General features: G+C 42.2%; 2 protein-coding genes across 4 annotated transcripts in view; both read left to right on the top strand.

The window, feature by feature from the left end:
• The first annotated feature begins 17,919 nt into the window (after nt 1-17,919).
• RNF182 (ring finger protein 182) lies at nt 17,920-47,435 on the top strand. Of its 3 annotated transcripts, none has more exons than XM_071552960.1 (4): nt 17,920-18,088; nt 24,187-24,264; nt 40,431-40,576; nt 44,318-47,435. In XM_071552960.1, the coding sequence occupies exon 4, from the start codon at nt 44,515-44,517 to the stop codon at nt 45,250-45,252; it is 738 nt and encodes a 245-aa protein (XP_071409061.1). In that variant the 5' UTR covers nt 17,920-18,088; nt 24,187-24,264; nt 40,431-40,576; nt 44,318-44,514; the 3' UTR covers nt 45,253-47,435. The 3 variants fall into 3 exon arrangements, with proteins under 3 accessions (XP_071409061.1, XP_071409060.1, XP_071409059.1); XM_071552959.1 differs by having other exon boundaries at nt 24,132-24,264; nt 40,500-40,576; XM_071552958.1 differs by having other exon boundaries at nt 24,132-24,264.
• Nucleotides 47,436-67,242: 19,807 nt separating this feature from the next.
• Nucleotides 67,243-69,371, top strand: part of MCUR1 (mitochondrial calcium uniporter regulator 1) — a 10,392-nt gene continuing 8,263 nt past the window's right edge. The window contains exons 1-2 of the mRNA XM_071553207.1: nt 67,243-67,841; nt 68,901-69,014. Coding sequence (XP_071409308.1) covers nt 67,316-67,841; nt 68,901-69,014 — 640 coding nt within the window. The 5' untranslated portion in view covers nt 67,243-67,315. The remainder of the gene's footprint in view (nt 67,842-68,900; nt 69,015-69,371) is intronic.

Below are 69,371 nucleotides of genomic sequence, written 5' to 3'. Positions count from 1 at the left end.
CTACATGTTAGGTTTAAAAAGCCACCATGCAAACTTTTTAGCCTTCAGGCATCCATTTTAGTTTATTTTTAACAAAGTCATTCCTTTGTCATTCTATTGCAATTGGGGCTTTTTTTTTTGCTTTTGTTCCCTAAGCAAGAATGTTGAGCAGGGGCATTTTGGACTGGGTTCTGCATGTTGCTCTGAGCTAATATAAAAGTTGTTTCTTTTTTTGTAGGCTCTTTCATTCAGAAACAATGATTTCATTTTATGCAGCATCAATCCCTGATGGGACATTTATCCAATATGGAGGTGGGAAATTGATACCTGCTGCATTTCTTGCTCTGTCAGCAACTCTGATCCCCCTCAGCATATAATAGATACAGACATTTGATCTAACCCTGATATGGCACATTTCTGACTTAGACCAGGAATGTCAGACCATGTAGGTTTTGAGCTGCTTGTGAACAAAATTAGCTTGTTACTTTGATTTGGCACAAAGGTTTCTCTGGTGTATGTTCCCACTTCTCCACTGCTTCTGCATCCTCTGTCTCTTTTTTTAATAATTTGTACCCTGATTCTAAAGCACCTGATCCATTGTCTTCTTACCATCAAGTTCCTGTTTAAAGTCAGGGTTATTTGTGTCCCCATCTTGTTTGTTGGACTTCTGGCATTCACAAAAAAAGCATCTTTTACTCTCTATACAATGGGATTCTTCTTGTTTGATTATTCTTCAGTCTCTATAAGTTTCACCAAATCATTGTTATTCACTGGAGGATAAAGTTTTCCTGACTTTCTGCTCCGAATATGTTCCATCCTGAATCATGTTTTAGCACTTGTCAGCTTTTCCCTTTCTTCAACCTGAATGCATTAGGAAGGTTTTCCCTTTTCCTAACTTGTTCAAATCCTTTGTCTTCAGCTATTTCCTACCCACTCAGTGTCAGGGATTCTCAGCCCTGCTCATGGTATTGGAGGCATTAGAAGGGCTCTGACAGGCTCTGTACCCACCTCCAAGCTCAGATCCCTGAAGGAGGAGCCATTCAAATACCTAATCCAAGGAGAAAGGCAAAACTCCTCAGCTGGCAGAAACCTTTTGACATCACCCAGCACCACCAGCATGGACCTGTTATGATCCCATGGTGAGGTTTTGGTTTCTCTCTCATTCCTTGTCACTGACATTCAGAGAAGGAAAGTGAGAGCTAAAAGCACAGTGCAAGGGATGCTGAAATAAACACCCATTGGCAAGGATATACTGTTACATTCCTTTGCTCTCTGCTACGCTTTGGATCTCCATTTTTTTAGATTAGGACATTTCTACAAACATTTCAGTTCAGCTCCTCTGAGCAAAGACATTCCACAGGAGTCAGAAATTACGACTTGGAAACAAGAGACTTTTATACTAAAAGCACTGTTGGGATTGGAGTATGTTCAGTCTGTTTAGTTACATTTCTTCTATATACTGATAGTTGCTCCTTCATTCTCCTTTAGCTTTCAGAGGAAGGATCTACTGCCTGAGAGCTCCCCACTGGTGGAAGTCAGTAAGACCAGCAACATGGAGAGCAGCAACACCCAACAAGGACTGTGAAGCACCACGTGTGCAGTTGGCACTGGAACAGCAGCTTCATGGGAGCTGGGCTAGAGGGGAGCCCAGCTTGGCTGGAGATGAGCAACCAGAACAACCAGATAAGGGAGAACACTCATCTTAGTTCTCATGAAATCTTTGGGAACCACCTTCCAAACAGTAGGATACAAAGCTCTACCAAACCTCAGCCCCCACAGGCTCCCTCACTCCTTCAGCCTGGGGCTCTGCTGTCAGCAAAACTTTGGGTGACCATGCTGATGCACAGAGGAGATGGAAAGGGGAACCACTGCCTCTTGAGGGGGAGGCTGAGGAAACGGGTGACGTGTGGTGGGAGGACGAGCAGGGCGAAATGGAGAAATGAAAAATAGAAAGTCTTCCCCAGAGTTGTGACAAATACAACTCCTCTAAGGGTAATGGAACTTTGATGGCAGAGTGGGCAGAGACAACTTGATGGCCTTTAAAAGAGGAAGGAGTGACAAATAAATGAAGATACTGAAGCAGTCTGTGTCCTGAGCTCTCAAGCTCTATGTGTTAATGTTGAGGTGATTTTAAGAAACTGCTGGTCCAAGTTGCCCACCCATTCCCTCAGGTTATTATCCTGTCACTGACTTGCCTGAAATAATGTGTGCCTACACCACAGGCACCAGACTGATATCAGCTGAGGTGACTGTGGCCAGTTCAGTTTACTGGGATGTGGACTGTGGTGGCCAAGGCATTTTATTCTTGATCCCTATCAGGTTTGGTTGAATAGGTGACCATCTGAGGTCAGAAACCTCCTGAACCACCACAGCCTAACCAAATGAGCACCAAAAGTGCCCAAAAGAACACCAGGAGAAGCTTGGAACCATTTTAGCCAATTTGCTGGTTTTTAGACCTCCTTTTCTCTGCTTTTCCCTAACCCATTTGTTGTCCCCCAGCTTGCAGAAGGCACTGGAGAAGGTTTATAAAAGTCCTGTAAGCTCGTTCTTCTGGTGTCTTCTTTCCTGTAGGGAGCTGAGTGTCAGACTGAGTAGCACAGGTGGGATGTCATCCCAGGATTGGTTCAGAGAAGAGCACTGGTAGTTTTATGGCATGGCTGTCAGGGTGCAGTGAGGGCTGGGGAGAAATGCCAGGGGAGGGCAGGGCAGGGCCTGGCAGCCGGGGTCCATCCCACCACCCTAACCAGGGCATCCTGGGCAGAGGCAGCCCCAGCCTTCCATGGGGATGGGAATGGGTCTGTGGCCAGGCAAGACAGGGCTGCAGAGAACTGGAGACAGGGATTGTCTCTGCTGGGGCAGAGATTCACAGGTCAGAGTCCTGGACTGTGGTCAAGGTGTGGGTAGAGCCCCAGGGCAGCTGAAACGGGGCCCTGGGGAGGGTGGGGGAGCCCCAGCTCAGCCAGGGCAGGAACAAGCAGGACTGGGGGTGCCCTTGGCATCCTGACAATGTCACTGACCCAGATTGATACTTTGATCATCTCTGCTTCTGTTAAGGAACTACAGAGAAAAACCTGCAAATGAGTTGCAAAACTGAGATTAGTCCACTGTAATGGAAGTTCCTCGTTGTTATCTCAGTAATGTGCTCTGATAAGCACAGTGCAAATGACCAGTGCAGAGCAAAAAAGATGCCAGACCTACACCTGGTGCCAGCTTGGCACTGCTACTGGGGGTTTGCTTTAGCTCTTGCTCCAGCTATCCCTGCACAGGCTGGGAGAAGCTGCTAATAATAAATGGCAAATAGTCCCATGAGAATCATGACTAATGGCTGCTGCTCAGAGAGATAATCAGCCATTTAATAAAGGGTGAGCTTCTACTTCTACCCTTCCATGGGGAGCATTAAGGCATTACTTCTCCCTCCTTAGCCACTTATTGCCACAGAACTGGTAGGAATTTAATGTTTTGGAAACCACTCTTCCTCTCTTAATCTTACCTGAAATTGCCCAGTGGTTTCAGAAGTTGTTAGGAATAGCTGGATGGTTGTACAGATGCTGGCAGGGACAGACACAAGGCATTGCTGTATTAAGAAAGTGCTTAAATTTATAGCAACACAGATTTTTCAATCACATTACCATCCAGCTAATAGCTGCTATTATGAGGATTGTGTTTCATGTCTCACCAACAGCCTGAGAAGGTAAAGGAGCTCAGAAAGAGGACTTTGTGCCTTGGTGATCTTCTCTGAGCAGGAGAGATGGGAGGGTCAGGACTCAGCAGAAGGGCTCACATAAATACCCATTAGACACTCACGGTTCTGTTTTGCACATCCAATTCTAGATCTTTCAAAGCTGCAGTTACCATCTTTCTCCTCTCCAACATTTTATAAATTAAGGCCCCTCTCACTCTGTTCACTTCCCATATTGGTCTTTCCCTTCTTGTACCTTGAGACTTGAAAGTGCAGAGGTTGCTGCTGTCATTGATGCTGAGCTTCTCAATAGTTAAAAAGCCTCATTGCTTTATGCAAGTATTTGTTTCTCAGGGAAGTACAAACATTTGTGAGTAATTTCTCCTTAGGTCTATCTAAAACATAACGAGGTGGGCATTTTCCTGTGAGGCAGATTAAACACTTTGTGGAGAGCACACCTGAGCCAAAGCTCAGTCTTCCTCAGCAAGCCAGCCAGCAACAAACTGCTCCATGGTTTCCCAATTTTGGTAATGAAGGCTGTGATGTAATTATATTGATTTTTATTTGAACTTTTACAAACTACTGCAATGCAAGTTGTGAAAAATTTTGCTTTAATGGTCTGCAGAGCACACAGCACCTGGTTTTCTACATACAGGACTTCTTAATTTAGAAAATTCCAAGTCTTATAATAAATTGGTCTGGCAGTTTTCACAGCAGAATTACAAACTGAGTGGTTTCCACTACCAGCCATGCCTACAGTTCTGCCCTTCTGAGAAGTGTATTTGTCACAAGACTTCAGACTCTTTCCAGTTAACAATCTGAAATGGATTGGTCATATCTGTGGATCATCTGTGCTGTTATTGTAAAACACCTCATTTAACTAATCTCACAGTCATTGGCTTTAAAATTAAGGTGTTCATGCCCAGGACAAGGATTTTCTTCCATGGGAGGCTTGGTTAGCTCAGAGTTGTGCCAGTTATATCAGGGAGAAACCTGATAAAAAAACCAGAGAATAAAAGACAGGTTGGTGGAATAAAAGCTGTGCTCTGTCACTGTGTATGGCTGGGAGGAATTACTGAAAAGCTCCTTGTGTTCCCTCCTCACCCTCTGAATCATCCTGGGTACTGCAGTTCAGTCTGTGCATTCCAAAAGCAGAAGAGAAATCCATGTTGGGTGAGTGTTCAAAATGAGGAAGCCCAAAGAAGCAGCAGATGTGCCGTTTGTTTGTGTGATGCTGTGCACTCACAGACTATTCTGTAAACTGGATCTTAGGCTAAAAATTCTAAATTGTTCATTTTCATAATGGCAATGGGCAGTTTGAGGGGGATGAAGAAAGAAAAAAAATCTTCTTTTTTTTTCAGGAAGGAGTTTTTATTTCTCTCCATCCAACACTTAGGAGGTCAGTTTGAGTGGTTTTCTTAAATGAGCATGGGGAGTAACAAGCCATAGGAAACCTGGTCATAATTGCAGGAGAGAACAGAATATTTGTCTCCCAGCTATCTAAAGTGGTCAATCAAAATGTCAGCTTGGCTCAGCAGAAATAGCAGAATTACATGAATTTAAAAGTATCACAAATATTTCAGCACAGAGCTACACATGCCATGGAGACTGAGACATTTCTCACCACTGGTGGAGGCAGAATGTTGGTATTACAAATTATTCTTGATGTTCTGAATGATAAGTGCCAAAAACAAGTGATCCAGAGGGAAATCTATTCTAGCAGAATTCTCTATCTGCTCTGAAAAGCATATTCAGCCTGAATAAATTGATGGAACTGATATTTTTCATAAGGCCTTGGGTTTCTTCCTTCACCTACAGCTTCTTGACACAGATATGTAATATTTTTCCCATGCATTTGGAAAACATGAATTTCTTCCAAGATGACTTCCTAACTTCTTCCACCACCACTTCACCCTCATTACTTATTTGTCCTGATATTTTACCTTTCTAAAGTCTTCAGTCAATGGGTTATCTTTATGACAAGTCTGATCAAGCAGGTATGGATTATAAAAGTTCATGTTTGGGGCTCTTTTTCTGGTAGAGATGGGAGGTGACAAGGTAGTCAGTGAAAAGGGCTTAAGCATCTCTGAGCTTCCTTACTCTCCTTTATTTTATTTTATTTTATTTTATTTTATTTTACTTTATATTTTATTTTACTTTTTATTTTATTTTATTTTACTTTATATTTTATTTTTATTTTATTTTATTTTATTATATTTTATTTTATTTATTTTATTTTATTTATTTTATTTTATTTTGTTTTATTTTATTTTTTATTTTATTTTTTATTTATTTATTTATTTTGTTTCATTTTATTTTGTTTCATTTTATTTTGTTTTATTTTATTTTATTTTATTTTGTTTCATTTTATTTTATTCTCCTTTATTCTCCTTTATTCTCTTTGCTCTTCAGAAGGAAAATTACACAGAACTTTTTTCTTTCTTCCTTTATTAAAGACTTCACTAGTTGTAGTTGCTCTGGGACTCCCCAAGATGATATCAGAGTATAAACAATTCCAAAATTTTTATTAAAAATTGATGCAAGAGAGAGCAGTGATAACAACATTGGGATCTTAGTCCAAATTCTGTTTAGTTTCTGTTTTCCAGTTACTTTGGGAATAAAATGAGATAAGATACAGACATTGATATACTGATTTTGTTTCAGAAGTGGTTTATAGTCCAGTGTTGAAGTGGATTCTCCACCTACACAAGAGCTGTGAATCTGCACCAGCTCTTGAACCTTCACTGGGATTTTATTTTCCACCAGCTTCCATCTCAGCATTTCATTTGCTTCCTGGCCCTGAGTGTCTGTCTCTCTGTCACCAAAAGTTGTGTGGTTTGGAGAGAGATCTGCAGACCCTGATGAAAGGAAGGCCACAGACTGCCTTGAATTCTCCAGGAATCCAGGTAGAGTGAGTTAACTTGTTAGAAACCCACCTCTATGGGTTTTAGGGGGTTTTGGGGGGGAATTGTAGTGGAAAAAAACCAGAGCTAACTGATGGTGGGAGGTATTTGGGTGTGTTGGTGTTCCTTTACCCTTAAGCAGAGAGGAAAAAGAGACATGCAGAACTTTTTTGATGAACTGACTCTAGGTGGCAACAACACCCTGCACAGCCTTACTAGAGGTTAGTCAGGCAAAGACTAAAGCAGCTCACACAGAGTGAAAAGAATTTTCAGAACTGCTTCTAGAGAATTTTCCAGCTGATCCCACCAGCTGCACATTGCCAGGAACATTTTCAGACTCTGCCCGTTTTCATTGTAATGGGGGACTCGGTTTTCAACACAGATTTTGAATAAAATGCTGCATGTTTCATAATAGTGCAGGTGTGCAGAGGAGAATTAGCAAATTATTCTCTTTAAGTTGCCGTGCTTGGATGGGCAACCTCAGGAAGTTAATCCTGATCTATAGTGATGCTCCTAAAGTGCACAGATGGGGATGTGCAGTTGCAGTTCTGTAGCATTGCCCAAGGATGCTCTTGAAATGCCACTTCATCATCTTATCAGGAAAACAGCCCCAAAGATACCCGTGGAATGCCTGGCACACCTTCTGTGTAAAACACTCTATTATCTGTTAAGACGTTCCCTTTTCACCACACATCCAGCTCCCTGGGCATAGAAGTAGATAAGCAAACACACAACATAAAATTCTTACAGATATGGAGGCCTGAAGCACTGCTGTATTTTTCTCAAAAGTCAGTTTAACTGTTAACTCCACTGACCCTTGAAATATTTCAATGTATTATTGGTGTGTCCATAGCATAGGGAGAAAGCAGAGGAAAAGATACTTTGATTACTCTTTGCAGGAAAAAACTGTCGTTGTAACCACTCTATATACTAATAATGACCACAGAAAATCTTTCAAGTGTGATGACTTCATGTTTGTAGCAGGTCAAAGTGTCTGTGGCATTTACCAGATATGACAAAGTTCTTTATTACTCTGTCAAAGTGACAAAGCTGCGAATCCCTGTGATTAAATCTGCTGGTTTGTATAATTGACCCATTCACCTGAATGTTGTCAATTAATCTCCTCTGGGGCTATTTCAAACACTTCAAAGACAAGGGTCAGCAGTGCCCTGGAGCCAGGAGGGACATCCCTGTCCTGGGGTCATCAGGCCCAGCATCACCAACCAGGTGAGGGAGGGGATTGTCCTGCTCTTCTCTGCACTGGGGTGGCCTCACCTGAAATACTGGAGCAGTTTGGGGTGGCACAATGTGAGGAAGAGACTGAGCCATTGGAGAGTGTCCAAAGGAGGGGATTGTCCTGCTCTTCTCTGCACTGGGGTGGCCTCACCTGAAATACTGGAGCAGTTTGGGGTGGCACAATGTGAGGAAGAGACTGAGCCATTGGAGAGTGTCCAAAGGAGGGGATTGTCCTGCTCTTCTCTGCACTGGGGTGGCCTCACCTGAAATACTGGAGCAGTTTGGGGTGGCACAATGTGAGGAAGAGACTGAGCCATTGGAGAGTGTCCAAAGGAGGGGATTGTCCTGCTCTTCTCTGCACTGGGGTGGCCTCACCTGAAATACTGGAGCAGTTTGGGGTGGCACAATGTGAGGAAGGGACTGAGCCATTGGAGAGTGTCCAAAGGAGGGGATTGTCCTGCTCTTCTCTGCACTGGGGTGGCCTCACCTGAAATACTGGAGCAGTTTGGGGTGACACAATGTGAGGAAGAGACTGAGCCATTAGAGAGTGTCCAAAGGAGGGGATTGTCCTGCTCTTCTCTGCACTGAGGTGGCCTCACCTGCATCACTGGGGCATTTTGGGGTGGCATAATGGAAGGAAGAGACTGAGGCTTTGGAGAGTGTCCAAAGAAAGGCAATGAAGCTGAGGAAGGGCCTGGAGGGGAAGTGTGTAAGGACACTGAGGCCACTTGGTGTATTCAGCTGGAGAAGAGGAGACTGAGGGGAGACCTCAGTGCAGGTCCAGTTTCCGTGTGAGGGGCAGAGGAGTGGCAGGCACTGAGATCTGCTCTGTGGTGCCCAGTGGCAGCACCCAGGGAATGGCCTGGAGTTGTGTCAGGGCAGGTTTAGGTTGGATCTTAGGCAGAGGTTCTTTCCCCAGAGGGTGGTGGGCACTGACCAGGCTCCCCAGGGCAGTGGGCACAGCCCAAGGCTGCCAGAGCTCCAGGAGTGTTTGGATGATGCTCTGGGGCACAGGGTGTGACTCCTGGGGATGGTCCTGTGCAGTGACAGAAGTTGGACTCAATGATCCTTGTGCATCCCTTCCAACTCAGCATATTCTGTGATTCAGTAATTATGTTTTAACATGAGGCATTGTGTAATAAATAGTTTTCAGAACATTCTGTTATTTGTTTTAGTTGTTGGGGTTTTACTCAAATAGGCTCAGACATTACTTTGTACAGATTAAAACATCCTATTTTCTAAATGAAACTGTCTCACACACTTTGGGTGCAACATGAAATTCCATTCTCTGCAGCACTACCTGCAGTTCCAGATAATCAGCAAGGAAATAACACCAGACTCAAAACAAAACCAAATATCCATGTGCACCTTAAGTGCAGATTCCATGTTTTTGACCCACCTAAAGGAAGTCACTCCACTCCCTGTTTATACTCAACAGCTGTATCCATTTCAAAATAAGTTCTGTTTGGCAAAAGTTATCACATTTACAGGAGTTCTGCCTTCTACCAGGTAGAAGACTAAAGACCTAAACCAGCCTTAGGAGACTTTTAATGATTATACAAACAAAAATAGATTTTATGCTTAGTGCTTATCAGGTAAATCTGGAAATAATGAAAAGTGGAGTAAAGCAAGACTCCAAATTAAATGTAGACTGTACCAGTTAGACAAATAATATTTCAAAACTAACTTTTTTTCCCAACTAATTTCTGAATTGCTTCCCTTGTCCTCAATTTTATTTCAAATCCTGGAGTAACTGACTCTTCAAAAATGTTCTGTATTCATTTTTCCATGTGGGCTCTCCAATTGACTTTTGCCATAAGACAGTTTTAATTGGAGGGTTTTTTTCACAAGACAAGCAACATTTAACATAAGAGTTAAATAGATGATATGCAGAATTGGGTTTAGGACAGTAATCATTAATTAATGGCAAATTATTGATTCGGATATTGAAGTTACTATTGAAGCTTTCAGATCTCACTGATGCAGAAACATTTATTCAACATTATTCTGCCTGCAGTGTCAGTGCCCTTCTTACTGTATGCATCATTCACTCCTTAATGGGCAGTTAACCAATGAACAAGAAAATAATAGATTCAAAGTAAAGAGGAAGTTGAAAGGAAAAGCTATAGTATCTTTCTTTGGCTTCTCATATTTTGGTTTGTTTGGGGGTTTGAGGGTTTTTTTGTTTTTTTGGTTTGTTGTTTTTTTTTTTTTAAACCTAGAAGCTGCAGTGTTTTGTTTTCTTGGTTTGGTTTTCTTGCCTTCATTTTTTTCAAACTTTAAGAAGCAGCAAAATATGTTTATAGAGGCTTCAGGTATTGGGGCTTGTGATGTTCTTTTACAATGTAATTAACATTACCCTCCCAACTCCTTGGTATCTCACAGAATATGTATTTCCTCTGGGAACCAGGATACCTCAAGATGCTGGGACATAATGTGAATGCTATCAATGCAATGAAATGAATGCAATAAAAAAATTTCATGCCCCTGATAGGCACAGAATCACATCCCAGGGAAAGCTGAGCTCTGATCAGAATCTATTTTGTTCCTCGCTGTTGTTTGGGGCAGGGGTGGGATGTGTCGTGGTTCATCAACATCCTGGCTTTGAAAAAACAAACAAAAAAACCCCAAGAACAAACATTATATAGATGGTGTTGATGGCAATGACTATTATAATTCAATTGCTGCAGGTTTGTGCTGTTGCTTTAGTTGTGCTATCATGTTTTGTGATGTGGATGGGAAATGCAAAGGGAACTGGTACCAAAATTGCTGCACAGGCTCCAGCTGTGAGACAGTAATGGGTTTTTTTTATGTGAGGCAAGAAAAGACAGGCACAATTTGAATCTGTTAGTGTAGTGTGGGTTGGTCAATCTACTTGAGCAATCTTAGATTGGTTTAATGCACAAATAGAGTTGAAAAAACTGTGATTCCTGTGTACTAAACACACAACTTCAGTTTGAGGACTTGTTTGGATGATGTAACTTATGAGAGAGTGAGAATCGTAGAATCACAGAATCATAGAATGGATTGAGTTGGAAAAGACCTCTGAGATCATCAAGTCCAACCCTTGGTCCAACTCCAGTCCCTTTACCAGATCATGGCACTCAGTGCCACGGCCAAGCTCAGTTTAAATACCTGCAGGGATGGGGAATCCAGAGAAGGCAACAGGTGTAGTGCTCTGCACTGACATCATAATTCACTTTCAAATTGAAGCCTAATTAAAGTTTACATGTAAGAAAATCCACGTGAAGTATAAGTAGTTTCCTGTGAGCTGAACAACTCGGGATATTTCTTGTCATATTGTTCTTGTGTTCTTGTCACACTGTTATCTTTCCCAAGATGAAGTCCCTACTCTTTTTGCCAGGCACATTTAGTGTGGTGGTGAACTGAGCATGAAAAAGATATACCTAAAATGGGTGTATTTAATTTATTACAGGGAAGAAAAAAAATCTCCTGATGTCCCCAAACTGGGAGTTTCATGTGACTAACAACTGCAAGGCTTGGAGTGGAAATTTCATTGACTGGGGATTGCAACACATTAAAAAAATGAAAACATGATTGTAACATATTAAAAAAATGAAAACATTCTGCCTCCAAAGTACCTGTTGGTTTTCACCTGGTAAGTTTGCACCTATTTGAAGAAACATTAATGTGTCACATTAATCTAACCCTGAGCTGGGTTAAGTATGAACCACACAGAGAGTTACCAGCCACAGGAATTGAGGGGTTTTCAGACTGGCAGCAGATGGTGCTTTGCAGGATAACTCAGACCATGGAGAGGATGCTCACCCAGGCACAAAGGGGGGACTGAGGTGGTGGGACCTCAGTCCCTCCTGAATAAGAAAAGGAATCTGCATACCTGACAAGAACCACCATCATCTGTTACCACATCTTCTCCCTCTTAATCACCAGCAATAGATGCCTCAGAAGAAGCTTCAAGAGATTCAATAATTTGCCTAAAGAGCAGTTTCTGTTAATGCTCTTTTCCCTGTTCCTCTGGTTTAATGACAGGTTTATGCATAGAAATATTAAGGTTTCTATCCCTTTACACATGTTTTATACAACCCAGGCCTTTCTCTAAATTTAATCTCATGTAACAGTGAATGCTTTCACTTTAATAGCTAATATTTCCTTTCATCACTTTCAAATTTATATCTTCTTAATTCTACTGGATGAACTCTTGTTCTTAAATTATGAAAAAAAAAGTGACTAGAAATGCAGGATTTATCTTCTTTGTGCCATTCATTATTTTTCATAAAGCTCTATCATGTCCTTTCTTCATGCCATCAAGATACAAAATTTTCTTTCTCAGCCTCCAACAATTTGCATTGCCTGTCTCCAATGATCTCTGTGTCTGCTCTATCTTACAGCTGAGTTCCCAGAACTGAACAAAGTATTCAAGATGTAGCAAATAACCAGCTTGTGGGAATTACAATATTTCCAGTCTGATTTTTTTTCTTTCCCACTAGCATTTTGTTCAACACTGATGTCCACCGAGCTTTCCACAGTAATGCCAGGATTTTTTTTCTGAGTAGTTGCACTCACTTAAGGACTGCTGGATTTCAGTGCCTGAGGTATCTCAGCACAGCAATACCTGGTGAAGGGCAGGCATGAGCCTGGTCATGGTGAAAGTCAACCACAGAGCAGTAATGTTTGCTTTCTGACAGGTTTGAATGCCCAGCAGTGCTTTGTCTCCCACCACAAGGCCCTTATAATCCTCTGATAATCATTTGGTTAAGTGATCAGCTGCAAGTCTGGACATACCTATACATGCTTGATTTTCCTTATGCCAGCATCTTCCCAATGTGGGATAAAACCCAAAGGAATGAAACAAACCTCCTCCATATATATATACACACATAGATATACATATATATACACATACATATATATACACACACACACATACACACACACATACACACACACACTCACACACACACTCACACGCACACACTCGCACACGCACACACATACACACACGCATACACACACGCACACACTCGCACATGCACACGCACACGCACAGACACACACATACACACACACAGCACACACACACACACATACACAGACATACACACACACTCATCATTCATACAAACACACTTATACACACACACACCACACACACACATATATACACACACACTCATACACACACACACAGACACACACACACACTCATACACACACACAGGCACGTACACACACACACCACACACACACACATACACAGACATACACACACACTCATCATTCATACAAACACACTTATACACACACACACCACACACACACACATATATACACACACACTCATACACACACACACACAGACACAGACACACACACTCATACACACACACAGGCACATACATACACACACCACACACACACACATACACAGACATACACACACACTCATCATTCATACAAACACACTTATACACACACACACCACACACACACATATATACACACACACTCATACACACACACACACAGACACAGACACACACACTCATACACACACACAGGCACATACATACACACACCACACACACACACATACACAGACATACACACACACTCATCATTCATACAAACACACTTATACACACACACACCACACACACACACATATATACACACACACTCATACACACACACACAGACACACACACACACACTCATACACACACACAGACACACACACACAGGCACATACACACACATACACAGACATACACACACACTCATCATTCATACAAACACACATATACACACACACACACCACACACACACTCATACACGCACACAGGCACATACACACACACGCAGACACACGCAGACACACGCAGACAGACACACGCAGACACACACACACACATACACACACGTGTGTATATATATGAATACATGCATGTGTGTGTATATATATGTATATATGTGTATATGTATATATATAGTATGTGTATATGTGTATATATACATATATAATATATATTAATAGATAGATATCGATATATATAGATGATATATAGATAGATATAAATATAGTTGTAGATAAATAGTTCTAGATGATATAGATAGATATAGATTAGATAAAGACATTTTATATAGACTACCTAGAGATAGATAGATAGATAGATAGATAGATAGATAGATAGATAGATAGATAGATAGATACATAGATACATAGATACATAGATGAAAGTTGTGAACCTGAGCATGCCCCAGACACATGGACCTGGTTCTGACAGTGCTCCCACTCAAGTCCCCCTCCCCTGAAAACACCTTTTGTGTCCCTCACCCCTCAAAGCCACTCCCAGCCACTGCTGCTCCTGCAGTGACTGCCCAGCTGGCAGAGCCAGGCAGGACCTGCATCCTTTTGGCACTCCACTCCTTTTGTGCTGCTGTAGCTTTGTCTCTGCATGCCAACCAGAAATCTCAAGCAATGGTTTAAAATATGCATTTCTGCCCAAGGTAAAGAAAGAAGAATGCTCTATGGAAAGCATATTTTCCTTCTACAAAGCCAGAACCTATGAGTTCACCCCCTATTTTAGCACACTCATGTTTTATTGCTTCCTTCAATTATCACTTCAACTCATTTTCCAGGTTCCAAAGTCTCTAATTTCCAAAAGGACTGCTAGCCTATAGACACAGAAAAATGGTTTTGCACTGTCTACTGTCAGAATTATTATTACAATTATTACATTATTTAAAATTTATATTACACATATCTAAAAGGCTGCAATTAAATTGGGTCCCACTGCACTTGCCACTACCAAATGTGTAACTAATGGCATTTCAGGGCCTCAGGAAAAACATTTAATTCTAAGGTAAACTCCTCTGGGCAGAAATTACCTACATTTTCAATCAGTGGGAAAACAGTGCATGGTGTTGGTACAGCACCAGAGTCCTAATAATGATATTAGTAATGATAATTATTGGTAATATTAAATATTGTTACTTCAGTTTTACTACAGTTTATTCCTCTCTTTTGTTTCAATATGATAAGAATGTGTTTCATTCCTTTAGCTGAAGCATTTTTTATTCAAGGTTTCAGTGCTAGTTCAGGAAACTTTGTTCTGCTTCCAGGCAACAAATAGGCCAATAGAATAAGCATTCAGTGGGATGAATGAGGTTTGGAGTGAGAACAAACAGCCAAAGAGAGGGAACACCATCAAAAGCTGCTCTGCTCCATGTGAATGTTCAGTGTTCCACGATGAATCCCTTCAGTACACTGAGTTACTGGAAAAGATCCTCTGTGCTGAGGAAGATGAACATGTCACTGCTGAGTCAGAAGCTGCCTGTGGTCACACCACAGACAGGACACATTTTTTTAAATGGTCATTTTTTGGGCAGGTTGTCACTGTCCCCCAAAGAAGTAGATGCTCCTTAAAAATTGCTGCCAGAAGGCATTGCAGTCCTAGAGTTTAAACATGTTGTACTTAAGCCAAACTGGGAGAAATAGGGGCAAAATGTCAAAACACAAAGGCAGGATAGCTCAGTGTTAAAATGTTACAAAACATAATGCTGGTTTAGTACTGCAATGCAAGAGTTTAATATTTTCATGTTTCATTCCCCTCACTATATGTATAGAGTGATTATAAACTGCAAATAGCCCTGCACGTTTGCAGTTAGTGCTCTAATTTGTAATTGCTATTGAGAAAGTCAGGCTCCAAATGGCATTAAGTTGGTTAAAATTAAATACATTTCAAGCAGAACTAAAAAAAAAAAAAAACACCCAAAAAACCCCCCAAAACAAAAAAAAACCAAACACCACAAAAAAACCCAAACAAAACAAACAAAAAAAAAAACCCAAAACAACAAAAAACCAAACAAACAAACCAAGAAACCAAAAACACACAGGAAAACACTTTACAAGCACTAGAGCAGTGAACTGTCTAAGGTTCTCTCCTAAAGATACAGGTGATATCCATCTACAAACCCAGCTCATCTCATTAGTAAAATGTCATTGTAACCTTGACAGGAAAAGTGATCTAGAAGGCCTGGATATCTGCACAACACTAAGACATGTCCAGTTGAGTTTTCCTACAAGTCTTCTAAGATATCACCCAATTGTCTCAATTGCCTCTTCTGGAAATGCTGTTCTTTACCTTCAGCCTAGTGAGGGAAATGTTTATAAGTCTGTGTGTGAAACTGCATTAAAAGCCCCAGGAACACACGAAATAATATCAGTATTGAGGTGCTTTGTAGCAGCAAATACCAAATAACAAGTGTGTCTTTCTTATAATTTTTCTATCCTTTCCTGTGCCTGCACCTGAGAGAAGGTGTTATGAATTTATTTGGTAAGAAAAATGAATAGGCATTATAGCAACAGCATTGCATTTCCTGCTGTCAAAACAACGACCATTCCTTTGAGCAACGTTTTTGTTGCTCAACTCCCTTTTCTAAATGCACCTCAAGTTAAAAGCATTCCTACTCTTCCAAAAGATTGTGTAACCTGAATGGCTTTTCAGCATTTTTAAACTATATTTTAGTGAATATTGATACTTTGTTTGATTAAAAGAATGTAAGAATTGTTTTATATCAGGAAAAATGAGCAGAATTCCTCCTATGCTATGAGATCCAGCATGTGGAAGATCTTTCCCTTCTCTGATGTTATTTTTCCCACCTCAGAGCAAGCAAAATCACTGTAAGGTAAAACAAACAAAAAAATAAGCTCTGCTATGCTCTGACTCATTTAGTTATTTTTTATTTTATTGTAAAATTAGTCTGTAGCATGCAAATCAGATAGATATGTGGTGACCTCCTGTCTTTGATCTACAACCTTCTGTCTCCTTCACTTGTGCCTTCACTGTCACTTGGCTGTGTTATGGTCTGCCAGCAGCTTACGTTGGTTTGTGAGGAGCTTCACTGGGGGTCTTTCTTGTCTCTGGCAAACTCTTCCTAAACAGTATTTTCTGCAGTGTGCCAGCAGCTCTTGGCACAGATTGATCAGCTCACAGTGACTTGCAGTGCTGATACTTAATAGTCATCCCCTGTAGCTTAGTAGTGGCTGAGATGGATAGTGCAGCTTCCCAGTTGTTCCTTGCACGTTGGGCTTCTTCTGTTTGGCAAACTTGGAAGGTCCAGTTTAATCAACATAAACCAGGGAAAGAGAAAAGGGGAGATCCATCTTGCACTTATAAGGATGTTTTGTCAACTTTACTACGATTGAGAGGGAGAATGTTTCAGGCAGAGAAACTAAAAGAGAATAAGATTCAACAAACCGATTATCAGTGAACCTCCAGTGAAGGAGGAAAGGAAGAAGAAAGGAGGGTCTGCCTCAGCTTTTGTCAGTTGTGCCGAGCAGGCAGAAGTCTGTGAAGATGGGCAGCCATGGCACAGCGTGGCTGCTGCTGTGGGAAAACATGCCACTCCCCACACTCAGGACAACAGAAGGAAGACCCTAAATCTCAAAAGTGTGAAGACACAATGACACCTCCCACCCACCTGCCTGCTTGACGTCTGTTCTCAGCCTTTCTCTCCTTTTCCTTCCCGTCACCCGTGTTTCCCTTCCCGTTTGCTGCCTGCCAAGTGCCCAGGACAGCGGGCTCTGCATCTCCTCAACCCTCAGGGGCTGCTGCATCACACTGAGTGCTCTGCAGGACTCAAAAACCCCACCGCGCCCTTAGATCTTCAGCGACCAGAGGGGTCCTGGCAGCAAGTTATCACACCAAAACAGTTCCTCCCGGAGGATGTGGAGCTAACCTACTGTCACAAAACGAAGAGCTGTTGCTAAAAGAGTTTGGCCCCGGCTTTGTGGCGTTTTTGTGGGGATGCTGTGGCACCAAACGGGCTGCAAAGGCAGGAGGCAAAAAGAGGGAGTGCAGGTCAGCTCCCGAAATTTCACAGCATGGTTTCCCCGTGTCCGCGCTGCTCTCGGAGCGTGACTGCACCTCTGTGTGTTTTAGGGAGGCGACAAGTACGGCGAGGGATGCTCCGAACCGGGGGACTACATCCCAGCGCAGGGATGCGGGTTGAGGTAAGGGCAGAGAGCCGCCCTCCCACCCCCGGGCCGGGCTGGGCTGGGCGGTGCCGGGGGCTGGCTGCGGGCGGAGGCGAAGGAGGAGGGAAAAGGCCGAGATATTCCTGAATGAACGGCTGTGTCCTCACCCCACACCTCCGCCCGACTCCCGCCTCCCTCCCGCCACTCGCCGCTGTCTCTGCGAGGCGCAGCCAGTTTCTATAGCGACGGCGCTGAGCCGCGGCTCTTCCGAGTAGTAACAAAGCCGGGCTGCGGGGGACGCGGTGCCTGTGCCCAGGACACCCCGGCAGGTACGGAGCGAGGGGCTGCGGAGCGCCGGGGCTCGGGGGCACAGCGGCGGGACACGGCGGGGCTGCCCCGCGGGCCGGGCGGCGGCTGCGGGAGGGGGGAGCCGTCCGTCCATCCGTCCATCTCTCCTTCCGTCCTTCCCTCCGCTCGCGTCTTTGGCAACCGCTGGACAGCGGGGAGGGTGCGGGAAGGGACCCTCAGGTACGCCCTGGGCCGCCCCTTCCCCGCTTCGCCCCGGCGATGCTGCGGCTCCCCCCGGGTACCACCGCGGCGGAGGGAGGGGATGGCAACCGGTGGGTTCAGCTCGCCCTCTCCGCAGGGGACAGCGCTTCTCCGAGCCGCTCAAGGTTACCCCTTGGTGATGGTAACAATAATAATAATAATAATAATAATAATAATAATAATAATAATAATAATAATAATAATAATAATAATAATAATAATAATAATTTTGGTGCTGTTATAAAACCAAAAAGGACCACCTGGAATTTTGGGGTTGCAAAGTTGCATTTCTTCAGATTTAGAAAGTAATGGTGAATGGGGTAATAGGTTTGAAATGCGCCACTTAGTTGTAAAAAAAAATAAAATGTAAAGGTTTGGTATTGTAGAGTAAACAAGAAAATTACTGTTTGTTTCCAGGAGTAAGTGTACGGAAAGGCTTTAGGTAAAATGAGTCTGTGCCTTTCAGAGTCAGAGACTAAGATGGTTAGACGATAAGAGGTGAAACACGTTTGCTTATCTCAGGCAGCCAAGGTTAGGCAAGAATGAGCAATCCTCACCTGCTAAAGTCACAGGGTGCATGGGAAGGTCATTAGCAGGTCGTCAGCCTGAGCAATGCTCGTGGTGGCTGGAATCAATAACATCCGAATAGGAGTTGCTGTATGGATAACCAGGAATTTCGGCGGAAGTTTAACATTCAGAGGATCTTCTCAACCATAACAGAACGGCTGACCCTGCATGATGAGGTCCTAAGGAGCAATCATAGTGGTTCGTTGCTGAGCGATGTAGGAAATCAACCCAGACAGGGGACCAAGGCAAAACTGTGCTGTGACATGTATGCAGCGTGATCTAGGTGGGAATCTTCTCCGATGTGAACAAGGGAAAAAGGGAAATAATATGTGAGGTGAGGAGAGTGTGGCTATCATAGTTATTATGGAGTGGGTGGACAGGAATTGACATTTTAAGTAATATGTAATCTAAACAGCAGATTATTAGAGATTTAAAACACTATTCATAAGGTAGTATCAAGGTATCAGAACTCAAAGGCTAAACATTGATTGGAAGAAGTTTGAGAAGTATATAAATGAAATGTTAAATGAAAAGTGGAGCTACCAATACCAGTGTTTAAGTAAATGATGTGAAAAGAGTGGAAATAGAAGATACAGCTCAATACAAGTAGCAGAGAAAATGGAGACAGGCTTCTCTTGCAAAAGAGGTATAAATGAAATTAAGTTCTAAATGAGGGTTAATCAAGTTCAAAAATTTCTCAGTATGAAATTTAAACTAGTAATGTAGCAATAGATGCAATGGAATTCAGGTCTATTTTTTTTAAAAACAACAACAACAACAAACCCGGTGAATTTCTAAGATATGTTGATTGCAGTGGTTTGCCCAGTGTTTATAAACACTTGTCCTTCGCTTCTTTCGGAAGTGTCACAACAGTTGTTCTGTTGAAAAACTTACAACCTTCTGAATGACCTCTGCTTTTCATTCAACACTGGAAAACAAACCCTTGAGTTCATTACATATGTAGAAATGGAGACCTCAGATTAGTGTAGCGTGATGGAAAGTAGCATTTCGAGATCCTACTCTGGGCTATCTGAAATTGAGTGCACCTAGCAGGAAATAAAAGGTCAGCTGTGTGTAATAAAGACCCAGACACTTCTGCTCCCTCAGCTGCATGGCAGAGAATGAGAAACATCAGAACTAAATATGATCTTGCCTTAAAGGCAGAAGGGATAGGTAAAATATATATGGTTACGCTACCGTGTGGCATTTCAGTCCTGAAATTGTTCCTTGTGGAACAATTGCAGACTCCACTGGATGAAGTTTGTCAGAGGTAAAAACAAGGTAGTGGTGAGGCAGTACCAGGAAAAAACACAATAGTTCAATACAGGTAAGACACCCCATAATACAGCCTGACATGCATAAGGGTTTCTAATGTAGCAATCAGATCATAGTCCCTGAGACTGTAATTTCACACCTTTCTGACACTCCTCAGTCCAGATTAGGTTTTATTGGAAGCCTGTTCTCAAATTGTCATGAAAGCATCGTCTAAAGCTGTGCACTCAGGGCTTTGATATGAGGCCACTGCAGGGATCTGCTTGCCAGGATTCCTCTGGCTGTGTTCACCCTGGGTTTAACGTGTTTGTCTATAACCTATTTTTGATGACTCTCTGTTAAGTGTTCTTTTCTGTGCTTGCTGTAGCCAGCAACTCTTTCAAGTATACAGGGACTCTCAGCACCTGCTGCCCAGAGGTTGTGATTTCAGTCCTTCCAGTCAGGTTGCTAAGGAGTATTAGGGATCCTTGGAGAGCAAAGCTCTGGAAATTCTCCTGTGGCCTTTGCACACCTTGTGTGCTGAAGCGCTGCCTATCCAATACAAACTCCTGTTCTGACAGCAATTCGGTTTGGGCAGATGTGCACCTTGTGTGTCTCAGTGTATAACAGGATAATTGTGAGTTTCTAGTACAAAGAAAGCATTTGCAAGCTGCAAAGGGCTCGAGCCTCTTCAAAACGTACCTTAGGTTTCAAATGCACTTGCAAAGACAGATAAAGTACAAGATGTGCAGCTTTTTAACCAACTACAGCTATACAGTTTTTAAAACCAGTCCTCTGTGTTCAGACAGTTTGTTTTTGCTGTGGAGATGATGTAGCAGGATTTTAGCCATAATAAATGCCATAATTCATCATACCTTTCCCTTTCCCATTTTATCTTTCCCACTATTGACAAGTGAACACAAACATTCAGTAAAAATGAAATAACATCGCAACAATTTAATTTTAGTCCAAGTACTGTGACACCCTGAGATGTTCCAGCATCTCTGAAGTGTTGAGAAGAGACCTCAAATTCGTTTAGGTTCTGTCTGACATCTCTTGCCATTTGCAGGAAATTTAGCCAAAGTGTTACAAAGTTGTAGGTCCCTGAAAGACTCAGGTTCACAGGTGTTTTGTAGATGTGTATTGCATTTTGAAAGCAGCGTTTGTAAAAGTTACTGCTGCTGGTGTTGCAATGGTCAGAAACCGGGGGAAAGAATGGGACAAACTGCCTTATCTCTCAGCTTTCCTACCTTAATTAGGAATTGCCCAATTTATTTGCAGCCTGCTAGAAAGGAATGTGACAATCTAGATTTGAGAAAACCTGAAGGTGTCTGAAGCTGCAGTGAGGAACAAGGTGGGGATGTGCAGACCATGATGGAGATGTAGCCCTGGAGTCACCGGGAATGGTGGGAGAGTTACCAGGAACTGGTATGAGGAGTCAAGCTGAGATGAGTCTGGGATGGACTAGGTGGAGACCCAGCCAGGAAAATCTGCAGATATCAGACTGTGTGCCCCAGTTCCTCCCAGGGGATGGCCCAGTTGGGGGCTGAAGGGTTCTTTTGGACCTCCTTTGTGAGCCTTCAAGGCTTCCCAGGCAACATCTGCGGCAAAAGGTGCCGGTCAGGAAAGCCAAACCTTTCCATAATCGTTTGAGGGCAGGTGGTGTTCCAGGCAGGGGAACTCATCTTGGCAGGCAGCTCATGGCAAAGAAAGGAAGCTCCCCTTTCAGATGGATGGCCAGTCTGTACTCAGGCAGGAGATGTTCTCCTGCAAACAGAAAGAAAACATCTCCCCCTTGGTGACTCACATCCAGTGACCTGATCAGTCTGCTTCAAAAAGGCTTCTGACCTTGAAGCTTCTGCTGTGGCACAGCTTTATGTGAGAGTATGGCCTGAGCTCTGAGGAGCTGCCCTGCAGGTGTTCAGCAAGAACCTGCAAAAGCCATTTACCTCCCAGGACATGATGGGGGACCTGGAGTATTCCCACTGTAGTATTCTCTGTTGAAAACAAACCCACTCAAAACTCAAGCTGGTACTGGCTTTTCACTCTTTAAACAATTCCTATAAGTAACTCTCAAAAAAAAAACCAACCAAACCCAAAACCTTGAAAAGCTTCTACCTATTGAAAATATTTAGTTTATTTAGCTAGAATCTTTCTAAACACCTTAAGCAGAAATTTTTTGTAGTGTTTGAATCACCAGGTGGACTGTTGTATAACGTGGGTGTAATGAGGGCTTTTATCTTCCTGTATCTTTTGCAGTTCATTGAATTACACTTGTGTGCTGCTGAAGTGACAGCTAAAAGAAAGTGAAAAATAAAAAAGATAAACAGTGCTGTGTTTGGTGCCGGGTTCAAATGGTACAAGGACTGAATTGCAGGGCCACAAATTAAACAATGAGAATCAAACAAAGCATTCACTAAAGAGCTGCCGACTACACTGCACACTCAATGAAGCTTCCTGTGGAAGAAAATGATGTGTTGTTGTGTGACTGAAACTGTATTGTGATACACACATTCAGTGGAGTGCTGATGCTTTGTAACACTCTCGGATTCGCTTTCAGTGCATTACAGACGTTTCACTGTGGCCACTAAATCAAAGAGCGCTTTTGTACCTGATGCTTTATTCCTGTAATCAAGTTGCCTCTCATTCCCTGGCAGACTAAACAGATTGAGCTCTTTAAAGCCTTCACTTCAAGGAGTTTTATTCAGCTCCTGGATATTTCTTTTCGTGGCTGATCTCACTGTTCCTGTGAGAAACCGTCCAGTTGTTCAACATCCTTTACAGAATGTGAACATCAGAACTGTGCAAAATATCTTAGTTTGACACACCACAGCATAAAAGGTCGTGGTATCTGGAGGTAAACCCCAGCTGTGCTTCCCTCCTCAGCTGTCCCATGTTGCTGAATCAGTGTTGCTGTGGCCTCACACTCAGTGATTTGTCCTCTGTGACTTGTGTGAGTCCCTGCACATGGCAGTGGGGTTGGACCAGATGACCTTTAAAAGCACCTTCCAACCCAAACTGCTCTGTTCTATGATTCTGCATTTTTTCAGTTTGTTTCCCATTAGATAGTTCCCCATTCTCAGGGACTGAGTTGATAATTCCAGTCTCTGTATCTGGTTGTATTCAGGTGCATTTTGTTTGAATGAGCCTGATTTGCCTATAAAGAATCCTGTCCTAAATACTTATTTTTCTACCAAAATTTTCTGCAATCCACACAATTTATCAGAAGTTATTTTGTATTTCTTTCTAGTCTAAAGGTGAAAAAATTTATTAGCCTGGCTCTCAGCCTCCCATTTAAAACACACCTGTTAGATAATCACTTCTAGCAGGTATTAGTGGAGAAATGGCTGTGAATTTTTAGTCCACCTGCTTCATTCACAGTGTGAGTCAGGTACCCATCTTATGTGAATAGTCATAGCTTTATCTATAGCAATCTGATACAGTAACAACACAGCTAGAAAGCACTTCAATATTAAAAAGAAATGCTTTTTGGGTTTTCTTAGTTCCTCCTTTTGTTTGTATCACTTGAGAGAAGTCATTAGTTGGAAGTGCTCTCTGTGTTTTTCAAGATTTAATGTATTTCTCCTTTCTTCTTTGCCATCTCCATGGCAGACCTGAAGTTGTCTTTTCCTTCTGATGTGTCTCTGAGATAAGCCCTTGATGTTTGTGCTATTAAAGGCTGACACCTTGAATAACACTTGCTTAGTAAATGGAAGTTGAATTTGATCTTAGTAGTCAGATCCATCTAAAAAGACCTTCTGACTGTACAGTTTATGTTATTCTTCCTTGGCCATCAGGTGGTATTTCACACTCAAGATGACAGGCATGGTACCTGCTCATTTAAAGATCAGCTAACAATGAAAAATTTCATTTCTGGCCCTCTCTGTCTTCTTAAAACTATGACCAAGTATCTACCCAGTAAGATACAAACTGGCCTCTTTATACTGTAAGTTTTTCTTAGCCTGAAATATTAAATTGAATTGTAAAATACCATGTCTCCCACAGGACAGAGAGAGAGCAGAGATCACACCAATGATGATTCATCTGTTTTTGTTACCAGTCCTTCAGACCTTTTGGTGATGGATGGATGGATGAAGAGACTGAGTCTAGAGCTGTAACCTGGCTTGGCAGCTGGCAGGTAAGTCCCTGGAATCTCACCAAAATGCTTTCTCCAGCATCTCACTTCTCTTTTACATGTTGTGTTTGGCCAAATCATACCCTAGAGTATAAACTATCCCCTTAAGACAATAGGATCACAGTTAAGCATACAGCTGCTTCCAGTGGGATTTAAGCATGTAGAGATTTGCACACATGCTCAGGTAGGGATGTGGAGAAAGATCCTTTCCTGGATGGGAAAATAGAGCAACAGCTCTTACAAGAGTTGGAAAGAGTGAGTCAGAGCTGAAAATTGATGGTGTGCAGGTGATGTAAAAATGAAGTAATTATATGGCCTAGTGATCAATCCCACAAAATACCCAAATGAATCAATTTTGTGTCATCTGTTTCTTAAAAATAAATGAAACTTTCTTTGCCCATCTAATAGGCAAGTTCAAGCATTTGATAAGCCTGGAATGGAGAAACGTTGAGTGCAGTTGTGTCTCCCTACCTTTCCCTGGTGTATCTCCCAAGACAGTTTATCCAATAGTTGATGTGCTTATGGATCTGACAGCACTTGCATTAAGAGGATTCTTTTTATGAATTTACTCTAACATGGCCTAAACATTTGCTTCATGCTAGAGTTGGTTTTTTGGGGTCTGAGGATAGTTTTCAGTGTGTTCTCCAGGATAAATGGAAGGTTTCTGTACTGAATGTTGAGATGGATTTATTAAAACATGAATTCTCATTGAATTTGGGACTGGGAGGAGGGAGGAATGTCACAATAACACACAGCAAGAAACTTTCTGGGGTGGTTCTCACAGCTGCAGTTTTGATATTCAGGTATGGCTGTGAATAAATGGAACAGCCTTCTGAACTTCATGCCCTGTTAAAAATTAGGTCATCACCTAGTTTTCTGTTTCAGTGAGGTAGAATTATTCATGAAATGTCAGTTGTGCCACTTTTTTGGTTCATTTTCAGCTCTAATGTGATGCTTCACTCACTGTTAGTCATTTATATAGACAGCTCATATAGTGTGTGTGTGTTTATTTGGATTCCTGTGGGTCTCTTGAGAGGGGAACAACTTTCCTGTAGTTCTAATCCACACACCTGTGCAGACACACATTTATACTCACATTTATACACACCACCTTCTCAAAGGAGCTGCAATATTCAAAATTATGGAAATATATGTACATGTGTATTTATATTTGCCAGACAGACCAAGGGTATAAATTGACTTCACAGGTACATGTGTGAAAATTTCCTGCCTTCAGTGCTGTAAATTACTGTACAAACAAGTTCAGCCCTGTTACCTTTGGTTTGCCTGTTTCTCATTCCCACAGTATGATCATTAAAGGGCAACTGTGGACATAATTCTTGTCCAAAACAGAAGGATCTGTCCACTGACTGTAAAATAGTAACTTGTAATATTGGATGCCTCTTCCTTTGTACTGTACCACTCTGCACCTCTTTCAATAGCAGTGTTGTGTCTTCATGTTTAGTTTTTTTATTCCTTTATTTCACTTATGATCTTGTCTGTGTGAGGGCAGAAACCCAACCTCATTGGAACACAGATTTTAATTTTTTTCTAAAGGTCTTTCAAAGAGTTTTCCTGTTCGTTGCATTTTGCTGTTCACACATTAACAACGTTTAACCAAAGCACAGACAAATAGCAAGAAGAAGCATGAAATAATGCTGTGAGAAATAATAACTGCTGGGAAATAAAAAAAAAGCACAGTGATCAGCACATGGCTGTCTGTATTGAAAAATAAGGTTCATATCACCCTGTTGCTGCTGGCCCAGAGCTCCTTTGAGTTTGAAGAGCTACATTTGTTTTGGGAGTTTTGGAGGGTTGGAAAAGGGGCAACTTCAACAATCCACACTTGCTTTTATGTTTGTATGTGCATAAACTAAAATTCAGGTGTGTGTTTGTGTGTTATAGTGGTGGAATAGATTCATTATGTGTTGTTAAAATGTTAGCAATACTTTTCATGGACAAGGCACATTAATACAGACTTTGCTGGGTACAGGATAGTGTCTAAACAGACAGAAGTGCAACAAATAGGGTGTGTCAGATAATTCCAGAGAAGGGTATTGATATTATTCAGCATCAATTTTGAGTCACAGTAGACTGAAGTGGTTTGCTGGGTTTGTGTGGGTTCTTGTTTGTTTTGGTTTGGGCTATTTTATGGTAGGGAATATGGAAGTTGTGGGTCTTTGGGGAAGAAATCTGAATTAGGAGTGGGATTTCTGGAGTGATATATGGAGGAGAATGAATTTCTATCCTGGCAATATGTCTGTTAAAATACCTAATTTTGCACTGCCAGTACACACTGCAATGTTTATATCAAATTTTCTAGAGAATACACTGAAGGAGTGTGGAGCGCTCAGACAACAGGCAAAGCCTGAAAGACTTAGAGAAAAAATCCAAACTGAAGCCACATATTGCAAGATCCTGTTGTTCTGAGAGAAGAAACAAATCTTGGGAAAGCAATTTCATCAGCATTCATGGCACTGAGCAGTGGCACAGTCCTGTGAATCTGCTCCAGAACTGACGTCATTTGTCCACCATGGCATACTGGGCCACTCAGACTGGCACACAAACCCTGGGCAGCTGCCCCACACAAACCCAGTTGCACATCTCCAGCAGAAGAAAGGCTCCAGTCAGAGAGATGAATGGTTATTCACCCAGCTGCAGAAAGAAATGCAGCGTGCCAGGCAGCAAACAGCAAGCATCATACATTGCCTGAGGAGCAGAGGGAGAATGGGGAGGCCACAGGGAATTGTGTTGGTAGGAAATGGGCAAATATTGGGGGTCTGTTTAGTTAAACCCACTGGTTCCAGCCAGGACACTCGACAGAGCTCACTTCCTGAGCCAGCTCCAGATGGCCGTGAAACTTGGGGTTGTTTTTCCCCAGTGTTTCTTTCACACAAATGGAGAAAGGCACTGACACACCAGAGGTTGTCCTTGGTCCTTCTGAGAGGAAGGGAACTGAACTCACAGATCTCTGCCCTGCCCCTCCACAGTGCCAGCTGCCCTGTGAAGACTGAAGTTAAAGGCTGTGGCCACTGTCTTCCTGGAGGTGACTTTTAACCTCTGGGATTGGGCTGATTCCAATGGAATGAAGTTTAACAAGACTAAGTGCAGGTCCTGCCCTTTGGCCACCCCAACCCCTGCAGTGCTCCAGGCTGGGCACAGAGTGGCTGGAGAGCAGCCAGGCAGAGGGACCTGGGGGGACTGAGGGACAGGAAGCTCAACATGAGCCAACAGTGTGCCCAGGTGGCCAAGAAGGCCAATGGGATCCTGGGCTGGATCCAAACTAGCGTGGCCAGCAGGCCCAGGGCAGTGACCCTTCCCCTGGACTCTGCCTTGGGGAGGCCACACCTTGAGTGTTGTGTTCAGTTCTGGGCCCCTCAGTTGAGGCAAGAGATTGAGGGGCTGGAGCGGGGCCAGAGAAGAGCAACGAGGCTGGAGAAGGGACTGGAGCACAAGTGCTGTGGGGAGAGGCTGAGGGAGCTGGGGGTGTTTAGCCTGGAGAAGAGGAGGCTCAGAGGTGACCTCAGCACTGTCTGGAACTGCCTGAAGGGAAGTTCTGGCCAGGTGGGGGTTGGTCTCTTCTCCCAGGCACTCAGCAATAGGACAAGGGGGCACGATGGGCTCAAGCTCTGCCAGGGGAAATTGAAGTTGGAGAGCAGAAAAAACTTCTTTGCAGAGAGAGTGCTCAGGGATTGGAATGGGCTGCCCAGAGAGGGGGTGGATTCCCCATCCCTGGAGGTTTTTCAACTGAGCTTGGCCGTGGCACTGAGTGCCATGATCTGGTAAAGGGACTGGAGTTGGACCAAGGGTTGGACTTGATGGTCTTGGAGGTCTTTTCCAACCCAATCCATTCTTTGATTCTATGATTTGGAGCCAAAAAGGGCTGTTGTTAAGGAACAGACAGTATAGAAACCTCTTTGATCCCTTGCCTAGACTGGGGGAATGAGCCAACTGGTGGATATCCCACATTGTGCAACCATTATTGTTCATCACTGTGACAGGCCGGAAAGAGCAAACATAATAATTAATTCGTGGCATTATGATGGTGGCATTGTGTCCCAGCTTGAAATTGTTGAAACTGAGCTTCTCTTTTATTGAAGTAACTCCCTGGTAATTCTGTTAAATCTTCCTTTTCTTCAGTCTTGAATCAGCTTTTCAATAGGGACATCTTGTGTCCTCTGGTGAAGTGGGGAATGTCTGTGTTTGTGTCACTCCCTTTCAACTACTGATTGCAGAGCTATGACTGAATAATTTTCTTCTCACATGTTAGATAAAATTATCCAGCTAGATACAATTGTACACATATGCAACCAGTAGATTAAATCATTCCTTTATTAATGTAATGTTCAAAGAAATATATTGAGCTACTTTTTGTGGAATCAGAGAATGGTTTGAGTTGGAAGGGACCTCAAAGATTAGTTCATTCCAACCCTCCTACCAAGGGCAGGGACACCTTCCACCAGACCAGGTCGCTCAAAGCCCCATCCAAACTGGTCTTGAACACTTCATCTTTTCCTCTGCATTTTTAGAAATGTGGTGTTTTATTCCAACTGAGCAACAGTCACCAGCAACAATATTCTACCTGTTGTGCTTTTTCTATGAAGAGATAGTAGTGCTCATTTTCAGTGGGAAAATTACAATTATCTGTGCATTTTCTCCAGTGCATAGTAATGGATTCAGAATTATGGAAGCATTGTCTGTGAGGCAACACACTCCCTCCTTTGTAACACTTCCTGGAAAATGGGCTGTGTGTTAGACCTGCTCTTGAAAATCAGAATAATCAAAAAAGTAATTTATTAAAAAGAAAAATACCTGAAGATCTGATCATTTGTGTTCAAATACAGACATATAAATTTTATCTTTATTTGATCCTGCAGTTCATGTGTGAGTCAAACAGAAATACTCAACAGTCAATTTTATTTGTGTGTTTCTTTTACTCTTCATTCCCAGTGCTGAGAATGTGTAATGAATACAGCCCTACAGATGCTTTGTATGTAGGGCAGAAACGGGCTTGGGATTGTCTGGGCTCTGTCCTCTGTGTCAGTGAAAGAGCCAAGGGCCATTTGAGTGCATTCCTCACTGTCCACAGGGTGTGAGAACCCTCCACCATCCCTGCAGACACTCAGAACCAAAATGGACAAGCCCTTCAGACCCCTCTCTGCTTTTGCTGAGAATTGCAGTGGGGACCTTGATTGGTGTGAATGGGGTTGACTGGGTGGAGAAGCACCAAAGTACCAAAGCAGGAATGGCTGTTGGTGGCAGACAGTCTAGAAGGTCATGCAGATAACAGCAGCAGCTCTAAGGACACCAACTCCAGCAGACAGGTCAGTGAGTAAATCCTGATGACTCACAGAGGTGTGACAGCAAGACTAGACTGTTTGCTGTTGCCTAAAGAGAGCAGAAAAGCACAGCCAGCAGCAGCACATGGTGGCCAACCTAAAAAGAATGCAGAATTTAGAGAGAAGACTGGATAGCTCCCATCCCTTGCCCACCATGTCATTGCAGGGGATGTACCTCTGTTATAAATGTTGATTTTTTGGTTACAGTCCCTCAGTGCTTGGGAGTGCAGGGGTTGGAATGACACCAACACTCTGTAAGATTCATTCTGTAAGATCTCACACTGAGTTTTACTAAACTGTTGGTACATAGTGTTGCAATGTTGTTTTCAAGGCTTTTCAAGAAGTGAGGTTTGAGCCAGATGATTTCCAGAGGTTCCTTCTAGTGTAAATTGGCCTGTAATTGATCCTGAGATGAGCTCAGTTGGTTAAAACTTGGTTGTAATAATGCCAAGGTCATGGGTTCAATCCCCTGTGTGGGCCATTGACTTAAGAGTTGGACTTGATGGTCCTTGTGGGTCCCTTCCAGCTCAGAATAATCTGTAATTCTGATTTAAGTAATTTTCTCACTTAAACGTAGGAATTAGTGGAGTATGTTCCATGAATTCATTGCACAGGGGGTAAGATTAGTAGAGTTTAGTTTTATGGTCCTTTCTTAAATCTTTTCATCTTCTTTTGCTCCAATTTGAGTCCTGCAGGTATCAAAAATAAAACAACCAAAAACCCAACCAAACAAAACCCCCCCACAAAAACATTTCTAGGCATAATAGTTTCACATTCCCATGAGAGGTGATTTTGACCATCTGTTAAATAACCTTTCACTGGAAAAGATTCCATTCAGTGTATCTTTCTGATCAGAAGGCTGTAAACCTCTGAACTTCAGGGACCTGGCACTGAAATGTCATCTCACTTGTTGGCTGAGACAGGATCAATCTCAAACAATGAGGATTATGTATCCACTTAAAAAAACCCCACAGTGCCCAGACTGAACTTTCCAATTTGCAGACCTCATCTTGTTCTGTTCTTCATGGTGCTCAAGCCGATTGTGTGAGGCTGGAGCCACCAATAATCTCCCTCATTCAGCTCTGCTGCAATGTTGCTGCACATGTGGAATGAAGGCACGTTCCTCACAGCACTGCACATCTCTCAGCTCTGCCACAGGCCAGGAGTTGTGCTCGTGGGGCTGCTTGTTGTCTAAGAAAATACTGTTTCTTAAAAAACACTGAAGGATCTGCTGTGACCCCCAACGTTACTCTTAACAATTTTCTCTTAGATGAAAGAAGCCATTTGTTGTGTTGGTGGTCCTGTAACTGAGGGAGTAAATGTTGTACAACAAAATAAACCAGTTTTCTACTGAACTTTGCTACTTCAGCTATTTTATGAGTATTTCTAGTGTCAAAATTATATTTTGTTCCTACCTACTTTGCTGCTCTGTCATTCTGTTACTTGTTCCTACATACTTTGCTGCTCTGTCATTCTGTTACTATTTATCACATTCATTCTCATCAGTGTGGTGGGCAGCACAGGTCATATCACATTTCTCCATTTCTTTTCACATTCAGATTACTGCCAGATTTTCCAATCACCTATTCTTGTATAACACTCAAAATTTTCCTACCTCCCACCTGTCTGTGCTTTCTTAATTCGATTTCTGTAACTTGTAACATATACCTTGTAACCTACATTTTCTGAGCTGATTTGACACTTCTGTGGCTTCTCTTCCCCTTATCTAAACCCCTTGTACATTTTTTGGCCAGCTTCCTAAATCATATGATGCTGAATCTCTGAAATTCCCCCCAAATTCACCTTGTCTATCAGCTCAAACTTTGTTTTATTCCATTCAGCCCTTCTCCCCCTGTACATGCTTTCTGTTCTGTTTCCTTACCATGCCAATTTAGGAAGCTTTTCCCTAAATTTTTGCCTCTTGCACTTCGCTCTCTCTGTCCACTCCCTACAAGAAACTCTTTCTGATTCATCCTTCTGCTGAGGGCTTTTCTCTGATTCCCAACTCTCCTCTTGTGAGGCTCCCCAGACCCTGAGATTCTCATAAATTGCATTCTGTGCTCAGTTACACTCGGGTCACATCAGTAACTCAGTGGAATTGAGCTAAGTGGGTTTGCAAAAATATAAGCAAGGGTAAGGTTTATTTTAGAGTGCTTAGAGAGCATTTATTTCAAATATCCTTTTTTGTTCCATTTAGGCCTGGTGCTTAATGATGTGGTTATTAAGGTGTTGCTGTGAGATGCCTTATAGTCTTCACAGACAATTATAATGTATAACCTACTGAGATGCAAAACCTACTGAGGAGCTGGAGCGGGGCCAGAGAAGAGCAACGAGGCTGGAGAAGGGACTGGAGCACAAGTGCTGTGGGGAGAGGCTGAGGGAGCTGGGGGTGTTTAGCCTGGAGAAGAGGAGGCTCAGAGGTGACCTCAGCACTGTCTGGAACTGCCTGAAGGGAAGTTCTGGCCAGGTGGGGATTGGTCTCTTCTCCCAGGCACTCAGCAATAGGACAAGGGGGCACGATGGGCTCAAGCTCTGCCAGGGGAAATTGAAGTTGGAGAGCAGAGAAAAATTCTTTGCAGAGAGAGTGCTCAGGCATTGGAATGGGCTGCCCAGAGAGGGGGTGGATTCCCCATCCCTGGAGGTTTTTCAGCTGAGCTTGGCCGTGGCACTGAGTGCCATGATCTGGTAAAGGGACTGGAGTTGGACCAAGGGTTGGACTTGATGATCTTGGAGGTCCTTTCCAACCCAGTTCATTCTGTGATTCTGTGATAGTGCTCTTGTTTCTGAGTAGCCAAGTTAAAATCTTGCCATGGGGAATGTTTAAGGCTTGCTATTAATGGAGTGTGGATGTCCAGTTCCTTCAGAACCACTGGTGGAACAAGCCAGTGGCTCCTCCTGCTGCATCCACAGACCATGGGGCACATTTGAGGCTGGGATGTCTCACTGGACAGGATGCTGAGCCTGTGTGAGTGTATCAAACACTTCATTGACATAATGTTCGATCAGCGAGTCCTTCAGACTTGATATCCTGCCAATGGGGCTGCCACAATTCCTGTATTCATACCCAGTGTCCTTGAGATCTTGTCTGCTCCTTTCTGCACAACCCAGTGTATTAAAAGAACTTTATCTTTTTGGGGAAGGGAACAGTGTCCTGCAGCTTTAATGAATGACTAGATGCTGTCATAGTTGTTTACTGATGATGTTCCCTGGTTGGAGTTATGAAGCACAGTAGTTTCCTAGATTTAATAATGTGACAATTAAAAAAAAGGGTTTTTTTCAGATTCACGAGCCAAGGAGAAATTAATGGCTGTTTGTGTCAGTTTTCTAGTCAATCCAGTAGAACTTTTGCCTTAGCAGGGATTACAGATTTAGGAATTGGATAAATGATGCAGTAACAAATTTTAGAAATGTCCAAAATATTTCTATTCTATGAAACAACAATCAAGAAAAGCATAGAGTGTTCTACTAGTGCTTAATTCTACCAGATTTCTCCCTGGTTTTCAAATAAATAAGAATTTTGCCTGAAAGGCCTGCATGTGCATCCTAAGAAAATGTTTGCATCCAAGATGTAGTTCCTGCTGTCACTTTCCAAGCTAAAGTCAGTGAGAAGATTTGATGAACACAGCCCTCAAGTGAAGTTTTTCTTAACGCAGCTTTAAAGCTGCCATAAGGAAAGCAACAGGAAGAAGACTTTTTTTTCCCAAACAAAGGGCTCTTTTAATACAAGCTGATGTGATTTGTTGACATATTTGCAAGCGTTGCATCTCATTTGGGTGAATTACTCTTGATTTACAGAAGAGGGTCTTTGTCTAATGAATTATCAATATGCCATATTGCCATTTTGCTTATCAAAAGAATTAACCACTCTGACCTAAAAGGAGAGAATGCCTTTATTGCTCTACTGTGCCATAAATACATCTTTAAAAGTGCTGTACAGAGCTTTTTATTTTATGCAGTTGCGTGGGATCACTGAAATTGAGAGATTTGGGCTTAGATAGAGTGATATACTATCACCTATTGCTGTGGAAAGGAAAACTTCATTAATTAGGCAAAATGGACACTCTAGTGAATCTCCTTAACATAAAATTCATTACTGGACCAGGTGCTTCTCCCTCAACCCACCTTTGCCTTGTGATCTGCCCAGTGTTCTGTGAAGCTCACTCAGAAACAGGAGCCTCTCAGGAGAAAAATCACTCAAGTCCAAGTTTCTCAAGCCTTTCTGCTGCAAGTCTTGTCACTTCAAACACTCAAGACATTTATGGGCATGAGAAAAGGCGTCTGTACGGGGGAACAGAGACAGACATCGTGTGAATAACGACATTTGCATCAAGTTTTGAGTAAGTGGAGATGGAAGACCCTGTTTTCCATGGTTACTAATCCTCTGAGATACCCAGTTCCAACTCAGACATATCTAAGTTTGGAAACTCTGAGAAGGAAAGGTACAACTTTTCCTGCCTTTCAGGGTATCTCCTATCACATTTCAAAATGCAGCGTTCTGTTGCTTCTGCCAACGCCCTCCAGGGATGGTTTGCAGATAGGCAAGATGGATTGGCACAGGTTGGAGATAAAGCTCAGCATGTTAGCATAGGATATAGAGTGGGAAATGGCACATCAGGCTGGCTGAGTCTCCTACCAGCCAGATGAATTTAGCTCCTCCAGAACTACGTGTTATTATGGTTAGGTTGGTTCCAGTGTGAATCTGGCTCAGTTATGTCAACACTGCACTGCAGTTTAAAGTGTGGATGTACTCACTGTTGCCAAATATATCCACCACAATTAATGGGAAATACCCCTCAGGATGCTCTTTCTTTGGGTGCATTTTCTGAAAGAGCCCTCTGGAAGTAGAGCAGGACAAATGGATGCTCAGGAGCCCTCAACTAACGTTGCAATCATTTAACTCTGGAACAGAATTGGATTTTAATCCATTTCACAGAGTTGTTTCTGTCAAGAAGCTGAGCCCAAGGAAAAAGGTAGATTTTAACTTGCTGTAAATTATGTGTTTGCAGAGATGGGAAAAAGTCAGGTTCACAGTGGGTGCTATCCTGCCTTTTGCACTGATTATTAGTGCAATATTTGGAATTTCTATAAACTTTGGTTTAGTGTGCTGACAAAGAGCAGGATGCTGTACTGGTGCTTCAAACATGGAGCTTTCCATGGAAATGTGGTAGTATAAATTCAAGGTAATGCATCTCAACTTCCAAAAAGACAGGACATTTCTACAGGGGCTTTTCCAGTTCTTTGCCAATTCCATGCACTCAGCACACTGGAAGTGAAGACACAGTGAAATATGTGTTAGCCCCTAATGTCTGGTTAATTAGTTCACTTCCTGGAGCATCTTTCTAGCATCACTTTTTGGAAAAGAGACACATGGTGGAACCTTCAGAAGCCTTATATTCACTTGTTCAAGTAGAAGCAGAGCAGAGGAGATACATTATTTAAAATACTTTAAAGAAAACTCATTTAAAACATCTGGTACTTAAAGATGTTCCTGGTTATGTTTCTGTTCTATCAAAAAAAATCTTTTCTTAGTTAGTAGAAAGCAAGAAATGATTTCCATTTCCTGCTTTATTCCATAAGCCTCAGCCAAGTATCTGTGATGCTGTATAGAAAACCTGATATGCTTGAGAATACTCACAGAGGAGCTGCTGTGTTGATGTTGGGGTTTTCATGACATTAAGTGGAATTCAGAACTTGTCAGTGTTCTAGTTCCTAGTTTTTCTGGCCTTGTACTACATGTTGCAAAACACTTCAACTAAAATCCCCATTGATTATTACCAGTTAGGAAAATACCATTACCTGATCTCAGTTATTAATTTACACTAAACCAGGTTAATAGACAAGTGTGATGGATCCCTGTGGACTGTGTTGATTTTTAAACCTGTACAATTCCATTTTATATTCTATTTGTTTTATGTTGGATGCTTTTTTTTTTCCTTTTCTTTCTAATTAGTTTAATATACAAGCTGTGCTTCTGAATATGCCTTGATTACTTCCAAACTTTCTGCAGCAATACTTTCCTCTCATGCATTTTGTATTTTAAATATGCCCAAAACTAACAGACTTCAAACATTTTTTGTTCAGTTTAACCTTTCAACAGTTGTAGTTACAAATGACATCAAAATGCTGTTTCTCTGCTCAAAGCAAAGGCAGTTTCAGACCCTTCACTGAGTTTGTGAGACTTGACCAGTGAAACTCTTTTGCATGAAGGAAAATTTGCAAAGTCCAGGTTGTCCTTGTCCCAAAAATAGAATTATGCAGCTCTTGCTGAAACACATTTTCCAACTGCAGGTTTTCTGATTTTCTGCAGGTTCCTATTGATCTGATTTCGACCTGATTGGATTTGCTGCTGCTGTGGCAGTTTGTTTCTGTCAGAAACACACGTGGGGGAGATAACACTGCATTCTTAACTGGATTCTCAGACATGCTATGAATAAATTGCAGCTTCTTTTTGCTCCTCACATCCAGTCCAAAGGGCTGAACGTGCTCACAGGAGTAGCACAAGTCTCAGGACAACCTCTGGTGACCAGAGTGCCTTCAGAAACACCCAGAGATCATTTTTCAGCTCATCCTCAGACTCCTTTGTGCTTTAGGAACGATTTAGGATGAGATGACACATCCATAGTAAGTGGAGGTGATTTTTCTTTTGTGCTCTGAGGAAAATGTGACCCAAAATCTGAGATCTGGTGAGGGCTAATCCTTCAAAGCTGACTCTCAAAGAGACATTGAGACTACCCATGGAGAGGATTTCTCTTGGCAAAGCAATTGTGCCAAAGTGGCTTCTTACAAAGTGTAGCCCCATGTTATTGTTGTGTACAGATCTCAGCCCATAAGGATTCTGTCCTTGAATGCTCCATTCAGCAGCACTTCAACTCCTTCCCTGAGAGCTCAGAATGGGTGAAAAAATGCCACATTTCACTGCTAAATAACATGTTAAAAGCAGAGCAGTTTGTATCAATCCCCCTGAAGCTGATGTAATTTATGAGCATTAACCTCAGTTAAACAAATCTCACCAGCAGAACAACCCAGTGATTCTGAGACTGGTGATGGAGCAATTTATGGAGCTCTGACAGTCCCAGATCAACCCCAGTAGCTCCAAAGATGCTTCCAGACTAACACTTAAAGCTGCCCTTGTTTCACATGATCCTTAAAGAAATAGAATAAAAGCTGCTTGTATCCTTTGACTCAAATGAAATTAATTTCTTTCATCCACTTTTTAAATGCATGCAGTTTTATTTCATGTACTTGCATCTAGAACTACAAGCAGCAACTGCTCTTTGTATATTGTGGATAAATCAGGCCAGATGGAGGTTTTCCTGCAGGAAATACGTGTTACTGTCAGAGTTAGTGCCTCCTCACTGACACTTTTCCATTGGGTTCATTTGTTTCCCATGACTTCAGATGGAGACAAACAACTTTCCTGCATGTCAACAAGATCTAAAAGTATTTTTTACAGCATCTGAGATCAACCAACATCAATGGGATTTTTTGAAACATTTTTCTTAGTTACATCTTTCCAATTCTAGTGATGTTGTAATAATAATAATAATAGATATAATAATGACAAGCAATGTCAGCTATTGCTCTATTGCTAAAATAAAAATAATTTTTATCCCAGCAATATCTATTGTTAGGTGTGTGCTTTAAGTGAACTAAATTTATTAAAACTGCACTTCACTGTATCCAGGTTAAAGTGTTGTTTCCTCAGAGCCCTTACTTTTCAAGCTCTCAGTACCATCTGCACCATCAGCTCGATTAGATTTTGGTTGCCAGCATTTCACAAAGCAGGTCTGGAAATGTTGTTTGTAAGTGGAAATCTGTGTTGGATTTGGATTATTTTGACAAGCAGTTTTCAAACATTCTGTGGCTGAAATAACTGCAGTTGTGTTTTGCCATTTTCTTCCTGCACTGCAAATTCTGAGCAGCACTTAGAGCAGAAAACTTTGTTACCAAATATATATAAAGAATATATAAAATTCAGTATCAGCACTGCCCTGTATAATGTGCCACCTTTTTATTTCCTGTTTGCACTAATCTATTGCAATAAAATAGGCAATACAGTAAAATCTTTCTATATAGTCATATCCTCAAAAATGTCTGAAGCAGAATGAACCAAGTTAACCACACTTGTGTTAGAGGGATTTTTCTTGGTGACAATAGAAAAAGCAAGAGGTACATCTTCATTTCTGGTCTATTCTGGGATTGTTTTCAGCTCCACCAGGACAAAGCTAATGCCACACTTCCTATTTAAATCTTATTTTGAAGGTTAATTGGAATTTATTGTAAAGCATTACAATGATTCCCATGTGTGAGGAGGAATTTCTCACTGGATGATGTAATCAAGATTAATTTCCTGTAGTTTTGTCTCACCTGGTCCCTCCCAAATTATATAACATAGAAAATAAGCCCAAAGAAAAGGGATTCTGGCATATTTTGGGGGTCTTGCATTTTAAGTATATCTTCCAGCACAAGTAATTTTTATTAAAAAAGTAAAAGTAATTAGCTGGTATTTCTGGGCTTATTTTAATTACTTACATTCAAGCACACAGTGAGCAAAAATTCTAAGGTGCTCTCATCAAATGTTCTGAAACCTCATACAAAACTGTATTGGCTTTTAATAATGTCTGATATAAAATAAATGCTAGACATATCTGTAGGCCATGTGATTAAATATTTATGCCTATATTAAGAAATACTGGGAAGCTTTTTATTTATTTATAATTTTGTATCTTTTCAAGTCATATTCTAGAATCAATGTCCTGCAGTCTGTTCAATTCTCACAAGAGCTTCTAAAGGGCACAAGCACTAAAGTAGAGTAACAGAACTCTGTTTTATTTGATAAAACTGCCAAAGCCCACCCCTACTACCAAAGAGGAGAATGTCTAACCTTTCCTTGAAATAATAGTGAGGTCGTGAGTTCAATGGTGAAATGTATTTTTGCTGGAGTAGATCATTTGTTGGTTTCAGAGTCATAAAAGAAAAGCCCTTGGCAGTGAGAAAACTGTCCAAGAGAAAATGCTCAAACAGGCTGTGAAACAATTAAAACTAATTTTGCAGGAATTAATTCTGTTTAACTACCCTATTTCCAAAATTAAATGTTACCATTTCAGCTACAAATTTCCAGCCACCTCTTTTTACTTGCTTAGTCCAATTAATCCAGTGTCAATCAAGGCAACTCATAAGACCTCAGCTCCTTTGTCCTTTATTAGTTTTATTCTTAAACCAGCTGCAAAGCAACCCACAACCATATGTCATATTAATGCATTCTGCATATTGCTGTATAAATAGCTCATGAATTCTAAATGCAGGAAAATTCCTTCTTCAGAAATACTGGAAGAGGTTTTACTTTTGCCTACAAGCCTAAATAATGAAACTTTTTTTTTTTCTACCCCGTGGTTGGTTTCAAGATTCATTTCAATACTGTAGTAGCCTGTAGCTAGAAAGGAAGTAACTGGGGATAGGAGGGTTTCAGTAAGGCTTTCACTGGTTTTTCCTACAATTTTCCACCATTACCTGCCACATAATGTGAGTTAGTGGAGTAATGGGAAAGTGTTGCAAGTGATATTGTTAAAAAGAAATGGAGTCTGGTGATCCTGAGTGCAAAGGATGCAGAAATTGCCCTAAGAGCCAGAGTCACAACTCTGGGTTAAGTGAGCCCTGTGTTAGATGAAAATCTCCCCGCTTACTTAACAGGATGGGATGGAGGAATCATTAAAAAAAGTAAAAATTGGGTGTTTTTTTTCTTTTAGTATGAGATGGCACATTACATTACATGACTTCTCCTGCTAAATGGAGACCCATGAATTCCACTCCAAATATGAAAAACTACAACTGTCTGTATTTTGCATTTTTGTGACATTATTGTAGAGGATTGAGAGAGATCAAGAGGGGACTCTGAATATTGCAACAATAACTTCTGATAAAATTGCTTCTATTTTATATGAGCCCCTTGTGAAGCAGTGAATGATCCACAACTCTTTGCTGTGGATGTCGCAGGGATTCTCTTCCATTCATACTTATTTTGGAGGAACAACCTCCCTACTTTTGCCATTGAGAACTGAGTTTTTGTGTCAAGAATGAAGGCATTTTGCACAGTTTATACAGCTAAGCCTGGATCAGCACATCACAGTCTGTGGCTCTGGGGCAAAGCCTCACCCTGATGGGAGCTGACAGGGAAATGCCCATTGTCAAAGCCCATCCACTGTTGGAAATGTGGCATGAAACAGGTTGAACATGTGATGGCTGCTGGCACTTTGAATGGGATCTATTCAAATGTCAGATTAGTAAAGCACTTTGGGCTGGGGATTTTTTTATTTTTTTTTCTGCATTGTGCTTAGCACCATCTGGAAAAATCGAGTGTGATGGTCATTTGCTGAGTCAGAAAGCAGCAAAGTTGCTCCAGAGTGAAGGCAGTGGCCCACAGGAGATGGTTCCTTTCTGGTCTGTGCTGGAGAAGCTGCAGCTGGTTTGGAAGAGCTTCCATGAACCTGTGAAGGAAAGTATTTTGAAATGTTTCTACAACTCCTCTTTCAAAGCACAGTTTATCTCTTTGGTTGCTTTGCCTTTGGGTTGGTTTTTTATTTTATTTTTTTTTAGTGGATTGCTAACATTTATGAATATGTGGTTGCTAGAAGAGACAGCACTTTGGAGTGTTTAGCACATAATATTGAGAGAGGCTTAAAATCAACAACAGATCTATGAAGATAACTGGATTATGTTACAGAAATAATTTTAGTAAATGGGATTTACCCAATATATTTCTCTAAATGGAAATCCTAACATATGGTTATTTCTATCCAAACTGCAGAAGTTGGACTTCTTCCTCTCTTTCAGAGAAAACAGACTGAAAATCTCCCAGCTGTATCCCTGCTCTGCTGATTTTGTTTCCCTCCTTTCCACCAGTTTTTGCCCGTGTGGAGAAGAACAGCCATTTCTTGTGTGCCCTCGAGTGAACCTGAGCAAGATGTTTTTCTTCTAAAGTAAGTTTCTCTGTATTTATTTTTCTCTCTACTTCCCTTCTGTTATTTCTTAATCATGCTTGGCTTGCATTTAGAGGACACTTCCAAAGCCTTCAAAAATATTGCATGTTGGGGAGCTCCATGGATGAGACCTCATGGAAGTTCCGTGCTGGTCTCATATATTCATTTTAGGTTTTATGTGAAATATTGGCCAATTCCCTTCATGGGGAAAAAAAATAGTGTGAGAGATGAATGATAAAAGGTTGGTTTGATGAACTGGGCAAAGATGATCTTTCATTAGGGAGGACAAGCACAGTTTTCCCATCTACTCTGCCCTGTCAGGATGCCTGAGCTCCAATACTGAGAGTTTCATCTCCAAGTAATTGCTTCTGGCCCCTCATATGAACACTTTGCCTACACAGGGTTTGATAGATGAGTGCAAGGAAGGGCCACAACATGTTGCACAGCCCATTCACCTCTTTCCATGCCTGGGAAGAAAGTCTGTGGTTACAGAGCAGTAATTAGCTGAAAACTGAGCAATGGCCAGTGGCCTGTTTGGGCTGCTGTGGTTCAGTGCAGTCTGTCTGGCCACACCTGGGGCCACACCAAAGAGCTGTTTTTTATTCAGTCTGGTCCTGTGGGTCACTCCTCTCACTTTAAAGGACAGATATTCCCCCTTCTCCTGGGACTGCCCTCCAGGATTAAGCTCTGTGGGCACTGCTGGTGACCTTCTGCCATCCAGAGGATGCCTCTGCCTTCACTTTTCTCCTTTTTCAGTAAAATGTTCAGGTAGAGGAGTGTGGAAGGAAGAGGGAGAGAGGGAGAGCACAGGCAGCAACAGGAATGATGGATTCACTCCTGCAGTGCTTAGTCAGGACTCTTCCAGAAGACAAGAGCTTGTCGTGGTGTAACAGATGTGTTTGTTCCTGAACAAGCTGCAGTGGATGTTGCCATCATTGTGCATGTCTAACAGTTCATATTTTGTTCAGAAAGCTGCTGTGTGCTCCATAATAGACACAGGGATGAGAGGTCCTGCAATTGGATTGTGCTGATCCCATCAGATACGTTCTGTGGAAGACAAAATAGCAGGAGGTCTCTGGGTTTGCTGTAAAAATGAACTCATATATAAAATGAAAGAATTGTATCTAAGGGAGTTGTTTAGGTACATAAATAAATGTCAGCCTGATTCCTCACTCAGTAAGGGACAAAGCTTCTCAAACATTACACAGAGTGAGTTCAGGATACCAAAGCTTTGAATCTCAGAATGATTTGGGATAGAAGGAATCTCTGCAAAAATCCCATTTCCTTTGCTCAAAGCAGGGCCAAATTCTAAGGTAGAGTGGCCTGACCAGTGTTGCATCCAGTGAAGTTTTCAACATCTCTAAGGCTGAGGATTTCATTTCCACCTCTCTTGACACCTGTTCCAGTGTTTGAACACCTTGTGAAATATTTTTTTTTCCTAATCTCTAACTGAAATTTCCCTTGTTATGACTTGGGTTTGTTGGTATCAAACAAGCAAGTGAGACAAATCTATCTAAAATAAGTCCAGGTGGAAAACTGGACATAAGGAGTCATCTAAAGTAATGATAGAATTAATAAAAACAAACACAGTGCTTTAAAAATAGACCTGGGACCTCACTTTGACCTCCAGTCAGTAGCACTTTTGTACTGGAAGTTGAAGGGCTCAGACTCATCATTGGGTTTGAACTCAGGACTTTTTACTTGGCTCTGCCTGGTCAAGGTCAGGAAGAACATGCAAGTTCCCAATATTTAAAATAGCCCAAATATTAATGGAGTGTTGGAGCAGATAATAGGAATGTACCTTCTCATGGCATTGTAAAAAAAGTGTCTCCAAGAGGAGGACAAAACATGATTATTTAAATGCAAAAAGGTGTGTTCTCAGCAAAGGAAAAAAAAAAAGGAGGAAGAAAGTGGGTATTAAGAAGAAAAAAATTAAAAATTCCCTAAGAAATCAGGAAAGCAAAAAAGACAGAGGAAGCATCTAAACCCACCATGGAGCTGAGAAGGTAAAAAATGTATGAAGAGCATTAATAGGAACTAGGGATTAAATTTTAATTTCCAGAGGAAAAGATGTATAAATAACGAATAGTAGTAAGCAGGATTCACACTAGAACACATGAAGAGAAATCCAACATCCAGTCAGCCAAAGGAAAAACAATCAAAGATGTTTTGTAGAGACTCTGTGAAGCATCTTGTACAATGCATTAAAGAAAAAAAAATGTTCTAAATTAATTTGTAAAATAGCTCATGACAGAAACTACAATAGGAGGATTTTTTTGGGAAAATCTGGAACATTTATTAGAAAGATAACCCCAAAATACAAAGATTTTTCTAGTTGGGAGTTTTCAGAGAAAGGTCATAATTTCCTGTAAGAAGCAGATTTTTGATTGATCAGGAATCTAATTTTATGTTATAGGGCAATATTTGCCAGCTTTAGCTTGTTAATAATCCTGATTCACCTCAGGTATAGAAGATAAATGATATTCAAGGTGTAAAAGTTCAAAGCCACAGCTTGCTTTTTTTGTTTGGCTTCTTAATTTTTCAGCAGTTCTTTGCCTTCTTGTAGGTTGCCATTTCACTTTTTTTTTTGGTCCATTTTGTGGTTTCTTCATCCTTTGGCAAGTCAGCATCTCATGACATTTATATCTACCTAAAAGTCACCCAGAAGATGATATTTGGAATGAAATAAAAAGAGTCATATAAATTAATAAGGAAGCATACAGTGTAACAGAGGATAAATGATGGGTTATAAATTCTGCAGGTTTTTTTTTTGTCTTGGAAGATGTTTAGCTTGTCCATTTTGAAAACTGTGGATGGTCTTTTGTTTGCCTTGAGTAATAGAACACACCACAAATATCATCACAGCACAAATAATAACAACAACTGTCAAGCAGAGAGGAAAACTTTTAGAAAGAAAGAAGTTGGAAGAAGCAGGAAAAGAGTTATTGAAGTAATTGAATGGGGAAGTGGTCACGTCTGGAACAATTCTTAAAGAAATATGTGGGGGTTTTTTCAGTATGTTGTCATGGTTTCTTTTGCAGAAAAATTAATAAAGCCTGATCTCTCCCAAATTTGACCCAGGTCCCCACATAATTCTTTGCAATAACCCCAGCCCTCTTTCATGGCCACTCCACTCCCCCAAACTCTTTTTTTCCCCAGGGTCTCAGCACCAGCTTCCCCCTGGGCTGCCCTCTCTGGCTGCCCATTGCCCTCCAGGAGAGATGGGAGTTATTAGAAATTAGAAATATCCCTCCCCTTCCCAATTGCCAGTTCATTTCTTTTTAGAAACTTAATTGCCTTCAATACTGTGGCCCCTCTGCTGATTGGTGTGAAATTGGACAGCAGGTTCACGAGTCACCAGGAAAGCCCAAAAGCTCCACAGGGGTCGGGGCTCATTTCCTCAGGAAACCAGACTTTAAACAGTCACAGATCAATGATCAAATTGCTGCTTCTGCTGAGAACTTCATGGGCTCAGCCAGTCAGAGCTACAAGGCTAAAATAAATCTGTGCATGATGCTGTTTTATCAGCAGGACTGTTACACAGGCCCCTTATGCCACAGTTAGAAACTACCTTAGAGGGACTTTAGCAAAGGAAGCTGATCTTGTGAGAAGCAGAACTTGTGTATTTGACCTGCTAAAGCTGTGCTGTTCCCTCTCCCTTGTCTTCTTCCTCTCTTTCTGCCTTTCCCTTTTCCTTTCCTGCTTTTGCCTGCTGCAAAAATCCCATTTTGGCTTTTTCAGATGGATGCCTGGCCCAGAGTAAAGGACATGCAGGACACAATCTCTGAAAATGGACGGTGCCTACTGATGCTCCTCAGTGATGTCTTCTCCTCTTTGCCTGTTTGAGATGTGTGGCAGGAAAAAGTTCTAAACCAAGCCTGTGTGACCTCTTCACCCCTTGACTTCTCTCTCCACAAGTCTACAAACCATCTGAAGAAATGACCACTCAGCTACCAGAGGAGTCCCTGGAGGTCCAGAGCTCCGACGAGCTCGAGTGCAAGATTTGTTACAACCGCTACAACCTGAGACAGAGGAAGCCAAAAGTGCTGGAGTGCTGTCACAGAGTGTGTGCCAAATGCCTTTGCAAGATCATAGACTTTGGGGATTCCCCACAAGGAGTCATAGTGTGCCCATTCTGCAGGTTTGAAACTTGCCTGCCAGATGATGAGGTCGGTAGTCTTCCTGATGACAACAACATCCTTCTCAATTTAGCCTGTGGGGGAAAGGGAAAGAAGTGCCTACCAGACAACCCAACAGAACTGCTGCTGACCCCCAAAAGGTTGGCATCCCTGGTTAGCCCTTCCCACACCTCTTCTAACTGCCTGGTTATAACAATCATGGAAGTACAAAGAGAAAGCCCCCAGACTCTGAACTCAACCCCCGTGGTGGAATTTTACAGGCCTACAAGTTTTGACTCTGTTGCGACTGTGTCCCACAACTGGACAGTGTGGAACTGCACATCTCTGCTCTTCCAGACCTCAATTCGGGTGCTAGTGTGGCTGCTGGGTTTGCTGTACTTTAGTTCCTTGCCTTTAGGGATTTATTTACTGGTATCAAAGAAAGTTACCCTTGGGGTTGTCTTTGTAAGCCTTGTTCCCTCGAGCCTCGTTATCCTCATGATTTATGGCTTCTGCCAGTGTGTTTGCCACGAAGTTCTGGACTGCATGTCATCTTGAGAACAAACACAGTAAAACAAGATGTATTACTGATGTGTAGCATAGTTGGTTTATCCTGTCTTTCTATTCTTATTTATCCTTATTGTTGTCCATCCCACTGAATGGAAGCAGTAGCTGGTTCTATGGCCCTTTTTTTCCTACTCAGTTTGATCCCTCCCACTCCCTGAGCTTTTGTTGAGCTAAAAATCCAAACTAAAATTCACCTGTTGATTTTAAAAGGCCAAGTTTTAGAAAGGGGTAAAGCAAAATCACCAAACTTGGTGCCTCCTGCTGCTGCTGCCACTGTTCAAATGAACAGCCCTTTGTTTTCTATTGGCTTGATCAAGTCAGTGCAGGATCCACCCTAAAAGAAATAATTGGATCAGGCACCTTCCAGGTCCAGGTACTGCATGTCTTCACCCAAAACATACCATGCTTTGGAATATCTGTTGTTTGTCATCCATTATCACATGTTACAAATTAAATCACTTTATTAGTTAATGGTATAAGAAGAATAAGACAATCTCCCATTGCTTTTTTTAGTTCTTTTCATAGCAAAAATATGTGTGGGAGTCCAATGGTTGCAGTCTCTTCACATCCTGCAACAGGAGGAATCTTTACCATACTCAAATCATGTCTGCAGAACAATTTGCCCAAAGAGAAGCCCATTTTTCTCCTCACACTGTTGCAGTTCTCTCTGAAGTATTCCTGCTAATGAGTATTTGCTGTTCTCCAGGTGCACTTATTTCAGTGCACACACATTTTAGGCTTGCCTTGGAGAGTTCAGAGCTCTGCAGACTTCTCCAGGTAAGTTCTGTTGTGCTTACTCTCCCTCCCAGCACTTCCACCACTACACCACATTTCCAAGCCACAAATCCTCCTAACAAAGCAACCTCATGCACATGTACCCTGTGGCAGTTATGCTGGAGAATTTGGCTTATGTGACTTCAGCTCTCAGGACAGACTTTTAGTCCCAACCATCAGGAAATGGATCTTCAATCACTAGTGCAAAATGGAGAAAAACTCTGAAATGGTTAACTGGGTTTTTTTTGTTCTTGTTTTTAAGTTCTGAGTTCACAGGATGAGCATTGTAACGAGGTGCTATGACTTCAGGAAGGTTTAAGGCATAGTTCTTCAAAATTGTTAATAATCTGAACTCCCTCTGTCACCACTGTGAGTTGATGACACTCTGGATGTGGCAATTTGAATGCCTTGATTAATGGAGCTGGGAGGAATTCCTGATAATTTACCATTCCACAAGCAGGCCCTGTAAGGTTTGCTTGTGTGCTGCGTGGTTTAGGCTACTTTTTGAACTACTGGAAGAGCACAAAAATAAGTAATATTTAATGTTTATGTGTATAATTAGGTCTAGTCAATGCCACGACTGCAAGAAGAAGCTGGGAGGGAGGAGTTGAGCAGTGCAAGCCTGGGTTTAGGCACAAGATTCAGTCATTTCAGGGCAGAGTAAAAGGGAGAGGGGTTTGTTGCATGAAAACTGAATGTATGGCCTAATAATATACTCTTAGAGCAAACAGACTTTGGTAAGAATGCAAAATGACAGTGGGAAAAGCAGAGCCTAAGTGGTCGTTGTGTCTGTCAAGAGGATTTGAAGATAAACTGGTCCAGTTTTTGTAGGTGGCACAGGTGGTACCTGCAGTTCTATTCCTTTTGCAAACATAGAGGAAAACGTGGGAATGTAAAGGTCCTGCTTTTCTTGACACTCATTTTACAGTAGTGCAAATATATGTGTGTGTATGTACATATGGACACATATGTGAGAAGAAAACTTAGAGAGAAATGAGAGTTTTTGAGTTATGGAGCTGTGTATTGAATGATTAAAGGAAACGTTCCAGACTTTTCTGTAATGACAATAATTATAAGGAAAATATTTGCAGAATTCCTAGAAGTAACTATTCCTAAGTGACTGTTTTTAATATTTGTGGAAAAGCACATGTAGTTAGAAGAGGTATCATCTCCAGTTCTGGTACACTGCAAGGTTTGACTCATCTATGAACTCATACATTGAAGTGTCCAACAACAATCATGTCAAAAAGCAAGAAAAACAGAAACCTATGTGGTTTTGTAGTACTTCATAACCTTGGGAAAAGATGTACTTGTGGTGTTAGGGATTTATATGTTTTAGGATTTGTTCAATTTGTCTGAATACAATGTCTCTAATAAAGGGCTGACTAACAGAGGAAGTAGGTTTTGTAAATGTGTGATGTATATATATGTGTGTTATCTCTGCACAGCATGTTCTGCACTGCTGCCTGTTGTCTTTTCCTTTGGATTTTCATCTGGTTAAGATTATTTCAGCTCCAGCACTGGGTATTTTCTACTCTGTTTTAAACCAGAGCCTAATCTCAGCAATATTACAGCAGTATCAGTAGCACATCACAGCACAAATAAATACACCTGTTATGGTACTTCCCTACTTTTAAGGCTGCCAGCCCATTAAATTTATACTGCTATTTAGGGCTGTGCTGCAATACTAACCCACTCAAAAATGCAAGCCTGCAAAAACACATTGATTGTGTAGCTATTCTGCTGCTCACCCAGAGCACATTATTGCAGCTTTGGTGCCATAAAATACCTCTATGACTTACAGCATGGCCATTGAGAACTGCTGGGAGGTAAATCTCAGTTATTTGTGGTGAGCACATTTGCTGTGAGACTAGAAGAACTTCAGATTGTACTCTTTCCTTATTTTTATTCTCTACCATCCTTAAGACTTAGAACAGAAAACTCTTGTGTGCCCTGCAGTGGAATAACTGCTGAAATCAATGCAAATGGGGCTGAAATCAACTCTTGCATATTTGCCTGCTTGATTTTCCTTCCCTTTCCCTGATTGTTTTTCTCTTCCTGGAAAGTAATGGCTCCTGTGGCTGTAAAATACTGCCTTGCACACCCAGGCAATTCTCTTTCAGTGGGATTTATTCCTGCTGTGCCCAGACATATGACTCAACTGGGTAAAAAGTACTATAAATTCATTACTACTGGATCAATTTATCCAAATGAGATTTTTTTTATTTTAATTCCTGCTTATTTTTTGGATGCAGACTGTGTATCCTCACTGCCTGCTCCTTTATGTAGTGATATCCCAGAGCCTGAAGGACAATTGACAGAGAGTGGGGTACACAGAAAGCAAAGCCTGTGGGTTCATTAATAGGAGTGGCACTGAGGTTGGGCTGTGGCTGAGGAGCTCTGCAAAGCAGAGATGGGGCAGTGCCTGGCACAAAGGGGCTCTGTTTTAAATAGGGATTTTGGGGTAGAGCTGCTGCAAATAGTTTACTCTTTTTCATATTGACTCTTATTCACTTGGTAATTAAAGATAATCCACTACTGTTATTACAGTTGAGTAATTTTACTTTCCAAATGGCGAAGTGATTGAATGAACTTTATTCTGATTTAAAGAGATCTTTAGATTTGGGCACACTCCCACTGTTATGTTAACCATTTAAAGCTACAGGAATGACCAAAATAAGGGCTGATGTATTTGATTTAACTACATTGGGAGCTCTGTCCTACTATATCAATTATATACCCACAGAACTGCACATGCTGATATAAAACACTTCACAGAATCACAGAATATGCTGAGCTGGAAGGGACCCACAAGACTCAACAAGTGCAACCCTTAGCCCTGGGTAGGACAATACCCAAGAGTCACACCCTGTGCCTGAGAGTGTTGTCCAAACCCTCCCTGAGCTCTGCCAGCCTTGGGGCTGTGCCCACTGCCCTGGGGAGCCTGGTCAGTGCCCACCACCCTCTGGGGGAAGAACCTTCTCCTAATATCCAACCTAAACCTTCCCTGACACAACTTCAGGCCATTCCCTGGGTGCTGCCACTGGGCATCACAGGGAAGAGTCAGCGTCTGCCCTTCCCTTTCCTCTCAGGAGGTTTTGAAAACACGCAAACTCTTGTCCTGATGGCACTATGGGCAAACTCCAGGCTTGCCAGCATTTTGCAGTGTGTCCAAGGATAGACTCTCTTCCCAGTGGACTTTCTTACCTGAAGACACAGATAATTCCAGCAGCACACAGCCAAATAGACAGGAACAGTAGAGGAAAAGAGCCTTTCAGCTGAATGGCTGCACATCATTTCAACCAGAGCAAGACAAACCGAGGAGGTTCGCTGGAAGGTGGATGAAGTTTTTGTCAGACTTCCTTGTTCTTGAGGTACCAAACCATTGTTTTTCCTAATTCTAGTCAGTTCTAGGGGTAGATTAAATTCATTATTCCTATTCCCCTTATATTTCTGCCCCCTCTGCTGGTACAAGGCTATATTGTTCACAGAATCCCAGACTAGTCTGAGTTGGAAGGGACCTACAAGGATCATCGAGTCCAACTCTAAGTCAATGGCCCACACAGGGGATTGAACCCATGACCTTGGCATTGTTACAGCCAAGTTTGAACTGGGGATGAACAGTATTGTGAAATGAAGTAATCTCTTCTACCCCACTGAGTTTGCAGCCTAGTCCAGCACAAGACTAATAATGAAAAGCTGGCAGATTGCAGCCAGGGTGCAGAGAGAAGAGGGTACAGAGGGGAAATGGCAGCAGGGGGTTAAATAATTTTAGTGTCAAGGCAAGGAAAACATGTGGCTACATCCTGACTTATCTTGGCTGGTTCCAAACCAGTGAGAGGACTGAGGACCACCATGACTCTCCACCCACCTCTAGGATGGTTCACTTCAGTTGGGCATTGTGATTTCTTGTTCTAGAGTTCTACATCAGGATTTGAGCTTCCTGTGTGGATGATGCGTGGAGTGAAAGAGTGTTACAACCTTAAACAGGGTGATTTTGACTGTCTTAAGTTTGGATTGGTTTTTTTTCCCATGTTTCTACAAAGCAAGACAGTGCACTTTAACTAAAGCAATGCCTTGAAGGATTTAAAAGAAAAAAAATAGGGGAAAAAAAAAGAACTGAGAATTTTGAAATAATTTTACTACATTCCAAGTGATAGAAAGAGACTGTTGTGAGAGTCTATTTTTACTTTCATGCTAGCAGATGAGATGTTATGCTTTGAGTGACATCAGTAAATATTTAGTGCTGGAGATTCCTGAGGGAGCTGATAAGTCTGCCAGACCTCAGGCACAAACTCCATACTCCACTGCTTTTCTCTAAAATCCCACTCTGCCTTTTGCATCAGCTCCCCTTGTCAGAAGTGGAACCATCACAGTTTATAAAGACTTCTGGCACAAAGAACATATCCCCAGTCTGGGCATGGTAAATCATCTTTTTAGAGACGTGTGTGCCAGTAGCAAAGCTTTCAGAGCTAGACCTCGAACAAAGAGAAGTCATCTTGCAGTCTGAATTACTCACATAAATTTCATTTTAAATCAAGTTTCATTGTGCTGGGCAAAACCACAACTCAAACCTGTTTCATTGTTTTTCAGCCTTTTGCTCGTGTGACACCAAATGTGCTTTGCATTTTCAAAAATTGTATTAAATCATAGAAATCAGAGATGGGTAGAAAAAAGCCTAATAAGTTATTTCATCCATTTCCTCTGCCCCTGTAGAGATGAATGCTTTGTCTACTCTGTTGTTAAATATCTCAAGTGATGAGGCCTCCACCTCTTCCCACAAGGGACTTTTCAGCCATTTAATAGGCTTCTTTGTTGGGAAATCTTTGCTTCATACTGATCCCAATTTTTTCTTCTGCATAATGCAATCCCTTTATTCTGCACTCGCTGTTTTAACTTTCATGAGAGCTGGGAAATGCATCACATTTATCCATTTCATACTCTGGTGAATAGTTCATAACCCTTGTTGTTCAGTAACACAAGAGACAAGCAACCAGTTGCTGAGCAGCCAATACCTCACTGAGATGCTGTGCCAGGTACCACTGGAAATATTTCCCACCAAGTCCTGCCTGACACTGTTTTCCACCTTAAGGAGTGAAACATGTCAAGTGGAACTGAAGAAATGTGTCTTCTCAAGTGCATGCATGGCAATATGACTGAAAATTCAAGAGGTGCTGAGGCAAACAGGCTGTTCCTTTAGATAGACATTTTCTTTCTAAAAGTGGATGATTTTATTAAAGCAGATGTTTAAAAAAGCATTTCAATGTCATTTTCATAAGCAAGCCTCTGTGTGAGCTCAGCATTATGTCAAAACTCTTTAACTTGTTGAGAGACAAGGCTGGATTGATTGCCACTCACTGCTGAGCAGCTTTTGCTGACAACTTAGCTCAGAAAACAAACTCAATCCAGCGTCAAAGAGTTGGAAAAGATGATGCCTTTGCAACTGCGTCACTGGAATCGGATCCGTGCGAGGAAAAAGTGACTCATGTCTTGACAACAGAAACTGTGCATTTCTGATTTAATTACGACACATTAGATAATCCTCTGGCCCTCTCAAATGATGCCAAAGGAGTTTTTGTTCTGATTTTCACATTGTGTAGATTTTAGGAACACAGTAGTTGTAGATTTTTAGAGGGTTAATATTTCTAACAGTTTAAGTTTAATGCCTTTCTATCACTACCCCTGTCCCAGAACAAGGAGCTCAAATTCCTTTAGTTAATTCATCTTGTTTAGACTCCTTTCCAAGGTAGAGCTGAAGGATATCAGAAGGCCCACAGAATGAAACATAAACACAGGTCAGAGTGACCCAAAAGCCAGAACTGGATGAACTCCAAGAGACCTTTACATGCCTAAAGAAGAGGAGCTGATGAAGACAGAGGGTCTTGATGACCCCAGACCCAATTCCAGGGGTTGGTCCAGGGGTGGGACTGGGGCTGGACTGAGAAATGTGTAAAGCAATGATTGGAGGGATCTTATTATAAAAGCCATGGAAACAGGAACTGGGACACATGCCTGTCATCCTGTATTCCTGTGGGCTGTAGGCCCTGTGATATTAAAGGACCTTTACTTTTTATCTTACCCTCCACTAACGTGCTCAGAGTCCTGTTTTTAGGGAGAGGGGTCATTCATGGCATGACAAAGGACAAGAAGGAGCAGTGTGACTGAGGAAATCCCAGGTGGACAGATGGATTTGACATGGTTTTGGAAGGTGTTTATTTAAAAAAAGTGGTACTATGCTTTATGTTGAGTCTGGGTCACGTGGAGGGAAGTTCTGGCCAGGTGGGGGTTGGTCTCTTCTCCCAGGCACTCAGCAATAGGACAAGGGGGCACGATGGGCTCAAGCTCTGCCAGGGGAAATTGAAGTTGGATACCAGAAAAAACTTCTTTGCAGAGAGAGTGCTCAGGCATTGGAATGGGCTGCCCACAGAGGGGGTGGATTCCCCATCCCTGGAGGTTTTTCAGCTGAGCTTGGCCGTGGCACTGAGTGCCATGATCTGGTAAAGGGACTGGAGTTGGCCCAAGGGTTGGACTTGATGATCTTGGAGGTCTTTTCCAACCCAATCGATTCTATGATTCTAAGAAATTGGATGGCAGAGAACCCCAAAGCCAACAGAAATGTTTTGCAGTAACAGAGATGGGACTTGCAGGAGCACCTGGACTCTGCAGGGAGAGACTGTGATGGAACAGCTGGAACAGAAACCCAAGGAAATGTCTGCCAGGAGAAACTGGGGTTGTTATCCTGCAGCCTTGTGTGAGAAGATGGAATCAAACTCACATAAACACCTTATGGAACAAACAACAGCAACAACAAACATAAAGGAGATGCTAATGATAGCAATGAATTTGAACCATGGTTATCTGCAGAGCTGACAAAAGCCTCATTTCTTAAATGGAAAAGAGGAAATACTTCATGTAAAGACCACTGGAAAATCTGTGCAATTAGTTTCTCAGCACAGATGCTACTCAACTGCATTCAAATTAGGGAGTATCGACTCCTATGCTTTATAGGATTCATCTGAATTTGAAGTATAAAATTCAAATGGAGATTATCAAACAGCAGCATGATTTATCAGGTAGATGTATCAAAAGAACTGAGCCTGGGCTTTGGATGGCTTTGAGCCACTTAGTGCAACTTGGTATTTCTGCTCTCTCTGATCACTTCTTCATCTTTTCTTTTTTTCTCCATCTTTTTAAGATCTCTTTTTGTGTCTTGAGCAAAGTGCACTGATCCTTCATAAAGGGGATTTCCTGGGCACAGAAAGGCATTAGGAACATGTTGGTGTTGCAAAGTGTTCTTCCTGAGACATCTGTAGAAAGTACTTTTTAAACATTCCCAGGCTAAAGCTGCATTTCTGAACTGTAGCAAAGAAGTCTGTTTGCCCCCTAAGTATTTGATTATCTGTGTAAGAAGTGCAGCTTCTCTTTTTTTGTAGTCTTAATGGACAAATGTTTTTCCTGATGATAATTATTTATTGTAAACAGAACTCAGTGCATTAGAGAAGATGAGAAAACAAACTTGTACCAGATGTTAGTCACACTATTTAACTGGAAGATACTCAGGTATAGTGGTGATGACTGCAGTATAAAATCCCAGGCAGAATAGAAAGTAGTGAGCAAGAAGCTTTTCAGCTAAAATGAAATTAGAATTAAATTGTCCAACTGTGCTGCTCTGGTATTCTATTTTCTTGTGTGCAGCATCATTCCTATCTTATTTTATGATTATTTTATCCAGTACTTCAGGATAAAAATGTTATCTACATTTCAAGACATGGTCCATCTTCCAGTTGAAACCCAAGAGAGAAAAATAAAAATATCAACAAATTAAGAAGTCACTCAGGAAAATAAGTTAAAATATTTTTAAACAGTGATTTTTTAATATAGTTCTTTAGGAAATATTTTTATGATGTTGGAGAGAAAGCTGTTTTGTGAGGGGTTTTGTTTATCCTATATTTAGTTCATTCCTATCTTCATGATTAAAAAGCATCACTCAGCTACAGAGACTAATTAGGCAATGCTATAAGAAGGATTACTGAACTGTAATTATTATTTATTCAAATCAGTGGAAGAATTACCAAGGCTTAGGTTAAAGACAATAGGAGCTAATGGAGGAAGAAGCAGAGGAGGGGAGAAGTGATTTTAACTGCACATTGTCAACTCCTCAGCAGTGCAAAAGTAGCCCCTAATTGACACTCTGAAACAGGGACCTGAGCCATCCACTTCCACCATATTTTTAAACATGATCTCTTTTTAAAGAAATCACAGTATCATGGAATGGATTGGGTTGGAAAAGACCTCCAAGATCAGCAAGTCCAACCCTTGGTCCAACTCCACTGTGATCACCAGCCCAGGGCACTCTGTGCCCTGGGCTGGTGATCACAGTGGGGTTGGATGAAGATGTGGTGGATTCTCCCTCAGTGCCACATCCATAAAATCAAAGAATCATAGAATGCATTGGGTTGGAAAAGCCCTCTGAGATCATCAAGTCCAACCCTTGGTCCAACTCCAGTCCCTTTACCAGATCATGGCACTCAGTGCCACGGCCAAGCTCAGCTGAAAAACCTCCAGGGATGGGGAATCCACCCCCTCTCTGGGCAGCCCATTCCAATGCCTGAGCACTCTCTCTGCAAAGACTTTTTTCCTGATATCCAACTTAAATTTCCCCTGGCAGAGCTTGAGCCCATCGTGCCCCCTTATGATGGGGGGAAAAAAATATCTGTAGGGTATGAACAGCAGTAACACTGTGGGATGAAATAAAGTGCCAGGGAAAAGCTACAGAGAGGTGTTTGCCTGGTATTTTCACTGTATTTAAAATGTGGGAGTTTTTTGCTCATTCTGAAAGACTCCCAACTGCTTAATTGCTGCAAATGCCCACGGCTTTTCAGCTGCAGTTTTAACCCACCAGTTACTTCCCAGTTGCACTTTCAGCATTCAAATAAACACATTCCAGCTGAATTTTGATTTCACTGAAAAGTTTCAGCACTTCCCAAATGAACAGAGCCAGGCTGAGCTGCTCAAGGGCCTCCTTCTCCTTTCCCCTTCCCTCCAGCAAAGGAACTTATCAGGGCCAGTGCAACCTACAGCCACATTATGGTATAGAACCAAGGTTTAATCTAAACAAAGATGCTGATCTAGAGATACACTGGCTGATGGCACAACATCAGCATTGTCAGGCCAGATTTGTTTTCCTCTAATCTAGCACGAAAGGCTTTGATTCATTTGAGCAATAATGGTTTAGTTCTGGTCAATCCAAAAAATATTTCCATTTTACCCAGCTGGGTGGAATTTGAGATTTTGTATAGATTGTTTTGCATTTAGTTGTACTGTCCTGAAATGGGGCCCAATGAAACTCAGAACTCTAGAGGTTGGTAAAGAAAAGAGAAAGCCATTTAAATCTGCAACTCCCTTTCTAGCTCTTCCCAGATCCCAGATTTGTGTCTCTGTTAAAGTGATTTAAGACACGAGTCCATTTGCCTTTGCCTCCACAAATATATGTCCTTACAGTCCATTTATTTGAACTATGCAATGTCTTCAATAGTAGCCCAACAATTCATAATGATTTCCTTGCTCCTTCAGTGTTGCCACCTTCAGCTCAAACCTGAAGATGCAGGTGATGATAAAACTCAGTGTCCATATGGATTGCATGTGATGCCAAAGGGGTTTTTGTTCTGATTTTCACATTTTGTAGATTTTAAGAACACAGTAGTTGTGGATTTTTAAAGGATTAATATTTCTAACAGTTTAAGTTTAATGCCTTTCTATCACTACTCCTGTCCCAGAACAGGGAGCTCAAATTCCTTTAGTTAATTCATCTTGTTTAGACTCCTTTCCAAGGCAGAGCTGAAGGATATCAGAGGCCCACAGAATGAAACATAAACACAGGTCAGAGTGACCCAAAAGCCAGAACTGGATGAACTCCAAGAGACCTTTGTGTGCCTGAAGAAGAGGAGCTGATGAAGACAGAGGGTCTTGATGACCCCAGACCCAATTCCAGGGTTGGTCCAGGGGTGGAACTGGGGCTGGACTGAGAAATGTGTAAAGCAATGATTGGAGGGATCTTATTATAAAAGCCATGGAAACAAGAACTGGGACACATGCATGTCATCCTGTATTCCTGTGGGCTGTAGGCCTGTGATATTAAAGGACCTTTACTTTTTATCTTACCCTACACTAACGTGGCTCAGAGTCCTGTTTTTGGGGGGAAGGGTCATTCACAGCAACACGTGTCTCGAAAACACAACTTTGTGTTGTTAGTTTCATAGAATGTGTCTGATTTTTTGTGTCTGAGCTCCAAAACGCCGCAACAAAGCTGCAGTTTTGCTACATAATCTTCTTATTTGTTGTTCAAATCTTTCCCTCGGATTTATGCAGATGTTCAGTCTGCAGCTATGCAAAACTTCAGATGGTTGTAGCCATAGAAAACAAGATCACAAGTGTTGACATAAGCAAAATGCCTCAGTAATGCTGATTTGAAAACCTGAGCTGGCTGTCCCCACTTCATCTCTGCAGAGCTGCCTGATTAGCATTTGGTTTTTAACTTACCTCTTCCAAGTACACCAAGAGTACAGCTTGGCTCTTGTGAAGCATTTAGGAGTTTGTACACAGATGTCATCACACCCATCCCATCTGTCCTTGGGCCTGTGTGAAAAGAAAGTGCTGAGACACAAAAATGCTCCTGGGTCCTTCTGACGGACATTGCTCTGTTTCCACCACTGCTGTTACAAAAGCAAAGACATCCTTTTTATTTTCATGTGTGACTTACCATTGTAATGTCCCAGTCTGTGACTGGGGCTTGGAGGTGTAAAGGGAATAGCAGGAATGTCATAATACAGGCACTTGGAAAATTCTGCCCAGCTGGTTTGCTCCTGCAGGGATTTGGCTTTGCTCTTGATGAGGTCGTGTGAAAGGAGCATTTATTTATTTATTCGTTATTTTTGCATATCATAGAATCATAGAATCATAGAATCGATTGGGTTGGAAAAGACCACAAAAAGGTCTGTACAAAAAGGTTCTGGAAGTGCACCCTCAGCACCTTTCACACAGCTAGAAATTATAAAAATAACACTAAATCAAAGTGCAGAGCAGCCACTCAAAGAGAAGTAGTTCAAAATACACTTGGCAAGTGAAAAGCTGGAATCCTGTTTCTATACCAGTGAGATTCTGCCCCCACCACAGTCATGTTCAGGGGAAAATGAGGGTCTTTCTACTGAACCCACAGAGTCAACAGATAGCAGCTCTTCCAGACTTTAAGAATTCCAAGGCCTGAAGGCCAAATGTGAACTCCATGGAAGGCCTTCAGATTTCAAATTACTTTCCTGACGCAGCAAAGATGGGTGGTTGAGTGTGAGATTCCATATATTGCTCTCCTGTGTTCCTATCAAGCAATAAATTATATTTATTCTTCCAGCTATTCATGTCTCCAATATTGTACCCAACTAAGAAGGAAAAGACTCACACTCTGAAATTATTGAGACAATTTCCCCATCAACAGCTGTGTAGGAAAATAAAGATACACCAAAAATCACAGGGTGCTTGCCAGGTTAGGGTCTCTCCTGAGATAGAAATAATGTCTCTCTGCTTCTGTTGCATTTCAAAGTATTTCTTTGGATTACAGTTATACAAAAAAAATCTAAATACTTCATGGGACCAGTTCTGATGAAAGTTTTAAAATCAGCTGCTGGGTGATGGTCTTTGTGAACACAACATTGTGTTCTGTAAACATGTAATGGTACAGTCCTTCAGGCTGATTCATTTTTCCAGGCACTGCAAATTGAGGGGTCTTCCTTGGGAGGATTATTTAGGGTTTCTTTGTTTTAAATACAAATTAGTTTCTTTCAAATACAATAATTTTTCACCTTGTTTTGTTTAAAAAATGCATCCACATCCATCACACTTGCTGGTGTGACTCCTCAGATGTCATGAGCTAAAAAAGGATGTTGAAGCACTTCACAAAACTGAAATTCACAGACCTGGGACCTGCTCCTGAACTGAAAACAGTGCCCAGAAATGGCATCAGGTCCCATTTCAGTGATAAGAACAGTGAGTACAAAGTTTAAGGGACTGAACTAAAGTTTATAAGATTTAATGCCTGGGAGTGCCATTCCTTCAGCAAAGCACAGAAAGCAAAAAAAAAAATCAAACTTCTTCAGACAGTCACAATAACCTTAACAAAACTGAGATAATTTAAATCTATAATGAGTTTCTGCTGAACTTTTCCTTATTGGCAAAAATATATGCAAAAAAAAAGGTAAAAAAGACTATAATTTAGTGGGTTTACATCTGTAATACAGAACTGATAATAACACTGCCATTTCTCAGAGCATTCATTAATGTTTAGCAGGCAGAGGCATCTCTACATAATGCAGTCAATGAAAAGATGCAAAATGAAAGTCTTCAGTGTGTAAAAATGAATACAAAGCTCTTCCAACAGCCAGAGCACCTCGGCTCACCTGATGGCCAAGCCACAGCTGAGGTAATTTCATCTTTTTCAATCCTGCTGTTTCATTTGGGCACTCCAGCAGCATTTCACATCCATCAGGTACCCATTTCAGCAGCTGCACCTTCCCTAAATGTGTTTTTATGAATGCAAAGACTACTTTTGTCAGACTTTTACAAAATCAACTAGCTTGAACCTTCTGGCAACAACACACATATTTTCTGTAGGGGTTTTTGCCAGTTCTGGGAAAGGTATTTTCTGCTGACAAGCAATTTGCTTTCTGCTATTATTAAAATTATTCAATGGCATTTTTGCCATCTGTTATGGTGTTTACTCTTCTTAAATGCAAAGAAATTTGACACTTAGACAACAGTGCAGGGGAGAAAAGTTTCTACATAGACCTACCTCAAAACCAGCACAAAAAACTGGGCAGCCAGAACTGGAACCTCTTTTCATATTTTGCCAAAACTGCAGTGTCTTTCACAGATAATTATGTCCCCAAATTGATGCAAAATCTTTTGTTGGATTGCTCTTTTCCACCTGGAAAATATTATAATCTTAGACTATTGTTCACTAGGAAAAGGAGACCTATTACTTCTTCCAGAGACAGTATTAATTCATAATAACTTCTAGGTAGGGGGGAGAAGTGTTTTCTGAGTGATTTGCATTTGATTTAAAAAGGAATTGTGGTCTAGTGAAATCCTTAAGAAATGGAGGTTAGCTCTTAGCTGGTAATTTCCTTTCTCTCTCTGAATAGTTAAGCAGTTATCTATCACAATTTAAAGATGTTTTCTTTCAGGTCTTTTGGCCTCCCAATATTTATTTTTGGAATTCTCTAGGTGATGTTGACATTTTAATGTTTTTTCCACACAAACAGGCATTTATTTTATGCCATTCTTATGGGTATGAAGTTCATTTTATCTCAGTCCTCCTGTGAGTCACTCCAAGTGCACCCCAAGAGGGATCACTCTTTGTGTCAGCTGCAGAGGTGAATGTCCCCTATTTTTAGATGAGTCTACAGAGCTCTACAGAGCAACCAGTGCCAGCCCAGACACACAGTCAGCTCTGCCATTTGTGTCATCTCCCCTGGGAGTCTGTGATGAGGTCTCATATTTAAGAGATGATTAGGAGAAACAAAGCATTAGATAACAGTATTTGAAGTGGCTGATGCTTGTGTCTGTCTTGCCCATGCACCATTCCTTGGGTGGACAGTCTTCTTTGAGCCCTTTTTAATTCTGTGGGACTTCTGCACAGGTAACCAACACTCTGGAAAGTACACCACGGACCTCATTGGAAATTTTTGGAGTTTGTAGAGTTATTGGTCATTCCTAAAACCAACAATACCTTCAGGCTCAGAAGGAGTTGGATTGCATGTCCTCAAGGTAACTGTCTGTAAGCTAAAAAGTTTTCTAAATTGAAACTTTACAGTCCTACAGAAAATATTTCCATAACCAGCTTGGTTGATCTACAGTTCCAGTGGAGTATTACACAAAATACCTTCACCTCCAACCACAGAGTTTGCATTTTTCCATGGAGGGAAAAAGAATCTTTTGGATCAAGCAAGAGGGTACATTTAACAGTATCCTGCAATATATTAATAATTATCAATCACAGAGCCTCGGGTGCAGAGCCAGCCTCTCTGTGCAGGTTAGATGGCTCTGAAGACCACAGGCTCCTTCTGCACACCACTTATCAGAGCTGCAGAGTTATCTCTGGACTTCCTTCATCTCACCTCCACATCCCCCAAGAAGGAAGGCATGGTGGAGAAATAGACTTCCTCTCCTCTGCTTCTGCAGTGGCTTCAGCATCTACTGCAACACAGGTGAGTCTAGTCCAAAGATACACAGGAGAGGATGTCACAAAGAGCCTGAGAACAGGTGCAGGACTTGTATCTTCATTAATATCTTCATTGTATCTTCATTTTGCATCTGTTTTTATGGGTTTGTTTTGGACTTTTTTTCCCTGTATGTGAAGCTGCCTCAGACATCATGCCCCTTATCACAAAGGAAGATTCTTCATAATTAATTCTCAACATTATGGTCCCACTTCATAATTATTTTATTCATCCTCTTGCTTTATAACTTTTTCTCTACTTAACTGGCTGACTTTGGTAATAGTTCTCTGCATAATTGATTCATATTGCTGTTGATTCTCCCCATTTTTATTTAATATCAGAAATAATTTGCTGTATAACTGCTTCATTGCTTAACTCATTATCTACACAATTGCTTGCTCTCATAATTGATTCACTGCTTAACCATCTCTCAGGATAACGAACAGTAAGTAATGGCCATCCACTTTTCACCTCCATTCCCTTCCCTACCTCAGCCTCTTCCTTTCTTTACAAGACAACCCGAAGCTTTGCTGACATCCAATTTACCCCCTCACCCCAGTACAAAATGCCACTGCTATTGCCAGTCCCCTGCTCCTGATTCTGATGCCTTTGGCCCCCTTTAGTGTCCCTCCCCATTTCTCTCCCAGCTGCATCAGAGTCAGCAGAGCTTCAGCTCTGTACCTGTTGTATATTCAGACTGTTCTTCAAACCTTTATGCTCAGCCCTTCTGTCCTCCTTTCCCCCCTTTATGTTCATGTCTTTCTTTCCCCTCCACGGATATTTTTGCCTACTGATTCTTGTAATCTTTCTTTCCCACTTGTATGCCTGGAAGACACCTCTGGATTGCTCCACAAATCCCTCTGCTCTGCCTCCTCCTTGAAATCTTCCCTCAAACCCACATTTCCTGCCCTGCACACAATGCCAGCTACACCAGAGGCCACTAAAGTGTTACCATCCTCATATGACAGCTGTAAAACTTTAAAACTGCTGGCAACACCCCCAGATTGCTCATGTGTCCTTGCACACACCACCACACTGCTGCTGATCCTCATTCCCTTCACAGCATAATATGCCCTTCTGAAAAAGAACACACATAGGCTGGTGACTTTGGCTTGTATATTTGCACTGCCCCACCTGAGATACTTGGGAAAAATTGTAAATAATAAATGCACTTCCAGAAAGTTTAAAAAAAACCATGCACATCCATCCTTAGGAAGAAAAGATTCTTCCTGCAGAGATGACTCCCAAATTCCAATCTACTCCTTCCTTATTATTTTTTTTCTGAATCTTCTGCCAGATCTCTGAGAAGCAATTAAAATTAAAATTATTAAAATTAAAATTATTAAAATTAAAATTATTAAAATTAAAATTGGAAAGTCCTGCCTGGCAATCCTACTAAAGGACTCCTTTAGGAAAGAAGGGTTGTGGGGACATTAAATTCTTATATACAACTTATATGATTTCCTATGTATAAAGATAAAAATTAGGTAACTCCTATGGACAATCTCCTCTCTTCCTTCTGTCCTCCTCCACATGGCAATCAGCAGCAGCTTCTGCTGCTGGCTGTGTCATGACAACAATTCCTCCTGCCTTTATTCAGTCAAAGGTGGTGAATATATAAATATTTTGTATACAAGATAATTCTTGGTTTAGGAGGAAAGGATATTGATTCAAATTGTCCTCCACTATAAGGCACTCAGTTTTGATAGCTTTAAATACAGACGGTATTTATCTGTTTATTTGACAGGAAAAACATGTCTGGTGAGGACATAGCAAGATTTAATATTCTAATATAAATGCATTTCTTACTGCTGTCAACCACAGCATTTGAATAAATATTATACCTCCTTCCTTCAAGAAATCACAGCAGGGTTATTTCTGGCAATTGAAACAGCTTCCAGTGAGATGGTTCCTGCACGGAGTTCGGTGCATGACCCCTTTTTATGATCTCTGGAATGGCTGTTTAGCAACTCAGAGGATCAGGTCAATTGGTTTAAAGCTTCTCTGGGTCCGCAGACTGAATTGGAGCAGCACTGACAGACAGGCAGCACCAGGAGCAGTTCCTGCTGCCATCTATGGGTAGCATCACTTTGGCTTTATTCTTATTCTTAGTTCCAAGCAATGAACTTGTTCTCGTGCATAAACAAATATAATGGGGGAAATTACGTGCTCAGCACTGATTTCTCCACTAAAAAGAAAACAAAATAACAGAGGGAGGACTTCACCTATGTATCCCTCTGAAAAGAATGGGGGAAGATTTTGGACACTTAAAATTATTACCTGTTGTAGACAAGGAAAACAATAGAATTGCATTATTTTCTGCCTTCAGTATTGGGTGCTGCCTTTGCCTCAGACCACTGGGGCAGCTCATCCTTGATACAACAGCACTGAAATTACTCGAAATGCACCTTATCATTTGCATACTCGTTTGAAAGCCATTACAACCCTTTTTCCTTTAATCCCTTCAAGATGGGAAAACATTCATGTACTTAAAGAAGTGGCATTTCATCTCTTGTCCTTTGGAATAAAAGTAACCCCTCAAAATTTGCCATTTACTGTTTTTTTACAGAATCACAGAATAATTTACAGAGAGAGTGCTCAGGGATTGGAATGGGCTGCCCAGAGAGGGGGTGGATTCCCCATCCCTGGAGGTTTTGAAACTGAGATTGGCCGTGGCACTGAGTGCCATGATCTGGTAAAGGGACTGGAGTTGGACCAAGGGTTGGACTCGATGATCTCGGAGGTCTTTTCCAACCCAATCCATTCTATGATTCTATGATTTAGGTTGGAAAGGACCTCTGAGATCATCAAGTCCAACCTTTCATCCACCATGTCAGAGTAGATCAAACAGTGGAAGAGACTCTCATTCTTCTCCATCCTGGGAGGGTTTCAGCCTTTCCCATTTAGAATTAAGAGCAGTTTGGGGCACTAATCACCCCTGAGAGCTGTTAATCCCCATGAACTCTATACAGGTACTATGTTAAAACATTTCAAGTAGGTAGCAGGCCTAGTCAAAGCTATTTTGGATTGCACTTGTGGTCCTTTTAGCTCATTAGCCTTTCTCTGACAGTGGCCACTCCCAGATGCTCGAGGGGCAAAGTGGAAAACCTCAATAGTGGAGAAATAATGCAAGGGCCCAAGACCAGTTCCTTGCTATTAGAAGTAACTGCAATGTAAAATCCCTTTCACGAGCCAACCACACTGATCTAAGAATTGATTTCAGTTTTTGATCCCTCCTGATTTCTGTGGAAAAAACCTTTTAATTTCCAATATACATTTATTTATGGCCACTATACAACAAATGTTCCTTTACCAGTAATGTTCTTTGACATAAACAGGTTTGGTGTTTTTTCCTTTTTCTGTCTATTTTTACTCTTTGCTTAGAGATGGGAACAAGAAGCTTAATTTTGCCAATTTCTTTTTAATTATCTGCAACAGGAAAGACACTTAACTCCTCTTAATTATCCTGTTTACACAAGGAGCCCAGTTTGAACATGAATTCATCTTTATTGTATTGAACTGTCCAGAACGGTATTTTGCATTTGAAATTACATTGTACTCAATGAAATTTTCCATGTGAACCACTGAAAATATCCTACCTAATATATCTTTGGGTTCCATTTCTCTCCTTGCAGCCACAACACATTGGTGGGTCAACCAATACCTCCCAGAGCCCATTTTATCCTCCTTCAGTTTTCACCTAAAAGTACAGCAGCTCTTGTAATTAGTCCTTATTTGGCACTTTGCATTACTTTGCCATTTCTTTTACCCCAGTTTTTAAGGTCATTCACCACTTCTTAATCTTCCTCTGCAGACCTCACTGTTACAACCAAGGGGCTTTTAAATCCACAGATCAGTGAGCACCGTGAGCCTGCAGGGATAACGTTTTCAGGACACCAAGGATTTGCTCCATTTACTGTCTTTAGGCAGGACCAATGGCTTTCAAGGGGCAATGGATAGATTAAAGCCAACCATTAAGCAACTTAGAAACATGAGATAGCAGAAAGTTGTTTGTCCTGTCCCCTCCTGGTTTGCAACTACACCGTTTATGCCTCTTCATGCAGAAATTGGTCCCCGATGCTCAGTTACTGAAATGTGTAACTCTGAAGCTACTGCAGCCTACTGGAGGTGCTTCCAGAGCTCAGCAAATCTACCTGCTGGTAAAATAACAGGCTTCAACAAAGTCTTTCCAGAGAGAGTGCTCAGGCATTGGAATGACCTGGCCAGAGAGGAGGTGGATTCCCCATCCCTGGAGGTTTTTAAACTGAGATTGGCCGTGGCACTGAGTGCCATGATCTGGTAAAGGGACTGGAGTTGGACCAAGGGTTGGACTTGATCATCTCAGAGGTCTTTTCCAACCCAACAGATTCTATGGAGGAGGTCAAAATGGGATCTGGAAGACCACAGAATCATTAAATGGCTTGGGTTTAATAGGACCTTAAAGACCATCTAGTTCCAACCCATGGGCAGGGACAGCTTCCACTAGACCAGGCTGCTCAGAGACCCATCAGGGACACCTTCCACTAGACCAGGCTGCTCAGAGACCCATCCACCCCAACCTTCAGTTTGGGGCCCCTGAGCTGGACGCAGGAGTCCAGGTGGGGTCCCATGAGAGCTGAGTGGACGGGGAGAATCACCTCCCTCAACCTGGTGATGTGACACTGGAAAGAGGGAAAAAATAAAGATAGAAAGTCAGTTGGAGAAGGAGATCTCTGTAGCTCATGGAAGTGACTTTGGTTTCATGAGAGAAGATGAAAAGGGGCACTGTGTGATAACCAGCATGTGTGGGAGCATTTGACCCTGAGTGGGCTGGCTCCAGCTGCACTCAGAGCCTCCATCTGTACAGCACTTCTTGCACACATTATCTGCCAGTGTGCCCAACTGCAAAATGCCAACTAGCAGATGATATAAAAGAAGATCCTCCACTAGTCACAGTTTTGCCTTTGAAGTGCCACAGCAAGCACAGGACGTTGAAAGGTGCCACTGAAGAAAGTATCAAAGTAAAGTATCACTGCCCCAGTTTCTGAAACATCCATATGTGAGAAACAAAGTCTCAACCTCGTAGGTTTTCAATTAAAGTTTATTTTATGATAAAAGCAATTTCAGCATGCTGGGTGTGATGGACACAAGCACTGCTCACCATTGCACAGTGAAACTCTAACATTTATTTAGTCTCTACATATTCATTAACTCATACATAAACATTCTGAGTACATTGTTGAGCAGTTTAACATCTACTAAGCTAAGTTACTTCTACAGCCCTAGTGGTAACCCCACCATAAATTCTGTTCCCCTTAGATATGGGAATGTTTAACTCTTCAACCTTCTTGTTGCAATTCATGTGCTCCTTGACAAAGTTATAGGAGAAAAAGTGATTTAACACTACCCTGTTTACCTCTCCATGTGAGTGTAAGTTGGAATTTCTGTTTAATTGTCTGGCCACATGTTCTTTCTCATGTCACCACAGGAGCCCCAATAACCCATTTGGTTTTACCCACACGAATCCCACTCATACTTCTCACACACAGATGAAAAGACAACTGTCTGCAGACTCACAAATGTCAGCAACTGCTGCTGTGCTAATGCCAGACAATGTGCACCAAACAGACAAGAAGATGCAATGGTTTTGCTTGCAATGAAAACAAACACAGCTGTGCTGGTCAGATCACCAATATCCCTGAACATGGAGAGTGAAATAAGTTTGAGAAATGGCTATTCATGTAGTCTGAGAATACAATAATATCTTTCTGATATACTGAAGTTATATTGATAGATTATTTTGCAAAAACAGCCGTGGCTTCTGCTGTTCTGCTTTATCACCACCTGGCCCTGTGTACTTGCCCTGTCCCAGCTGCTGTGGCACTGCCACGTGCCAGGGTGGGTCACCTGCTGTGCATCTACACTGATACACCTGAATGATTCCATCTGTTTTACTGATTCACTGTAATTATTGGTTCTGGCAGGAAAAACAAAAACTGCAGCATGTTGAGGCTTTTTTTTTTTAACACAAAAAAATAAACTTGCAACTTTTGTCTGAAATGGTTTGTCTGGTTTAGTAGTTTAGAGGTTATTAGTGCTGGGCTGATGGTTGGACTTGATGATCCTAAAGGTCTCTTCCAACCTGGATGACTCCATGGAATGTGCTTTTCTCTGCTCAACATCTGTCTTTGGATGTCCAGAGGGAAGAGAAATGATACTCAGGAAGGAGTCAGGAGTCACCAGATCATTCCCATCCTGCAGCACCAGGACCAACCTCTCTGCCAAAACACTTTATTGATATTTTCCCCTGGAATTAAGGTTGGGAATAGCCTGGCAGAGCAGGTGCCACCAATGGCCACGTCCTGGCAGCCAGCACACCACAGGCTGTCCGTACCCCAAGGAGAAGACCAAGGAATTAGACCCTGAGATGAGCTCAGTTGGTTAAAACTTGGCTGTAATAATGCCAAGGTCATGGGTTCAATCCCCTGTGTGGGCCATTGACTGAAGAGTTGGACTCTCCATGATCCTTGTGAGTCCCTTCCAACTCAGAATAGTCTGGGATTCTGTGTGAATGGCCTTAAACCAAGATTCAACTTAGACATTAGATGAGAACTTTCCCTGCTGGGTGGCCAGGCATGGAATTTGCTGCGCAGGGAGGCGATGGAACCACCACCCCTGCAGCGTCTGCATCTGGCGCTGGATGATGCGCTTCAGAGGTTACAGCGGCAGCGCTGGGTTGGAGGCCGGACTGCACGATTTCAAAGGCCTCTTCCAAGCCTGATGATCCTGAGATTGTGGCCAGGAGTCTCCTCCTTTTCCTCCTCCGCCTGGCCGGGCCCTCTCGCAAACCCCACCCGCAGCGGCCCTGCCCGCCCGCGTCGCTCCTCTCGGCTTGGCCGCCGCGTGAGCCGTAGAATCAATGGCGCGGCGCGCGGCGTCACGGCCTGAGGCGGAAGCGGAAGCGGGGGAGGCCGGGGCGGTGTTCGCTCCGCGATGGCACCGCAGTAGAGTCGGCGGGTCCGGGCGGCGCGGCCATGGCCGGCGGGGGCCAGGCGGCCGTGAGCGGCGGGAGGCGGGCGCTGCTGCTGCCCTTGCTGCCCATGGTGCCGCTGCCGCTGCCGCCGCGCCGCGCCCCGCGAGGCCGCCGCGCGCCCCCGGGCCCCGCGCTCCGCGGCCTCGGCGGCTGGCGGGGCCCGCCCGCAGCGCCCGTGTGGGGCGGGAGCGGCGGGAATGGCCCCGCGTGTGGCGGGAATGACCCCGCGTGTGGCGGGAATGGCCCCGCGTGTGGCGGGAATGGCTCCGTGTGTGGCGGGAATGGGCCCGCGTGTGGCGGGAATGGCTCCGTGTGTGGCGGGAATGGCTCCGTGTGTGGCGGGAATGGCTCCGTGTGTGGCGGGAATGGCCCCGCGTGTGGCGGGAATGGCCCCGTGAGTGGCGGGAATGGCCCCGTGAGTGGCGGGAATGGCCCCGTGTGGGGCAGGAGCGGCCCCGTGTGGGACAGGAGCGTCTCCATGTGGAGCGGGATCAGCGCAGGGAACCGGCGACACCGCGGGCAGCGGGGTGAGTGTCTGGACACGCACCGTGTGAGGGAGGTGCGGAGCGGGCGGGAGCGGAGCGGGGCCCCGAGGGAGGAAAGAAAGGGGTCTCACAGCTCTCTAAGCTCCCTGAAGGGAGGCTGTGGCCGGGCGGGGTCGGTGTGTTCTCACAGGCAGCAGTTGCCAGGGGACACAGCCCTGAGAGGTTTTGAAACAGATTGGCCGTGGCACTGCGTGCCATGAATCTGGTAAAGGGACTGGAGTTGGATCAAGGGTTGGACTTGATGATCTCGGAGGTCTTTTCCAACCCAATCCATTCTATGATTCTAAGATGTGCCAGGGGAGATGCAGGCTGGGTATCAGGAGGGATTTCTTCACGGAAGGAGTGATTGGACATTGGAATGGGCTGGAATCACCGTCCCTGGAGATGTAAGGAAAGACTCAGTGCCATGGTCTGGCTGACGTGGTGGATCAAAGGTTGGACTCGATGATCTCAGAAGTCCTTTCCAACCTAAGTGATTCTGTGATTCTGCCTGCTGGAGAGTCACTGTCATGTTCCACCTCTCGTTGATTCTGCCAGGGTGGTTTATACACTCCCTGTCCCGGCACCGTCCCAGATTGGCATTCAATGTTTAGAGTATTTTCTGTAAAAAACAGTAAATGTCAAATTTTGAGGGGTTACTTTTCCTCTAAAGGGCAAGTGATTAAATGCCACTTCTTTAAGAAAGTACAGAAGGTGTGTGTGTGTGGATTTAGCTCCCACCAGCCGTGGGGATTACAGTAAAGGACCAGATTTAGGACTCTGGTGCTTGGTGGGATTTTTCCTACAACATTCTGTTCTTGGAGTGCATGTTGGAAGGGGAGCAGTGGCAGAGTGTTCTGTTTTCCAGCTCTTGCACATAGAACTACTTAGGGGGATGTCTCGTGGCTTCCAGGCAAGCTGTGCTACTCTCAACACAAAATATTTTGTCCTAAATGAGAAACATTTGGGGTAGTAAGTAAACTCCTGGAAAGCAGACACATTGATTAAATGCTCCTTCTTAAGAAATAACTTGGGTTTCCTTTTTTTCCTTTTTTTTTTCAGGTGTAAGCATCTCTGCATCATCATCTTTGCAAAGCAAGGGAAATACTTCCTTGCTAGGAAACAGGAGGCTTTTTTTTGACACTCATGCACTGGTGTGCCTGTTGGAAGAAAATGGTAATTTGTTTGAAACAAGTAGCTGTTTTTAGTGTCATGTCGTGGGTGGGTTTTCAGTTCACAAAGTTTGTTAGTTTTCCCTGACGTGCAGTGTTACAGCTTAAGATTTATGGATTTCTGGGGGCTTTTCTATGTACTGGGTTTTCTCTTCAAAAAGGAAATGTTGAGTTTATATCACTTCAGTTTGGAGTAATTTATTACTCTGCTGGTAGTTAAAAATGTTAAAGAAAAATGAAATTTTAAGCACTGAGAATAAAAAGCCCCAGAGTTTTCAAGGTAGTGGGTTAAAATGTATTGATTGGATTCCTGCCTATTTAGGATATTACACTTTGCATATGCAACAATGTATTTTAATAG

Source organism: Pithys albifrons, chromosome 4 (assembly GCF_047495875.1).
Source record: "Pithys albifrons albifrons isolate INPA30051 chromosome 4, PitAlb_v1, whole genome shotgun sequence".
Taxonomy (NCBI): Eukaryota; Metazoa; Chordata; class Aves; order Passeriformes; family Thamnophilidae; genus Pithys; species Pithys albifrons.
This window is presented reverse-complemented; position numbering and strand designations above follow the sequence as displayed.

Coding starts and splice junctions, on each gene's coding strand:
- RNF182 (XM_071552960.1), top strand. CDS start 44,515: ATGACCACTCAGCTACCAGAGGAGTCCCTGGAGGTCCAGAGCTCCGAC.